At 36.4% G+C, this 72,089-nt stretch overlaps 6 protein-coding genes across 6 annotated transcripts; 1 reads left to right on the top strand and 5 right to left on the bottom strand.

Annotated features, from left to right (window-relative positions):
- Positions 1-29,424: 29,424 nt before the first annotated feature.
- On the bottom strand, positions 29,425-33,459 carry LOC130452331 (piggyBac transposable element-derived protein 3-like). The gene is made up of 2 exons (XM_056791547.1): positions 32,224-33,459; positions 29,425-29,547 (listed from the first exon to the last, which is right to left on the bottom strand). The coding sequence occupies exons 1-2, from the start codon at positions 33,457-33,459 to the stop codon at positions 29,425-29,427; spliced, it is 1,359 nt and encodes a 452-aa protein (XP_056647525.1).
- Positions 33,460-37,160: 3,701 nt separating this feature from the next.
- LOC130452330 (uncharacterized) lies at positions 37,161-38,018 on the top strand. The gene has a single exon (XM_056791545.1). It carries the CDS (start codon positions 37,176-37,178, stop codon positions 38,016-38,018), a length of 843 nt encoding a protein of 280 aa, XP_056647523.1. The 5' UTR covers positions 37,161-37,175.
- Positions 38,019-51,274: 13,256 nt separating this feature from the next.
- LOC130452329 (ATP-dependent DNA helicase pif1-like) lies at positions 51,275-52,087 on the bottom strand. The gene has a single exon (XM_056791544.1). The coding sequence runs from the start codon at positions 52,085-52,087 to the stop codon at positions 51,275-51,277; it is 813 nt and encodes a 270-aa protein (XP_056647522.1).
- A 5,039-nt stretch (positions 52,088-57,126) lies between these two features.
- On the bottom strand, positions 57,127-57,942 carry LOC130452328 (uncharacterized). The gene has a single exon (XM_056791543.1). It carries the CDS (start codon positions 57,940-57,942, stop codon positions 57,127-57,129), a length of 816 nt encoding a protein of 271 aa, XP_056647521.1.
- Positions 57,943-58,239: 297 nt separating this feature from the next.
- LOC130452326 (uncharacterized) lies at positions 58,240-60,087 on the bottom strand. Its single transcript, XM_056791542.1, has one exon. The coding sequence runs from the start codon at positions 60,085-60,087 to the stop codon at positions 58,240-58,242; it is 1,848 nt and encodes a 615-aa protein (XP_056647520.1).
- An 8,154-nt stretch (positions 60,088-68,241) lies between these two features.
- LOC130452325 (piggyBac transposable element-derived protein 3-like) lies at positions 68,242-72,051 on the bottom strand. Its single transcript, XM_056791541.1, has 3 exons — positions 71,417-72,051; positions 71,238-71,353; positions 68,242-68,450 (listed from the first exon to the last, which is right to left on the bottom strand). The coding sequence occupies exons 1-3, from the start codon at positions 72,049-72,051 to the stop codon at positions 68,242-68,244; spliced, it is 960 nt and encodes a 319-aa protein (XP_056647519.1).
- Positions 72,052-72,089: the final 38 nt, after the last annotated feature.

Here is a 72,089-nt window from a genome sequence, read left to right as displayed (position 1 = left end):
ACGAAAATGTAATAATTTTAACGTGGACTCCAGATAATGGCAAAAAATAACGAACAAATACAGGAAAACATTTTTCTGCTTTTTTGTTTGAGGCGTCTATGCTGAAAGAAACAGACCCACAAGAACTCATCTCTTGGTCCACTTCATCAATGGATAACGGCGCCAAGACATTACACACGATTGCCTCACTTTTGGTCTTTCCGGATGAATATTTTGGCTCATAAAGCTTTTTAATAAGTTTGAAAAGACAGTCATTTGACCTAAAACTGTGTCCATGAACAACTGCATGATAAGCAAACATGCCTTCTTGTGCAGAAATTTTATCATCGGTGTCCTTTTTCAATATAAAATGTTGCAAAATAGAAGAACTGCTGGCAGCTTTCTCAGCATCTTTATGTTTTTTCGTTTTTGTCTGTTGATTAATATCATTTTTTCCTCCATGAGCGACAGAAAAATGGACACCACAGGTTTTGCACACTACTTTTGATCTGTCAGTAGTAGAAATGTCAGTTTTAATAAACTTAAATTCTCTCTCCAAATCGTCATTGAAAACACATAACGTTTTTGCTGTTTTAAGAGAGACATTATTCACATTACTATATGACACTTACAAATCACAAGTTTACACAAACGAAGTTAACAAAACCGAGCACACGTATACGACTGTACTTGTACACACAGAGTTAATACATCAGACCAGACTGGCGACTGCTGGTGAGTAGCGAGAACTCTTGTCTGGCAATGGCGGCTGTCATCGACTTGCGCAGGCGCAGCGGTACAGTCAGAAATAAAAGCTATGCTCTTGGCGAAGTACAGTCGCTGCACGCAAATATGCCCGAAGCAACACAGAAACTATGAATACTTGTACACTTTTTAATACTGTACTGACTGTATTCTAATTGATGTAAGCTTTTATGAGATATGATGAAACTGTTGATAAGAAAGTTATTACTTAGATTTGTAAAAATATTTTTATCATTATTTCATTGAAACCGGGACATTGTAGATTATTTTCGGAAACCGACGGGACGGCCAAAAAGTGCTCTAAAACGGGACTGTCCCGGCCAAACCGGGACGTATGGCCAGTCTGTTTATATATTGACACATGGATTTAAAACAAGTATGATCTTAAATCTTAACCATGTACATATTTTCTTTTTTTTGATATTTATTGGGATAAAATGAGTTTGACTTTTCTAAATTTCTTTTTATTTTATTTTAGAACATTAAACCCATAATGAGTGAAAAGAAGCAAAAGAATATTTTGCATTTCTGATCCATTATCACGAATTAAGCCGGATTGTGATATGAATGCATTAGAAATAGAATCATTAGACGTCAATGTCGATGATCTTGATTTTATACTTCGAAGAGAAATCAAAAATACACCTTATAATAACGAACCAATAGATGTAAAATTTATTACCAGACTCATCATATTTAGATAATGTTTAGGAAGTTGTGAGAGACAAAGAAATAAGGAATATTGAAAATAACAAAAATGAGTCGTACTGCTGCTGAATGTTGTATATTCTTAAGTTCTTCAATAAGTTTAATATGCTTTACCCTGTCAAATGCCTTATGATAATCTATGAAGCACATGTTTGTGTTACCAGTTAATTCTTTCAGCTTCCTATGAAGATTTGAAATGTCATGCTTTAAATTTCCGACTTTCTCAATTGACTATGAGCCAGTATCATCGGCAAAGCGAATTGGCAAATATAACTTGAGAATATAAGTTAAACGGGACTGGCGACAGCACACATCCCTGTCTTACACCTCGCTCAACTGGTATTTCGTCTGTTAAAAAGTTATTTATCTTTACTACCGCCGTCTGATTCCAATATATCTTTTTTATTAACGTTACATCCTTTGCATCGAGATTGATATTCTAAAGTTCTCCTCTGAAACCAAACTGGGTATTATCCAGTTGCTGCACACATTTCTTTTAAATTCTGTTTTTTATTATTTTTAATAATATTTTCAAAGGATGTGCCATCAGGCTAATTTATCTATATTGATCGAATTTTTGAGGGTTATTATTTTTGGGTATCGGTATGAACACTGATTTCCGCCATTCCTCTGATATATTTCCTTGTTGGTAGATCTTATTTAATGTCTTGGTGAAGTTTTTTAAGTTCGATCCATCTAATGCTCCTAATAGTTCAATTGGTATTCCATCCAACCCTGGTGCTTTTCCATTTTTGCTATTTGTAAGTGCATTTCTAACTTCAGATTCTAAAATATCAAGATATTCGTCAGAACTTGGTAGATCTATGTCTTGTGGTCTTCTGTCCCGAAGGAGCTGTAGAATATATTCTTCCCAACACATTTTTATATGTTCTTCCTCTAACTGGATCCTTTGTTCGCTAATCCTTGTTATGTATGGTATTCTTTTCTTTGTGTTACCAGTTAATTCTTTCAGCTTCCTATGGAGATTTGATATGTCATGTTTTAAATTTCTGACTTTCTCAAGAATGTGAAAACTGTTGACAGCAATCCTGCTACTTGATTAGATATGTCTATGATAGTGTTGCCTTCAGCTATTGATATGGGTTTCTCCCCCTCTCCTAGCTTAGCGACAATTAGATCATAAATTTTCATTAACTTATCAATTTCTTTGTCCCTTGCCGCTTTCCTTTCTTCTGGTGACATTTTCTCCATTTCTAGGATCGCATCAATGTCCATAACTTCTTCCGCCATACTCTATTCTCTAAAATATATCAAATTTCTTTCTTTTATATTATACAATCTGTTTTTGCTGCGTGCGAAAATACGCAAAATATTATCTTAGGTTACACTTATCTTGGGTATATCAAGAGCATGCCAAAAGCAGGAGCTCACACAATTGACTATGAGCCAAAAATACTGTATCATCGGCAAAGCGAATAGTATTTATTACGTCTTCGCCTACCTTTATTCCCTCTGTTCTTCCCCATAGTGCTAGTTATGTGAGGTTATTTTGCTCACTTTATATTAAAATATCTGTGTCAGCTTTTAACGATAAAAGAATTTTATATATTCATGATCATTCATTTTCGATTCATTCTGTTTGTAGCTCTGAAATTGTAAACTTGTATTGAATAAAGTTTATTTTTAAAAAGATATTTTTCATACGAAATATCATAACTGGCGCAGTCACAGTAGGATATAGTCGTAGTTTTGTGTTTTCGAAAAGTCACGGCATCGAGACCGCTTTTGTGAAAAAAACGGAACGTGAGTTTCAACTCTTAGACGACAACGACCTACACCAACTAGAGAAAGCAGAATCACGTAGGGAGAACTTCAAGAAGTACCTGTAAGTACCGAGTTTTCCTATTACACTTCCCTAATTTTAAGATAGGTAAAATATTTCCTGGTCGGAAATCAACTACTTTTTATATTTCAGCATTAGAAATATATATATATATATATATATATATATATATATATATATATATATATATATATATATATCCTGTTTATTAATTAATGAATAATTCTGACATAAATATTGAAGAATTGATTTCAAGTTTTAACAAATCAATAAATTTAGAAGAGAACGATAGTTATAACAATAATATTTCAAACAATATGGCTAACAATAATGAACAGATTAATATCCAAATGTTGAAATTATCGGTAGACTTAATTGCACCGTACGATGGCAATACATCGACTCTTATACAATTTATAGAGAATTGCCAATTTCTCATTGATACATATAATAATGTAGGTAATTTAGTGATCAATAATTATATCTTAAGAGCTATCCTTCTTCTTCTTCTTCTTGTAGTAGGACGAGGTCCTGTCAGGTCTGTCATCTGCCCTCTTGTGACGCCGATGTCCAGCTATCGTACCAGCGTTTTGGGGGCCTACCGATTGGGCGTCTTGTGTCTGGTTTCTGTGTTTTGGCCCATTTGGCAATCCGTTCTGGAGCCATTCGTTCTACATGGTCTCTCCATTGTCGGCGTCTTGCTCTTACCCATCTAACGACATCTTGTACTCCCAGTTCTCTTAAGGTATCTGTGTTGGGTATTCTATCGTGGAGTGTGGTACCCTTTATTGTTCGTAATATCTTCATCTCTGCTGTTCTCATTTTTCTCTTTGTTTGTGTTGTGTCTGCCCTTGTTTCTGCGGCATAGGTTAGTATGGGTCTGATACAGGTCTTATAGATTCGCGTCTTACTTTCTATGCTCATATATTCATTTCTCCATATAATGTCCCGTAAATATCCCGATATTCTAGTTGCTTTCTTGATCTGCTTATCTACCTCGTCCGTTATGATTCTGCTGCTCGTTGTTTCTACGCCCAAGTAGTTGAAATTCATTACTTGCTTTATAATGCGCTCATTTACTACCAACTTGCATCTTATTGGGTCTTTGGATATTACCATGCTTTGTGTTTTCTCGCATGAGATTTGCATGTTAAGTCTCTGTGCCGTCAGGTTAAATTTATGAAGGAGGCGTTGTAGATCGTCTTCATTTTCAGCTATAAGTATAGCGTCATCTGCGTAGCAAAGGATTCTCAGGCGACGGTTATTCATTTCGAATCCTGCATTAACTTCGTTTACGCTCTCAATTATTTGGTCCATTATTACGTTGAAAAGGCATGGGCTGAGGCTATCTCCCTGTCTTATGCCGGATGAGACTTTGAGTTCTCTTGTTAGCCCACAGTCTGTTTTTATTCTTGTTTTGGTGTTGATGTTAAGTTGCCTTACTAGATTTGTATAATGCTTCTTGACGCCTTTTTGGTTTAGTCGGTGGATTACATCGTTGAGTTTTACTCTATCGAATGCTTGCTTTAGATCTACGAAACATGTGTACATGGGTTTATTGTATTCTATGGATTTCTCTATCAACTGGCGCAATATAAATATTGCGTCTATAGTGGATCTGTTTGGGCGGAAGCCTTGTTGCTCTTCTGAGATGCCTACCTTAGCAGTTATCTTATTTGCAAGTATCTTGGTAAATAACTTTAACACACTACTAAGTAGCGTTATGCCTCTGTAATTCTTCGGATCTGATTTTAAACCTTTCTTGTATATAGGTATAGTTATACTAGTTCTCCATTCTTCGGGTATTACTCCAGTTCTTTCTATTTTATTGTACAGTTTTATTAATTCTTTTTCGATTTCTGGGCCCCCGTTCTTCAGTAGTTCATTTGGGATATTGTCTGTACCTGGTGATTTTCTATTCTTTAGTTTCTTTATGGTTGTTTGTACTTCTTCTAATGTGATGGTTTCTTCCTGTTCGTTTGGGGATGGTGGGTTTGCGACTTCTTCTTCTTCTTCTTCGTCCCTGCTTCCGTTGTTATCATATAGGATCTCAAAATGTGCTGCACATGTTTCCTGATTTATAACATTTATCACTACCTCCTCGTTGATTGGTTTCTTCCTTTTTCGTATCATGTTCCATATTTTTTTCTGGCCTCCGTACAAATCATGTTCCATTTCCACTGAGAAATTTTCCCAGTATGTTTTTTTCAGTTCTTTTATTGTGTTGGTTGTTCTATTTCTCACTCTTTTATAGACTTCGTATTCTTCCTGTGTTCTATTGGTAATGTATTTTATGTACGCTTTCTTTTTTTCATTTTCCAGTTCCTTAATTTCTAGAGTGAACCAGGGTTTATTGTGTGTTCTATTCGTGTCTATTGTTCTTTCTCCTAGGGATTCCTTTGCGCTGTTCTTTATGTTATTCTTTAGTTTCTCCCAGGCGGCTTCTACGTTGTCGGTTTCTTTTATAGGGTTTTGGACAATTTTTTCGCGGAGTCTGTTTTGATAGAGGTATTTAATGCTTTCATCCTTAAGCGACTCTATATTAAATTTCGATACGTAGTTGGGTGTTTTTCTTTTCTTTGTTATGTGGGATACGCGGTATTTACACAATACTAAACCGTGTTGTGTGCCGATATTTGCCGATGTTAATACCCGTACGTCAAGTATCTGGGAGGGGTGGACTTTTCTGTTTGTAATTATGTAGTCAATAGTTGATTTTTGGCCTCTCGTGTTAGCGAAGGTGTACTTTTGTTGTTCCTTATGATCAAAATATGTGTTGTTGATACGTAATTCGTTGAGGGCGCATACATCTATCAATATATCTCCGTTATCATTCACTGCTTCTTCGTTGAAACTATGCATGATTCCTGGGATAATTGTGTTTCCAATTCTTGAGTTAAAGTCGCCCATAATAAACACTTTGTCTTTACTGGGTATTTTGTCTAACGTAGCTTGCAAGGCATCAAAAAAAGCTTCCCTTTCTTCTTTCGGTTTGCTTACATCCGGTGCATATATACTTAGTAGGTGTGTTCTTTCGTTGGCCAGCTCTACTGTTATCTGTATGATGCTATGACTTATATACTGTACTTCCTTAATATCTTTTTCAAGTTTTTTATTCACTAGTAACCCTACTCCTCCCCGTGCTCGCAAGTTCTTGTCGACTCCACTATAAAACAGTATGTAGTTTTGGTACCTTTGACTGCCATTGCCTTTCTTCTTGGTCTCTGAAAGTGCGCAGAAATCTATTTTGTTTTTCTCTATTTCTAAGACCACCTCATAGTCTTTGTTGCTCCATGATGTAATGTTCCAACTTCCGAGTCTTACTATGTTTTCTTTCCATACTCGTTTTTTCCGTTTTCGTGCCGTGTCTTCGTCAATGCTCCGTCCAGTTTCCGAGGCTAATGTGACAGTTCTGTGAGCGTTTTTTCTTTTTACGAGGGGCAGGTTGCTAGCCTCACCCCTTAACCCTCCTCCTTTATCCGGGCTTGGGATTAATAGGTAGAGCAAATCTTTTAGTTGGATGTAGAACAGAGTTAGATAGTTGGAATTTATTGAAAGATGCTTTAGAACAATGTTTTGGCGATAAGAGATCATTAGAATGTTTAGAACAAGACCTTCTAATGGCACATCCTTTTAAAAATGAAACATTAGATTTTGCTAAAAGACTACAAGTGTTAAGAAGTCATCTGGTTCAAAGAATCAATAGTTTTTCTTTAGCAGAAATGCCTGCTAATACTAAAGAAATATATCGCAGACAATATGACCAAATGGCTTTAAAAACGCTCATTAGGAATTTAACCGGTTTGCTTCAACATACAATTAGACTCAAGAATCCAGTTTCAATAGAAGCCGCTATTACATTTATTATTGAAGAAGAAAATTTCCATTATTCTCAAAATAATTTCAAATTTAAAAGTAATACGAGAACTGTCACAAACTCAGCAAATTATAACAGACCAATATCAAATAGTAATAACCGATATTCAAATAATAAGACATATCAAAATCAGATGTTCAGACAACAAACACCTCAAACTAATTTCACTTACCGAAACCCAAATCCCACACAAAGTCTAAACGATCAAAACCCAACAAACAATTTTCCTAGACAACCAATTCCAGTCCAACCTCGACAAATAACTAGACATTACCCGACCAATAGACAAGTATTTGGGCAACAAAACAACGTCTTTGCACCCACTGGAAAAACTCCGGAAAACAAACCAGAACCAATGTCAATAAATTCAAATAAATTCAAGAAATACTTTCAGACCTAACTAACCTAATAATTATTTCAGACCTTCAAATCCGAGAAACTTCATTTCGCAAGAATTACACCAAATTCAATCAGACTCTCATGATTCAAACACCGACTACCCCGATTTTCAGATAAATCACGATTCCGAAAACCCTGCTTATGAAAGTGACCCTGACTACTCAGATTCCGTCACATATAATGCCAATTTTCCAAATGAGAACACAAAAAATTTTCGTATAACGAGCCAGAAAGACAATGCAACAATAAATGAAATATTTTCTGATTCTAATAACGCTCTATGCAATCAATTTTAAATCCTCGTATCGCAGAAAAATTCTTCCCCAATTCTATTTATCATGAAACAACCACAATATCGACAGCAGTAGGTCATAAAGATGCAAAATTCAAAGCGGATATTCCAGCTTTCCCCGAATTTAGATCACCCTGTACTATACCATTTATTTTATTTAAATTTCATAACTATTTCGATGGCCTCATCGGTCTGAATGTAATAAAAAAACTTAGATTATGCATTGATTTTGAGAATAATATACTTAAGAATAATAATATTCAAATTCCGATTTTTTATGATTTTGATAAAGAAGATTTTAAAATATGTGTTGAATCCCACGAAATAGCTGCCGTGAAAATTCCAGTCAGTTGTTTCAATGGAGAAGTCATAATACCCAGTCAAAACATAGATAATCTTTATTTCCCAGAAACTATTACAATTGTAAAAAATGGTTTCGCGAAAATTGAAATTATAAACCGCAGCGATAAACGCGTTGAAATTATAATTAAAGACAGACTGAAAGTGATACCTCTTACTAATACTATAAAACAAAATTATAATTTTTATTATACCGAGGATATTTTACAAAATAGATATTCGGAAAATTATGAAGAAAATATACAAAACTTCATTAGAACAGAACACCTGAACGAAGAAGAAAAAGAGGCTATTCTTAAATTATGCAACGATTTTAAAGATATATTTCATAAAGATAAGGACAAATTGACTTTTACGAATTAAATAAAATATGAAATTAAAACATTGGACGAAGTACCCGTACACACGAAATCATACCGTTACCCCTATATACACAAGGAAGAGGTTCAACGACAGATAAAGAAGATGTTAGACGATGGAATAATTAGACCAAGCTCTTCCCCGTGGAGCAGCCCCGTATGGATAGTCCCGAAGAAAACCGACGCCAGCAATAAACAAAAATGGAGAATCGTCATAGATTACAGAAAAGTGAACGAGAAAACTTTGGAAGACCGTTACCCTGTACCACGAATAGAAGATGTATTAGACCGGCTAGGCAGATGTCAATATTTCTCAACCATAGACTTGGCTTCAGGCTTTCATCAAATCCAGATGCATGAGAATTCCATATCGAAAACAGCGTACAGCGTAGAGAACGGGCACTACGAATATTTACGTATGCCATTTGGACTCCGGAATGCCACTTTTCAGCGTGTCATGGACAACGTCTTGAAATATCTCCAAGGAAAAATCTGCATGGTTTACATGGACGATATAATTATCTTCAGTTCAAGCCTAGAAGAACATATAGCTAATCTCAAGCTACTCATTCGAAGACTCAGAGAAACTAACCTTAAAATTCAACTAGATAAATCAGATTTTGTTAGAAAAGAAGTTGAGTTTCTAGGCCATGTCATCACACCGCAAGGCGTTAAGCCTAACCCAAAGAAGATAGATGCCATAAAACAATTTCCTTTACCTAAAACGGCTAAAGAAATAAAGTCATTTCTGGGATTGCTAGGCTATTATAGAAAATTCATCAAGAATTTCGCGAAAATTACGAAACCTTTTACCAAATGCCTGAAAAAGGGAGAAAAAATTGTTCATTCCCCCGAATTTATCGAAACATTCGCACTTTGTAAAAATTTGTTAACAAATGACCCTATCCTACAATTTCCTGACTTTGAAAAACCGATGCCTTCAATTTCGCATTAGGTGCCGTGTTAAGCCAAGGACCGATTGGTAGCGACCTACCGATTGCTTACGCGTCGCACATACTCAATCCCGCCGAAATCAATTATAGTACTATCGAAAAATAACTTCTGGCAATCACTTGGGCTGTAAAGCATTTCCGACCATACATTTATGGGCGCAAAGTGAAACTAATCACTGACCACAAACCCCTTAAATGGCTCTTCAATCTAAAAGAACCCAATTCGAAACTAATACGATGGAGACTTCTACTAGAGGAATACGATTTCGAAATACAATATAAGCCCGGTTCGCAAAACTCTAATGCCGATGCCCTGAGCCGAATAGAAATCAACGCAATGGACATCGAGAACGAATCTTTATTAGGAAACCCAGGAGACATAGACGAAATTATAGGAACATATGCGGACGAAAATACCACTAACAATCAAAATCTAACGGAACAAGAAATAAGGGACGAATTGGAAAAACTTTTGAATTCAAACGATAAAACTCCTATCGAAAAAGATGATGACGAAACAGTACACTAAGCACAAGAAAATCCAATACTAGTTATACCGTATAGCGAAAATATAACTAATTCTTACAACAATCAATTAATAATCAAGCAAAACGTACATAAAGCTTTCAACATAACTAAACATACTCCATTTGACACAAAAACGCGAATTTCAATTAATTTGACTAATGATTTCGAAAAAGAACTCATACATGTTTTCAAAAACTTTATAGATCCGAAAAAACTATATTGTCTACATATCCCAAATTCCTCAACTGATAACTACTCTCCAAAAAACTATTAAAAATCACGCATTCAAATTAGTAGTTTCGCGTAAATTTGTCAGAGATGTAGAAATGGCCGATAATTCAATATATAAATGCATGCGACATTTGTCAACAAGCGAAATACGACAGACACCCTCCAGTCATCAAATATTCACTCACGCTTACTCCCACAAAACCATTCGAAATGATTCACATTGACGTATTTCAGAGATGAAAACAAAGTTCTTACATTTCTAGATTCATTCTCTAAATATGGCCAAGCTTATCTCTTAGAATCAGTAAACGCAATATTAATAATCGAAGGTTTATCTCTTTTTATATCTCACTTTGGCGTACCATCAGCGATAACTTGTGATAGTGGAACTGAATTCCACTGTCAGCTATTACAAGAGTTTTGTAAGCTACACAAAATCAAACTACATTTTACTACACCCAGAAATTCTAACAGCAACAGTCTCGTTGAAAGGTTTCATTTATCATTATTAGAAAATGCTCGCGTTATTCACTTGCAAAATTCAAACATGTCCCCCAAACAGATCATTCAAAATGCTGTGTTAGGATACAATTCTTCTGTACATTCAGTAACTAAATGCAAACCTTTTGACATAATCCTAGGCGACACTAAGGCACTCGACCCTTTCGACCTCACCGAAGAAACTATTATAAATGACTTTTTAGAGAATAGACGCAAACGACTTAGTAATCTTTATCAATCAATAACAGAACGGTAATTAAACGAAAAGGAAAAAGTAATTTCAAAACGGAACGAGAATTGCGAAGACCCTATAAATTTCGACGACAATCGACAATCGACAATATTCATTAAAAACCGTGAAGCAAAACGAAATAAAATAAAACCTCGACATGTGAAATCTAAAGTAAAACGTGACTTAGGTACAAAAATACTTTTAGAAAAAAATAAAAAGATTCATATATCTATTTTTAAGAAACCTAGTAATAAGTAAACTCTTTCTTTACAGAATTATGAACAGAACAAAACAAATCTTATCCTTACCATATTTCTAATCCTAATTCCCATCTCAATAACTTTCGACATTGAAATTCATGAATTAGACACTTCAATTATGCCACTTGACTTAGGACCAACTAAAGTGATTGAAACGAAACATACATTCTTACACTATATTCAAAAAAATCAACTAACTAACCAACTACAAAATATAGAGTACTTTTACGCTAAAATTGACAAACTTTTGAATATTACAAATTTAGGATACAATGAAAATATGATAATTGATTTATTTTACCATGCTAACTACTTATTGAAAAGAACTACAGAAAAATTGAACAATCTTACTCCTATTAAACGGCAAAAGCGCGGATTAATAAATGGATTAGGAACCGCTAGTAAATGGCTATTTGGTACTCTCGATCACGACGACGAAATAAAATATAATTCTCAAATAGAGAAATTGCTAGAAAAATTCTATCAAGCATCAATTAGAACTTCAGACATCATTAAATTTCAACCTTATCGACCACTATAACAGAACCGTTCTAAGCCTAAACAAAAATCAACTCTCAATAAAAGTCAAACTAAAAGAACTCTCTACAGAATTAAGTAATTTTACCGAAGATATATATATATATATATATATATATATATATATATATATATATATATATATATATATATAACTAACTATGTAAAATTTAGAAAACGCCATTATGTTTGCTCACTCAGGAGTTCTACATACATCAATAATACCAATTAACGAACTACTAAAGTTAGTAGATCATTTAAGTAAAATCTACGAAGAAAATAAAATCATTAGATTCAATAATCCATTTTATTATTAAGAATTAGCTGGTATACAAACTGTAATCCGAGAAACTAATATAATCTTTGCAATACACTTACCTATCTTAAAAAATGATAATTACCAAACCTTTCATCTTATCAGCCTCCCCTACCATAATTCCATAATTATTCCCGAAAAATCCTTTTTAATACTTGGTACAAGCAGCCACCAGTATGAAGACACCCTGTGTCCAAAGCTGAGCAGTCTCTACTTGTGCCAAAATCATGAAGACATCAATGCAGACTCCTGTATTATTCCATTATTAAAAGCCGAAAAACCCACCTGTCAAGCAATCCCAGCAGTTTTGACCCATCTACTGATTGAAAGGATTGACGAAAAATTCATACTAGCATTACCGACCATCGTCCCAGTCAAAATCGAATCAAACTGCGACAAGAGACGCATACTATTGATTAAACAAAATACCCTAATCAAAATTCCTACAGGTTGTTAAATCAATACGGAAAATTCTACGTTTAGTAATACTCAAGAAACAACCGCTGTAAACCCTCTAATACTCCCAAAATTTGATTGGGAATTTGCTGGAATAGAAAAATACACAAAACAACCCATTAAACTAGAAACAATCGACCTTCAATCAATCAAGGATTTGAAACTCCCAGCTGAATTAACAGAACCAATACAAAATCAAACAGTACACCCTGCAATATGGAATATTCCCGGACTTCTAGCAATCATAATACCAGCCGTGATAATCTGGATATTTTGGAGACGTTTCAAACTGAAGAAGATGAAAAAAGCCAGTCAACAAACCCAACAAAACAACCCTTTTGACGGTATCGTTTTAACTTAAGGAGGGAGGAGTTATGTGAAGTTATTTTGCTCACTTTATATAAAAATATCTGTGTCAGCTTTTAACGATAAAAGAACTTTATAGATTCATGATCATTCATTTTGTTTGTAGCTCTGAAATTGTAAACTTGTATTAAATAAAGTTTATTTTTAAAAAGATATTTTTCATACGAAATATCATAACTTGCTTTTTCAAATATAACTTGAGAATATAAGTTGAACAGGACTGGCGACAGCACACATCCCTGTCTTACACCTCGCTCAACTGGTATTTCGTCTGTTAATAAGTTATTTATCTCTACTATCGCCGTCTGATTCCAATATATCTTTTTTATTAACGTTACATCCTTTGCATCGAGATTGATATTCTAAAGTTCTTCAATAAATTTAATATGCTTTACCCTGTCAAATGCCTTATGATAATCTATGAAGCACGTGTGAATAGTTTTATTGTATTCACGCATTTATGTAGGAGAACATTCATCGCGAAGGGTGCTTCACGAGTTCCCATTCCTCCTCTGAAACCAAACTGGGTATTATCCAGTTGCTGCACACATTTCTTTTAAATTTTGTTTTTTTATTATTTTTAATAATATTTTCAAAGGATGTGCCATCAGGCTAATTTATCTATATTGATCGAATGTTTGAGGGTTATTATTTTTGGGTATCGGTATGAACACTGATTTCCGCCATTACTCTGATATATTTCCTTGTTGGTAGATCTTATTTAGTATCTTGGTGAAGTTTTTTAAGTTCGATCGAGATTTGATATGTCATGTTTTAAATTTCCGACTTTCTCAAGAATGTGAAAACTGTTGACAGCAATCCTGCTACTTGATTAGATATGTCTATGATAGTGTTGCCTTCAGCTATTGATATGGGTTTCTTCCCCTCTCCTAGCTTAGAGACAATTAGATCATAAATTTTCATTAACTTATCAATTTCTTTGTCCCTCGCCGCTTTCCTTTCTTCTGGTGACATTTTCTCCATTTCTAGGATCGCATCAATGTCCATAACTTATTCCACCATACTCTATTCTCTAAAATATATCAAAATTCCTTTTATATAATACTATCTGTTTTTGCTGCGTGCGAAAATACGCAAATTATTATCTTAGGTTACACTTATCTTGGGTATATCAAGAGCATGCCGAAAGCAGGAGCTCACACGACTATGAGCCAAAAACACCGTATCATCGGCGAAGCGAATTGTATTTATTACGTCTTCGCCTACCTTCATTCCCTCTGTTCTTCCCCATAGTGCTTTTTCAAATATAACTTGAGAATATAAGTTAAACAGGACTGGCGACAGCACACATCCCAGTCTTACACCTCGCTCAACTGGTATTTCGTCTGTTAATAAGTTATTTATCTTTACTACCGCCGTCTGATTCCAATATATCTTTTTTATTAACGTTACATCCTTTGCATCGAGATTGATATTCTAAAGTTCTTCAATAAGTTTAATATGCTTTACCCTGTCAAATGCCTTATGATAATCTATGAAGTACGAGTGAATAGTTTTATTGTATTCACGCATTTATGTAGGGGAACATTCATCGCGAAGAGTGCTTCACGAGTTCCCATTCCTCCTCTGAAACCAAAATGGGTATTATCCAGTTGCTGCTCACATTTCTTATAAATTCTGTTTTGTATTATTTTCAAAGGATGTGCCATCAGGCTAATTTAACTATATTGATCTTATGTTTGAGGGTTATTCTTTTTGGGTATCAGTATGAACACTGATTTCAGTCATTCCTCTGAGTAGTCATAGAGGCGGTTCAGGCAGACAGCAGACATCCGGTCCAGCCGCTCTGACCGCAGCGCTAACCGCAAGTCGAAAGCAGTGATAACAGCGTTTACTATATTATGTGTAAACCTTCTAATTAAGATACATTAATTAATCAATTTATTTAATTAAACAATTTAATTGCGGTGGAACTGAAAGTTTTAGACTTTTGTGTTTGAAGGATTTTGATAATTTTAGCACATCGCGCGTCAAGCATCGTAGATAATGAAGGTCTTTCGTGACAGTAAGATCCGCATTCGATAATGAATATACTTAATTGTCCGCTCTGTATATAAAATAAATATACATTTATCATGCAAACTGTGGGTATAATGAATTATATTCCGCCTTGTCTGGCCTGTATGATAACGGCGAAAAGGGTGTAGTTACTAGATTATCCAGGTCGTCGAAAAAGTTACTAAACACTCTGTATAAATAATATTAAGAATTGTGCATTTGTTGTTGAAGTGTATAAAAATTATTTTATCACAAAGCCACAAAGGACGATAAGACCAACGGTCCGTGCTGAAAAACACTTTATTCGGGTCGACGAAGTGAAAGTAGACCGTGTCTTTTTGGAAAAACAAACAGGTGCGTGTGAAAAGGAGCCATTCTGAAGCATGTTTAAAAAGGTAAGTCACTTTGTTATACATTCACAAGTATTTAACGCTTTTACTATTTATGTATCGAATATGTCTAATAAAATAATATTTTTACTGTCAATGGCTACAGAACCATTACACACACACAGTTGTAGTGAGATTAGTGGTGTAGTTTATTTTAAAGGTACATGGTGGGGCAACGGCAATAGAGTCGGAGTAATAGAGATTTTTACACCTCCTAAACAATAGGTAATAAAATTTTTGTTATTTATGAAAAATATAGTTTCTCCTACTAACAATCCTAACAAGACAGCCTTGACGATTCGATATAAAATCGAGAAGCAACATCATCCAATTACTGGTAAAACTAACGTTTTATCAAAATTTACTATTTTTCTTGGTCTTCGCGATATTTTTTCTGAATTCCGTGAAAGTGTGTTTTTAACATATCTATTGAGGAATGAGCGTCTAAAAACCTCTCTCGAAACATATCTAACCGCAAGTCGAAAGCAGTGACAACAGCATTTACTATACTACGTGTAAACCTTCTAATTAAGATACATTAATTAATCAATTTATTTAATTAAACAATTTAATTGCGGTGGAACTGAAAGTTTTAGACTTTTGTGTTTGAAGGATTTTGATAATTTTAGCAAAAAATGTTACGAATAATCACCTATTATATAATTTTGCATACAAGGTGGTAAAAAGTTTTTAGAAATTATGTAGTAATAGTTGATACAATATTCCGAGACCTTCCTTGGCTATAATTTGATTTTCTTGATCATACACTAAAAAGGCGTAAATAAAAACGTACAATGAATAGTCCGTTTCCACAGCACCTAGGCGGTAGGACTAACGATGCGCTGTATTTAATCTTTAACGTGGCAAATACATCCCCAGTAGGCCTACGAACCACTAGTTATTGCTGAATCATGTCTAGACTTTGCAGCATCTTTTCATGGCTCTTCATGAGTAGCATCTTTTAATGGCTCTTATAAATTAATGACTCTTAGATAAACTAAGCTATCACTAATTGGTGGCATCTTTTCTTGGCTACTATTTATTGGCATCTTTTTGTGGCTGAGTCTCCGAGATGATTCAGCAACATATCTTTTAATCATTATAAATATAAACTTATAATATTGCACCTTGATTTAAATGGAGACTTTAAATAATTTTTCAAATTCTGTTTAATAATTTTAAAAATACTTATGTACTTTGATGAAAGGGTATAAGGAAGGGATAGGAAGGAAATAGCTATGAAAACAGCTGATATTTAATACAGCTAGCATGTTAAATCGAATGTTTCCGCAGAATAGCTATGAACTGACCTCTCAACCTCACTCTGTTTTTCTTAGGTGGATAACTTTACAAAAATACTACTTAAAAAAGATTACCAATACTAGATGCATTGCCGTTTGTATCCATAAGGAACAGAGTCATAGTTTTCAATTCGTTTCCGTTTAGTAAAAGTGGTGCGGAATACTTTAGTTACCTCTTTGGTGACGACAGAATGGTTGGTATTTCTTAATATATTTGGAGTAGTTACGTACTCTTCGGTGGCATCGTTAAGGACCATATCTTTTAATTTATCGAAATTTACTTGTTTATGTGTGCTATAATTAAGTGTTATCCCTTTAACTTTTATAATATCAATGGTTTTATCTTTATCTGTTGAATAAACCCTATAAACATAGAGCTTAGGGCCGCCTGAGACAAAGTCTGTAATATAACTACCCTCACTGTATTCAGCTAGCTCGTCCGTCATCTCGCCGAGATAGCTTCCAATGGGTACTTCATACGTATCACCAGGGCGCGAGACGTAGATAGCAGAATCAGTATCGTGGTACATTACTCTATCACCTAGTTTCTCGAGATATGAATATAGTTTTAGTCTAGCATGTGCGGTCGTGAAGGCTGCCAAAACAACATTTACGGTCGGTAGAGAAGTGTATGCCTCATCTTTAAAGGACCAGTTAACAATGAGAGTGTTCTCGTTAACTGGGAATATATGGTTAACTTCTTTGTAAGGCTGTGACAGAATATCTAATAGTTCTGCTGGGTCATTAACAATAGAACATTTGCTCTGGTTCTCTAATTGTCCAAGTTTTCCCCAGAAGCTAGTAATTATAGATTTGCCGACTTGTCTACACCCAGAATTGTACTCAATTTCATCGGGGTTTAGCTCTACTCCCTCTCTGTCAAAATATTCTTTTATATACATCTTTTTGTCTTCATCAGTCTTACACTCTGGAGGCCACCCGCTAGCTTGTTGTTTTATTTTTAAAAATTTAGAAATATATTCAGCAAAAAGACCGCCAGACTTTGTGGAAGGATCGTACTGTACCGTTTCATATTCCCAAATTTCATATATATCTAATATTTTATAGCCTTTTTCCAAAGCTTTTGTCACCTCGTCCATTACCCAAGTCCCCGTAATTGCACGCTCTTCGTCCGCATGACTACACTCTTCCTTTAACATATTTTCACAACAAGTACGGCATAGAGGGAAAATTAATTTATTGTTTGTTTTATATGGAAGAACGGGATGATAGAGATTTGTAGGTGGTAACACTTTACATTTAATTAATCCATTTGTAGTCTTTAGATCTAAAGCATAACATGCTTCTCCCACATAAACCTCTGGATGACCTATGGGGTATTTTCCATATTTGTTTATGTACGGATAGAGGCTGCAAATATCCCGATAATTTATTTTCTCCCCTTCCTTACAAGAATAATATAATTTTGTGGCGTCTGTTCGCCCACCGTAAAAAGCGTCACGAGGCTCCAGAGGTGTTTGTGAAAAGAGAGGGTGTTTTTCAGTATATTTGCTGATTTCAGAATTTTCAGACATCTCCCGACGAAAATCACACTCCCATTTCACAAGCACTTCGTAACCTAACTGTCTTAATTTTTCATTTTTTGCCGAGGTTGCTTCATAACGTTGTTCATATGTGAGGGATGGATCCTCATAGGTAGGTGTGCCACGTTTGTATTTAATACATTTTGGACACCCATGAAAGTAACAACCCTCAAATTCAAAGACTTCTCGTGTGGTATTACAGTACCCGTCCAACTTAAGGCCGTTAATAACAACTTCTCTGCCCCGAGATGCGTGTTCTATTTTTATACCTCTCTGCCGTTCTTCCCAAATCAGCCATTGAATTGCTATCTTTGATTGTTTATCCCGACACCTATAGCCATTCTTTGGAATCAGACCGATGGTATTTGGCTTCAAAAAATTTCTACGGAATATCTTATTACACGCCCCGGGTAGAGTAATAGCTTCTGTAAAAGGATCCACCCCTCCTTCTTTTAAAAGCAAATCTCTGAATTTCAAGCACGAGCGAGCGAGAATACTGACGTCGTCAATGCAGTACGCTATGATTTCTTTTTGGAAATCAAAAACGTAGTTTTGCTCAGAGAGACTTTTGTGCCAGGATATAAGTTGATTTCTAGCATCCTCTTCCTCGTCTAATTTTGGAACATATTTTAAACTGTCAGGGTCATAGTATTCGAGAGCAGGTAACGGACCAATATAGTTCCAATTTTCTTTTTTATTAAATAAATGTGGAAAGTACCCTTTTTTTATATTTTTTAAATCAAAGACTTTTGGTAACTTTGCTAGAGGCATCGGAAAATAATTTAGCGAGTCGATAAAACTGACGTTACCCACTTTTAATTGTAATAGTTTTGTTCCTCGTGTAATTAGTTCAGGTGTGAGATCTGTCTTTGTCATTATATGATTTAACATAAACTGATTATCGTAGAGTCCACCTGCATGACCAACTACGATGATTTTCTTGAATAGAGTGCGCTGGTTTAATACATATTCCATAAATCGAGCAACGGGGTCTATTTTTAGAACTTGGTATCTAACACCACAATAACACCATTTTATATCTGTACCTATACATAGTGCACAGTGTTGTTCAAACACACACAAATTACAGTTATGACGATGAGTACCGTCAGGCATAACCTCTTCTTGTGTACACTCGAGGTCGTAAAATATGAAGAGAGTACCGTCCATTGTGGGTTTATGTGTATCTACTGGCATGTAACAGTTGTGGGGAAAGGGTTTAAATTCTCTACACACTTTACAGAAAATCTCACCACATGTATGTACTCTATCTTTCCTAAAAGTTTTTAGGCATAATGTACAAGCTACCACCCGGTCGCAGAGTTTAGTCTGAATGTGATAAGCATAACAATTTTGCCCTCTAAAATAGCGATTACAGTTGGTGCACACAATTTTTGTGCTAAAAGTACAAGGTGGAACTTGTTCACAGGCAGGACAATTTCTTTCACAGAGGTGTGAGGTCTGTGTGTGTAGGGGCTGTGACAATTTTCGCAGAAATATGAACAGCAAAAAGCAGATGTTAAAGAAATTATTACGTTATAGTGATTTTCGTGATACAGCAAATTAATTTTCTTACAGCCACCTATTCCTTCAAACACGACATCACGACCTTTTGCACCATAGTTGTAAACAGTTAAAGTATAGTCTGTCAAATATTCTTGAAATTTATTCAATTCTGGTATACCACCACCCTCTTTGGGTATCTCGATACCACTAGATTCTAATAACTCTAGAGTTTTTTGCGTCTGAAGCCCCGTAATTTTACGAAGCTTCGTTTTGTCGGGGTCATTATCAACATATGCTTTGGCCACAACTATGGCTCTAGCCAGGCATAGGTGGTCTTTATTAACTATTGTTATAATACCACTACGACGAGCACATTCTTCGTCAAAGTTGTTATATTTACGCCCACGCAAATTATCTTTACCGCTAGGCATTTTTACAGTTGTTGCCCCGAGACAAAACGTTTCGGTATCGAAAGCCGACGAATTAGACTGGTACACTTTCGAAATCATATCCCATATATCTTCAAACTTTATTTGTGAAGCCTGTCGAAAAGACAACCATCTATCGCCACGTGTAAACTCTTTAGAGCAAAAAGTAAAACCGATCTGATCACTTGACTCTGTTCCTTCAGTTACTCTAGCGACAACGCCCTTAAGACCGTCTTTGATCCATTTTAATAGATCATAGTCTTCGGGAGCCGGGCGAATCTTAAACTCTATATGTCTACCTGTTAAACCAAATTTACGAACTTTCTTAACAATATTTTTGGTTACCAAAAACTTTTCCATTGTTTCAAACAGTAACAAATTCTATAAATAAGTCAAGATAAAAAAATGAAAAACACAATAGTGAAAAAAGAAAAGTTTTTCGACAAAACTCAAAAAATCCTAAAAATGTTCGATAATAAAAATTCCAAAAATTTTTCAAAAGTCGAAAACTCGCAATCAAAAATTATTTTAGACTTACCGCAAGAGCACGTCTGAAACGTCACGAGAGTTAGAGAGAAAAGAGGCTTAGCAGCGAGAGAGAGAGAGAGAGATTCGTTGTGAAAAATTAGGAAGGAAGGTTTTTTTTTTGGAAATTTGATATGATTTGCTTAGGCCCTGATATAGGAATTTTTTCCTCTGCAGGGCTGGGTGTGGGGATATTTTGCTGGGAAGTGTTCGCTCGGCTGCTTCTAGCGGTGCAGTTATATATTTTTCTTTTTTGTTCAAGATTTTTTTTTTCTTTTTTCTTTTATATTTTTTTGGGTTTTTTTATATATTTTTTTTTGTTTATTTTTTGTTTTTTCTTAATCTAATTGGGGGTGGGCGGGTACAGCTGCGGCTGTATTATTCCCTATCGTCGGACATTTGTCTGGAGAATCGGTTCTCCAGGTTGCAGGGAAACCGCAGAAAACCTGCAACTCCGACGATGAATGACAATGAGGGTATGTGTTGGGGGTAGGAATTTATCTCACTGATATGGGGGAACTATCGAGGAAATTAAGGTAGGTTTCTGGGAGATCCTCGTATGCTGTTGCAAGCAGTCGAAGAGGCGGATAAGGGAGCTTTTTTTTGGGTTTTGAACCTAGTGGCCGCATATTGTTGGTCCAGGGGTTGAGGAGGGTCTCTTTAGCAGCGGAATTATTTGATTCGATGGTTCGAATCACATATCGGGCTTGGAGGTCATTTAGGCGGCTTGGAATGGGGGTTATGTCAGTATTGACATAAACGGTGTTGCTAGGGCTAAACCTACACTTGTATTGGCAGTACCTAAGAATGGACTGCTCGCAGGTCAGGAGTCTTTTGATCAGATATTCGGGTAAAGTGCTAAAGACGTTTGCTCTATATTGGATAATGGGGCGGATGTATGTTTTATACGTATGAAGTAGGGTCAGGGGGTGGGTTCGTCCGAAATTTCCACCAAGAGCTTTGATGAGCCTGACTCGTTTCCGTACTCTGTTTAGAGTGTCATTCAGATCGGCCGTCCAATTGAGAGTGTGAGTGAATTTCACACCCAGATAGACGGCTTCTCTGCGGATTTCGAGCCCCTCTCCCCAGAGTCTCAAGTGGAGGTTTTGAGGTTGATGTTTGCGCACGGATTGGGGATGTATGAAGGCGATGGCTTGAGTTTTTTGAGAATTGAGAGTAACCCTCCATTTTCTGCACCAATCCGAAAATTGATTCAGAATATTTTGGGATTTGATATTGAGAGAGCGCATGTTTTGGGCGTAGGCGATGAGTGCGGTGTCATCAGCGTACATTTGGATTTTCACTGTTGGGTCCAGTGGGATTGGAGTGTCATACGTATAGATTATATAGAGTAGTGGGGACAGAATTGAGCCTTGTGGAACGCCAGTAAGTGGGGTAAAAGATTCGGAAAGGCAATGACCAACTTTGACTTTGATGGAGCGGTTGGTGAGATATGAATATATCAATTTTATAGTAGGAGGTGGCATGCGGATAGTCAGAAGCTTCCTAATAAGTCCGGCATGCCAGACCTGGTCGAAAGCTTTCTGAACATCCATGAAAATGGCGGAGGCACACTGGTGTTGGTTCATCGCTTTGGTTAAGATGGTTTGAAGATTGGTGATGGCGTTTTGGGTGGAGTGTTTGGGCCTGAATCCGAATTGGAGTTTTGGAATAATATTAAGCTCTGTACAGATTCTGTCTTTAATCAAACGTTCAAAGACTTTACCCAAGACGCTGATGAGTGAAATAGGGCGGTAAGATTCAGGATTGGAAGGGTCTTTGCCGGGTTTGGGAATGAGAACCGTGTTGGCGGATTTCCAACATTGAGGAAAGTAAGAGAAAGCCAAGTAGGCGTCAAATAGACCGCAGAGCTTAGGGAAAGCTGTCTCAGGCAGGTTTTTTAATGCCTGTCTTGAGATTCCGTCCCGCCCGGGAGCGGAGTTCTTCCCAGCTCGGCAAGCCGATCTAACAACATCCACGGTAAATGGTGCGAGAAGTGGAACGTTCTCATTTAGTTGGGTAATCCAGTGGGGGCTCAGGGTTATGTTTTGGGTGAAGAAGTGGGTTTCATCGGCAAAGTCCCGTGAGAAATGGGGGTTGTCAGTTGGAGTAAAGACAGTTTGTAAGCTGTTTTTGAAGACGGTGGCTTTGTCTTCGGGCGAGAAATACTTTCGTCCTTGTACTTCAAGGTGTGATTCTACATACTTTCGTTGGCCAGTTAGTCTGTAGAATTGTTGCCAAAACGCACGACCCCGTCTATAGTCCAAGTCGGCAGTGGCGGCCTCCCACTTTCTCCGCTTTTCAGCATTGATTTCCAGCCTGACTTGGGCGTTGAGACGGTTCCATTGCGTTTTGACTGCTGGGTCTCTAGTTCTAATGTACAGCCTATATAACTGTCTTTTCTGACGAATTTTGGATCGGATATTTTGAGAGATTGATATATAGTTGGTATGAACGGTGGTAAGAGGGACGGCGATGTCTTGCGCATCGATAATGAGGGATTGGAAATCCTCCGCGTATTTGTCTAGTTCTTCGGTAGTTCGAAGAATAGTGGGTTGGGGTAAATTGGTATTGATATGATTTACGAAGGAGATCCAGTCGGCATTTTTGAAGTCCCGATAGGTGAAGCTAGTTGGAGGGGGTTTTATTGGGTTGAAAAAAGATGTATTGACCAATAAGGGAACGTGGTCTGAGGTGATTGGGTCGCCTATAGAGCATTCGTCCTCGATAAGGGTAATTAATCTGTCCGTGCAGATTATGTGGTCGACGATGGAAGAGCCCAGGTGACTTACGAGTGTTGGATTTCGGTTTTTAATCCGAGAAAGGGGTAGAGAAATTAGAGAGTCGGCGAGAATTCTGCCGGCTAGGTTGGTGGTGGTATCACCAAAAAGGGTATTCCTGGAGTTGAGGTCTCCCATAATGATGGCTCTAGGAAGAGTGGATGCATATTCGAGGAGGTCGAGAGAAAGTGATTGTTGTGGGTGTTTGTAATAAGAGATGAAAGTGATAGTCTCGTTATTACACGATATATCGATGGCTATGCAATCCAGGTTCTGTTGAGACAGAAATGGGGGTAAGGGATGGGGTGTCGAAGGGAGTCCGTTACGGACGAGGAGTCCGTTGCCGTGACAGTAGGAATTTCTGTCCAAGTGGAAGGTGGTATAGCCAGTGAAACTTGGAGGTAATTTGGAAAGGGTGTCGGTTATAGATAAGATTTGGATATTGTGAGAGCTTAATAAGTGCTTCAGTAGATGTCGTTTTCTGGCTAAACCTTGGCAATTAACGGTCCCTACTGTAAAGTCCATGGGACTTTATTTTTCAGTGGGAAGTGTTTGGTTTTTGGGTGAAAGCGAAATGAATGCGGTTACCCACGCCGCTGGTTACGGTACAATTATAACCGTAAAAAGAGGGAATGAGGCGTTGTAGCGTTTCGGCTACAAGCGCCCGAGAAGTGGGGATGGCATTCATTATAGTTGTTGCCAAGATTTCAATCAGGATTTTGGTGTCAGTAGACAGGTCATAAGGGGTTTGAGGTTTTTCTAGGGTGACTGGGGCTGTATCCTGGGGGGCTTTCGGAGTTTCAATCCTTTTCGGGCAGCGGGGGTGGAAGGCGGGGTGAGGTCCACGGCAATTTTTACAGGTAGGGGAGTTAGCTTTTGGGCATTTTTCTGGCTTGTGACCAGAAGCACCACAGGTTGGACAGATGGGTTTGGCTTTGCAGGAGTCTGCGGAGTGGCCGGTAGATGAGCAACGGTTGCAATATTTTGGGACTGCGGGTATGGTGTTTGAATTTGAGGCTTCGCAGAAGTGCGAAAGCCCGTGGAAGTTTATACCCTTGGTTAGGGCGTGATGGTAGGCGGTTTCGGAATCTGTAATGATTCGGAACATGGATGTGGGTTTATTTGTGGATCTAGCTATGATCCTCCAAGTTTTAATGACAGGGAATTTCAGAATAGAGTCCAGGAACTCTTCTTCGGTGTAAGATTGGTCTACATTCTTGCAGACCAGAGAGAAGGTAGGTTTTTTGTTTTTAGTGGTTAGGGGTTTTTGGACTCGTTGGGGAGAGTTTATCGGGATAACGACGATTTTCTCGTCGCCTATGGCGTAACGGATTTTCCTTGCCAACGTTTCGTGATGAAACGTGGAAGGAATTTTGAGGAGGGCGGTTCCATTGGGGTTGGCTTTGAGAAAGCGCATTTGTCCCCTCAATAGTTCTTGCGTATTGAGGAGATTGTAGAGCTCTCTCTGTGAGGTATATTTTGTCGGGAGGTTTCTAAGATTGAGGGTTTGAAGTGGAGGAGATTGAGCTGTGGTGTGGGATTGAGGTTGTTGTTGGGAGATGGTTTGGGATTGTTGGTGGGTTCTGGGGATCTGAGTTTGAGTTGGTGTCTGGGGTTTGTTAGAATTTTGGGTATTTTGTTTTGACTTTTGGCTTTTGGATAAGGGAATTGATTTTGAAATTAGGGGGGGAATATTTTTTTTGGGAATAGCGCCTAGTCGGGAGTAATCAACCTGCTTGGGTTTAGAGCTGGCTGATTTCTGCGAGACCCTAGATGCATAGGAATCCGCAGATGGTGCTGGTGATGAGCTTCTGCTATTCTCCAGTGATTTACGTTGTATGAATTCTAGGGCATTGCGAAATTGGCTAAATTGATGTGGACTGCACTGCGAGAGTTCTGCGACGATTTCTGCGAAAGTTTTCTCCTTAGAAGGAGAATTGGGGTTGGTTGGGAGTGGTGGGAATTCATCGACGGTGGATACTGGTTTACTTCGAGTTTGTATTGGGGAACGGGCTACTCGGGGCATTTTCAAAAGTGAAATGGGTGAAATTAAAAAGATCGATAGAGTCAGATCAAGTGGGATCAAGGAATAAGGATTTCGAAAATTGAAATCCTTTGTTAGTACCTAACAAGAGTTGGCTATCAAAGCCGACAGCGGACTCACTGCCGGAGGGAGTTTCCTCCCCGGTTAAAGAATTCCTGACCCTTTTGATTGCCTGTTAGTGTTTTTATGAAAATGAAAATAATATTCACCTGAAACTGCTGATCCTAGGATTCGCGCTAGCTCATGACACACTTGCCCCCGAGGGTTTATTTCATTATAAAAAAAAGCCCCGAAAAGGGCAGATATGTGAAGCAACAAAGCCCCGAAAGGGGCACTTTTGCAGCTGTTACTGTTCACGCTAAATGTGACGACGCTGTAACGTTAAATACTTTCTTTGTCAGCGAGAGTTTGAATCGCAGTAGGCGACCCTGCGTTTACCGGTGTGTTTTCTAATGAAACAGTGACCGATTGTACAGTAGTCCTTTAATCCGTACTTGCGACCTTCTCGTAGCGCTCTAAGAAAGCAACTGCTTAGCAGCTCTGTGACCTGCTTTAAATAGAGAAAATTTGTGGGCGTGGCTTGAATGCTGTCACGTGATCTTCTCAAGAGAAAATATCTTTTTCCGAGGTTTTTAACATATGATTTGTCTTTTTGAGGTTCTTAACATATGATTTGTATTTTTTAATCAGGGAATTACTACTGTGAATCATTTATAAAGATATGGGTGTAATTTTTCGAGTTTGAAACGCTTAAACCAGCGTGTGGTTAGATAACCTCACTTTTATGATTTCGATAACGTCTGGCTTTATCAGCTGTTATGATTAATGTGGAATCTCCTTTCCAAAATAAAAGCTATTCTATTGAATGCTAGTGGCTAAAACTAAAAATTGAGAAAATTTTAAAAATACGTGAAAGATATTTCAAATTAAGTATATGGTGGTAAAGTGACGCGCTTGCATATAAACATAGATAAGAAAAATGGTGATAATTTGAACAGTTTTTATTGAAAACTCTTATCTCTAAAAAAGGTATTGCGCAATTTTAGATAACATTGCATAATTAGTGAAAATGTCTGAAAAGTGGCGTGACAAGCATAAAATAGTGATAAGAAAATTATTTGAAAAATTTCATTTGAAAAGTTTATTGAAAACTCTCTAAAAAGGTATTGCACAATCTTAGATGACATTGCATAATTAGTGAAGAAAGTTGAATAAATTGTCTGAAAAGTAGCGTGACAAGCATAAAATAGTGATAAGAAAATTATGATTATTCTTCTCAGTGCAAAATTATAGTTTAAAGTTGTTGCTAGTTAATAGTATAATAATTTGAAATCCTCATTGAAAAATGATTTATAATTAAAAAGGTACTGCATAAACTTAAAAAGCTAAGTATAATACCGAAAACTTTTATAAAATTGCTATAATTATTCATTAATGTAAAACTTGTAATATAGGATAATTAATATTTAGAGGTGGTTTTAGAAAATGGTGCAAAGTAAAACAATGTAAATCGAGAAAAATATTTTATTAATAAATAAATTTTTACAAAATAATACAATATGAACATTTTTATCTAAACACTATTAGAGTTTTACTGAAGTAATTTTCAAACAAAATGTTTCTGTGCTAAATCCCGTTGAGTTGGATTGATAGATGGAAGATATAGTATCCCACACGTCATTAATAGACACATCTTTGGCTTTCTTGAAATTAATCCATCCTTGTCCTTTAGCGAGGTCTTTGGAGCAGAAAGTGAAGCCTACATAAGCTTCGGACGACAATTCTTCAGTTCCTTTACGAACAATTTGGTTGATAGCCTCTTTTACCTATGCTACTGGATCGGCACCTTCTGAGATCTCTTTAATTCTAAACTCCAAAGCTCTGGCTGATACACCAAAGCGTTTACATGTTTGTGATTCATCTTTAATTATTATAAATTTTTCCATAATATACGTCTATTCACTACAAGAGGTAAGACAAAAATGGGGTACGCGCGAATGAGCTGCTTAATATATAGAACTTTTTTTCTTGAACCAACATTCTTTACACCAAGCTGTGAACTTGTAATATTCGATTCCTTTCCGGTCACAATTGTACTCTTCATGGTGCTGGTATACTTCTTTTTTCTGACAAAAAGAACAAAAACTTAATCCGCAGTCGCTGCAGTTACACGCTTTCCCCCAAGCACAATTAGGCATCTTCACTATAGAACGGTTCGTCTTGAAATGACTACCAGAGCCTTTGGAAATGTCTTTTATTCGATTATGTCTGCTCGCCTGAGCTCTTCAATTATTTCCCAAATTCTTCTTCTTTGTTTAGATATTTAAGTGTGTTTACGAGATTATTTGGTCCATTTGGCATCTTCGCTGTAGAACGGAATTCAACTTATTTTTATTCGATGATACCTGCTTCAACAAGTACGTTCGGGTCTGTCCAACCTTGGAGCCACGTAGTTTGTCTTGGATATTTCCTCACTTTTCTACGGCAATTGTTCTTACATAGAGGCTTAATAATCTCATCAAATTTAGTTGATCGTTGTTGATGTTTTAAAAACCCTCTTGAATCTCTATGTACCCCCGACAGTTCCAATATTTGCCTATATAGTTGCAAATCGGTGATGGTAAAAGCTCGCGGGGTTCTGCAAAACACTAGCTGTTGTAAGCCGGGTGTATTTTTAAATATTTTATTGTCTACAATTATATTTTCGTCATTGAATTCTAAGCGAGAGCGTCCAAGTAGCCATTCTCTATTTTCAAGCACAGGTCCATATATCTAATCATTGTCGTTGCATGTAACACTGTATTGATTTGATGGTGGCTGCTCTATATCCTGTAAATCGTGATTTGGTTGTTCTGTTACGTGTTGTATATGTCCGTCTTGATGTGATAATATAGTTTCAAGTGGTTCTGTCACAGGTTTAAATATACGTTGAAGCTGTTCTTCATGGCCACGTTCAGACCTTTTAAGTAAATTATACTTTTCTCGAACAGCTTTAGCAAGTTTTGGCACCTGTTGCTTATATGACATCCTGATGTTAAATGAACATTATATGCGAGTGAAGTTCTATTTACAGCATTGATATCTGCCTTTCCACTGACACGTACCTGGCTGACGTATATCTGACACATATCTGACATGTACCTGACGCGTATCTGACACGTACCTGATACGTATCTGACACGTACCTGACGACGCTGTGACGCGTAAGCTGACGCATCTGACGACGATGTGACACCTGTCAACGTTATCTGTCATAGCTGTCAACGTTATTTGACCCATCTGACGACACTGTAACTTGTAAGCTGACCCATCTGACGACGCTGTGACACGTAAGCTGACCCATCTAACGACGCTGTGACACGTAAGCTGACCCATCTAACGACGCTGTCGCTTCTAGCAACGCTGTACCACGTAAGCTGTCGCTTCTGCCAAAGCTGTGACGTGTAAGCTGTCGTACCTGACTGACGTACACCTGACGTATATCTGACACATACCTGACGCGTATCTGACACGTACCTGACGTGTATCTGACACGTACCTAACACGTACCTGGTACGTACCCGACACGTACCTGACGACGCTGTGACGCGTAAGCTGACGCATCTGACGACGATGTGACACCTGTCAACGTTATCTGTCATAGCTGTCAACGTTATTTGACCCATCTGACGACACTGTAATGTGTAAGCTGACCCATCTGACGACGCTGTGACACGTAAGCTGACCCATCTAACGACGCTGTGACACGTAAGCTGACCCATCTAACGACGCTGTGACACGTAAGCTGACCCATCTAACGACGCTGTCGCTTCTAGCAACGCTGTACCACGTAAGCTGTCGCTTCTGCCAAAGCTGTGACGTGTAAGCTATCGTACCTGACTGACGTACACCTGACGTATATCTGACACGTATCTGACACATACCTGACATGTATCTGACACGTACCTGACTTGCAGTATTTAATCTTAGCAATAGAAACCAGTGAGCAGGTGGTGTCTTTCTTCTGTCGGGGGTGGTAAAGATACGGGAAAGTGTAGAGCGAGAATACTCCTTTCCAAGGGATGAGGAGACATATGTACCACCGCTCCCTAGAGAGGAATAACATACCTTATTGTGGAAAATAAGCGGGTATTTGTAACATATACTTTTTAATAGTTTTCACTCATGCTTCTGGTAACTATCTGTCAATGTTAACCTTATTTTTCAACGGAATATAAAATAGTTTTAGAAAAAACAATACATGCCTTGCTCATTTTTTGTTTCAGTTTTTCGAAATAATTATAGCGCTTTTTAAAATAAAAAATTTACAAATTTTGACATAATTTTCTAGGGATTTTTTCTTTTCTATTATGATTTCTCAATTTTCTAATGTTAGAGGGGATATCTAAGTTGGTTGTTCATTTTTTTTTCTTTCAGTTTAATTTTTCGAAAATACTTATAGTGTTTTTAAAATAAAACATTTTTACAAACTTGACATATTTTTTCTAGGGCTTTTTTCTTTCAATTTTCTAATGTTAGAGGGATAACTAGGTTGATTGGATGAAAGTGGCTATTATTGTGTTATTAAAATAATAGAGGAAGAATATACACTGTTTAGAAATGAAATGCATTTCCTCTAATAATTTTCGTCTTCTGACGCGCTAGTCAGAACTTCACAGCTAAAAAATGATTATTCTGTTTTTATTCTTTTTTTAAAACGTATTATCATTTCAGGTCGGATATCTCGTATATTCTATATCAGAATTTAAATGTAATAATATAAATATTTGTGTATTAATAACTTACTCGTAGAGGACCGGCTCTCCCAACAACTTCAACATATCATCGCTACAAATAATTATATTTAATACAATTTTACATTTTATGAACACTTTTCAAAATAAACACCACTACTTATTTTTAGCAGTTGAAACTGTAGTCTTTTAAAATTATTTTAGAATAAAATAGACCGTTAAAAGCTTACATTTAATTCATTTATGTTAATTTATGAATAATATTTGGTAAGTTGTGTCTGTTAGTCAACATAAAAAGTTGTCCAAGGGTGACCAAGCGGGGAGGTAGACACTTTCATCAAATTTCTATAAAACTTGACTACTTCACCCTCAGGATAATGGGGGAATAAAGGACTTTGGTTAAGTACTGGGTGAGGGTAATTAAAAACAAGAAAAACTCTATTTTTTATTTTTATGTTTCCATCTGAAAAAATGTTACTACAGATTAGTACATACAAAATATAAAATTTCATAAAGTTTTATATATTAAATACTTACAACCGGCGAAGTTCTCATCAGATCTCTGATAAAAGAATATGAAATAATTATTTCTGTTTTAATATAAAATTGAAGATTAGAAACTCACGGGTCATTTAGGACCAAAAGTCCTGATGCCGTTGATACACTAGAAAAAAAGAAAATCGATGATTTTTGGATCGGTTTTACATTTTGAGTACTTACAATTCCGTTGGCTCGCTATAAAAAAAAGGTACGTTTTTAACATACTAATTTTATTTTAAAACCTCTTGTTTACTTACGCGTTATGTCGAACCAGACACCCTGCAAAAAATATGTTAAATTTTCAGTTTAAAAATATTATAAAACGACTTACATCTATTTTTAATCACCACAAATGGGTCGGGGACACAAAAGACCCAGCGGGTACCTACCGGTGCCAGCTGGTATGTAGTCGATTTTTTAAATTTTTCTACAAACTCGTTCCTAAAAACATAATTCATTAATTTTACCAATAATATAAAGTTGATTACACTTACATGGTCACTTCTAATTTAATAAGCTTTAAAAGATATCAGCAGCTTTTATAAGCCACAAGAGTTGTTTACGGCACTTTTGATTTTATAAATGATTATCTGAGGTTTTTTCTATAACACTCACTGATTATTATTTATTACTATTATTTTTCTTTGATATCTCATGTGCATTTTGACCATCTAATGTTGAGTTATTGACTTGCTGGAATGAAAACAACTATTTTAAATAGGTAGCACCACACATTTTTCGTTGTATTTTTTGTTGAGAATTCGTGTATTTTTGAAAAAACACCATCTGCTTCTGTATTCTATTACAAAATTTTAATATAGGATGTCTATATAGAGAAAGAATAAACACGATGACCCCTAAACCGATATATATGATTTGGACTCAGAAAATGTATACGGAAACGAAACCTCAACACATCTATCTCGCAACCCAAGCACTTGGCAACATCTCACATATGATGAAGACTTTTCAATAGGTACAAAAACTTTTTATTTCCTTAACTTTTTTCTTTACTTACGATATTTTTTCTCTCCGTTGTGACGTATCACAAAAGGATTTTTAACTCTTGAATTCCCATGTCCAAGTTAATGAAAAAATATATTCCCTTTTTATATAAAATAGCTTAGTTACATTTGAATAAAATAAAAAAATATAGAAAAAATAAGTAAACCACCCCCATTTTTTTTAATGGGGGGGTCACCTGCAGGTGACTCTGGGCATTGTAGCAAAGTTAAGACTCTGAAGGACACACGGGTTTTTTACCGGTCTTAGTTAGGAAAAAAGATACAGTTTTATAATAATATCTATTTTATTACATATCTATATGAAAAAATATAACAATTATTTATTGTGAAAGCTGTACCAACATTTTAGATGCAAACCGATATTGCATTTGGTACACATTTTTCTAGTGCGTTGGTGACAATATCCGCATCTTCGTTGAGAGCAGTTGACTTCCGAGTGATCGTCCGCACTTCCTGCGGTCCTTACCGCGGCAGGTACTCTTATCTGAACAGGAACGCCACAAGAAGAATTACGGGACGCGGGCTTGCCATATTTTTGTAGGTAAACAGTTACTACATTTCTCCGGAAATCGCAATAGGTCCAGTTGTTTTCTGACTGTCTTTTGATCAGCCATGCATTTTGACAAGCTGCATCCAGGCCAAAAGCAAACAAAGGGAACCACCACTTTTTGCCGGGAAGAGCTACCCTCATGGAGTCAACGTTTTCGTCAAAGTGGTCTACCCCACCCATGTACTTATTGTACATCTTGATGACGGCTGGGCAATCAACTTGAATTTTAGCTCGTTTTTTATCCACAAATCCAATCCGATCCACTTTTGTGATAGGATCCAATCCGTGGCAGTTGGATGCAATGGTGACGATGTTATTGTCATGCCACTTAGCTGCAATAATTTCCTTAGAATCTTTATGACATAGCTTACCTCTTGGCTCTTTTTTCATGTCCTTTGAGTATGGCAAATTACAATTCTCTAACCGGTTTTCCCGAACAGTACCTGTGCCCCCAACATTTTGCTCTCGCAAATATTTGAGAAGAGGCAAACCAGTGAAAAAATTATCAAAGTATAAGTTGTACGGTCCTAACTCTTCTGGTAATCTTGAATGGAGTTCTAAAATAACAGCAGCTCCTAGGCTGAAGTCGGACTGCATCTTGAGGCCAGGGCCGGACGCGCCCTGATATGGCTCACAATTTACTAAATATCCATGGCGCGTAGCAGCTGACCAGAGCTTGTAACCAAACCTTATCGGTTTTCCGTGGATATGTTGTTTGGTACCGTGCCTTCCAAAGTATGGTACTATAGTTTCATCTATGGAAATGTGTGAAGAACCTGCTTTTTTGAAATGTGCAGTGAAATTTACATTCAGTTTTGTAAAATATTCTCGAACTTTAGCAAATTTGTCGTTAGGCGGCAAGGATGTACTGTCAGAAAGATGAAGATATTGCTGAATTTCAAAAAATCTATTCCGCCTTATGCTAGATGCTACTAGGTCATTGTGCGTGTCACTTTTTACTTCCCATAACATTCTCATATACTTTGGAGTCAAATATCCTGTAAGTAGCAGTATTGCAATGTACACTCTAATTTCATCACAAGTTACATTCAGAGTGTGATTTCTCTGTAAAGCGTACAAATTGCTCATATCAACTATGAATTTTATTATGTCGTCATTATAGAGCAATTCGAAACACTCGACGGCACTCATCACTTCCTGAGAGTTAGTAAAAACTTCTTCATCATGGTCTCCCTTGCCGCAACTAGTAAAAAAAGTGTATAGAATAGAATATTAGCTTCGTTTTCATCTCCACTGTCTTCGTCAGTCACCACGCCATCATCAGGAGGAAATAAAATAATATCACCTGGGTCTTCCTCAGCCAGCAACTCCTCGGCAATCTCATCTAACGTCAACCTGTAATACGTAAACAAGCACTAAAATATCATGAGCACAAAGCGATAAGACTAAATGTAAACAAAAATCTTGTTATTACTAAGAATGAATTCAGAGTAGTAGAATTATTATATTGCCCAGTGTCACCCAAGGGTGACACTGCATGTTTCCAACGTTGTAACAAGGATGCTGATAAGTTATTCTTATTGTAAAATACATTTGTGTAATAGCTTATATATTCATTTATTAGATGTGATAAGAAAAAAAAATAATACTTACGGTTTAGGCATTTTTATTTCACTTTATATCGCAAGAAATCACACAAACTCAAACTGCTCTAGACCGCGTGAAACAAATGAATGAATTTGACAAATGACATAATGGTCAGTGTTGCCAAAAAAAACGAATAGTGTTACTAATTAACTTTGCTGTAAAAATGGTAGGATTTAAAAATAAAGTTTAAGTGTGGGAGAAAAAAATGTTTTACTTTCTGTCACCTACAAGTGACACTGGGAATTCAAGAGTTGATACTATTGGGTACTATTCTATCTGAAAAAACAATAAATATAAATATAAAATAAAAATCCTGTTTTTTCAGATTTATACAACTCTACTACACTTTAGTACATAGGAAACGAAACCTCAATAACTTGTGCTCTCACTACTTGGCAACATCTCACATGGGTATTTTCAATTAAATAAGGCATTTTAAATATATCACCCTGTAATACATATTTATCACGTTGCACAAATGGTAAAAACTTTTAGCGTATGGAACAATATGTTCCTAGTTTTAGTCATTTTAAAAAACATCTATATGATACCAACAAGTTGTGGAAAAAAACAACGACCCTTCTTTTTGAAGTAAACTGTTCATAAAACCTAGAACATGATAACGTTTCTTTTAGCGTTCCTGTTTTGAAAAACAAAATGCTTTATATAATCGCAACCGTTATCTTTGTAAAAGATTAATTTTAAAATTTAAAATATCATTTCTAGGCTGCCCTTGAAACAAAAACTGCATTTCTGTGCGCTGCAAAGTCATACGGAAGTGAAAACCACAAAAATGGATTATTAGCAAGCTGAAGATTCAAGGCATCAACTTTTGACCATAGTTTTATTTCGAATGAAAAAACCACAAAAGGTATATTTTTGCAAACATGATAAATACGTATATATTGTTATCACTTTCGCTATATTTTTACATTTTTTCGAATGATACAAGAGTTATAATTTATATACAGAGTGTTAAAATATTCTTTTTTATATTTTACGATCGATCGAACAATAAGATCTCATAATTCTCTATCAACCCTTGCTCGCGGCTCTCGTCGGATCTTACAATATTACGATACATAAATAGTAAAAGCGTTAAATACTTGTGAATGCCTAACAAAGTGACTTACCTTTTTAAACATGCTTCAGAATGGCTCCTGTTCACACGCACCTGTTTGTTTTTCCAAAAAGACACGGCCTACTTTCACTTCGACGACCCGAATAAAGTGTTTTTCAGCACGGACCGTTGGTCTTATCGTCCTTTGTGGCTTCGTGATAAAATAATTTTTATACACTTCAACAACAAATGCACAATTCTTAATATTATTTATACAGAGTGTTTAGTAACTTTTTCGACGACCTGGATAATCTAGTAACTACACCCTTTTCGCCGTTATCATACAGGCCAGACAAGGCGGAATATAATTCATTATACCCACAGTTTGCATGATAAATGTATATTTATTTTATATACAGAGCGGACAATTAAGTATATTCATTATCGAATGCGGATCTTACTGTCACGAAAGACCTTCATTATCTACGATGCTTGACGCGCGATGTGCTAAAATTATCAAAATCCTTCAAACACAAAAGTCTAAAACTTTCAGTTCCACCGCAATTAAATTGTTTAATTAAATAAATTGATTAATTAATGTATCTTAATTAGAAGGTTTACACGTAGTATAGTAAACGCTGTTATCACTGCTTTCGACTTGCGGTTAGCGCTGCGGTCAGAGCGGCTGGACCGGATGTCTGCCTGTCTGCCTGTCTGCCTGAACCGCCTCTATGACTACTTACGTTTATCTGGTTTTTGCCTATTTTTTTATCATTAGCCATTTTGCTTGTAACAGGCCCACATTCTCACCACGCTGTGCAGCAAAATACGTGACCCCGGGCTATCATATGGGAAATTTATTGTAATATTAATCTTATTTATAACCGTAGGTATCCTAGTTGGGATTTTGTAGTAAAAGTTGGGATTAGCTCCTCTAAGACCTAGGTTAAAATAAATAAATAAATATATAGATAAAAAATAAATAAAACCTTTGTTATCGTCGTGTTGAGAGTATAGGGATCAACCGACAACTTCCTAAAATTGGCCTCCGGTGTATATTGCCGGAACCTTGAGACGACAGCGACAATTACAAACATATTAAAATCTGAATTTCTTCTTATGGAGTCTAGATCCTGGACAAAGAGGTTGTAAAAGGACTTTTTGTCCATTTTAATTGATTTAGACCCTCTTTAGCCCTTATTTCCTAGGACTAATTTCCTGTACTCTGAACACCTCATGGTGTCCATCCTATGCCCTTCAACTTTGCAGGCCATACATTTCGATACGGCCTTACACTCCTGGGCTCTATGGTTGAGCCCACCACAATTAAGGCATTGCTTACTTCTGTCCTCGAGGGATACTTCTTGAATTTCAAGAGAGGGACTCTGGTTTTGCATTAAGTAAAATTATTTCTTTAGAAGTAAATATCAATAAATTTGAAATTGGAAACGGCTCATCTTATATTGAACTTGTGGCAACAATGTGTCACATTTGTGAAAAGGGTTTTTCCTCTACAGATATCATTGTTAGAGATCACGATCATTTTACGGGGAAGTTTAGAAATTTTGCACATCAAGCATGCAATTTAAATTTCAAAAAACTGTTTGTTGTACCTACAGTTTTCCATAACTTAAGTAACTGCGATAGCCATTTCATCATTTCGGAATTAAGTAAAAGAGGAAACATCAGTTTACTCCCCATAAATAAAGAAAAATACATTTCATTTACACTTAACGATTCAGATACAAATATAAAATTTCGATTCATAGATTCACTGAGGTTTTTGGGTGCTTCCTTGGAAGAATTGGCTGCCACATTGAATGATAATGATTTAAAAATTTCCAAAAGAGAATTTAGTAATTTAAGTGTCGAACAATTTAAATTAATAGCCAAAAAAGGGGTTTTCTGTTACGATTTTATAGATAGTTGGGAAAAATTAAATACTTGTGAACTACCACCAATAGAGGCATTTTATAATAAATTGGAGGATAAAAACATCAGTATTGAGAAGTATTCTCATGCTCATGCAGTTTGGAAATCATTTGATATTGAAAATTTGGGTCAGTATTTTGATCTGTACTTAAAGACCGATGTTTTACTTTTATCAGATGTTTTCGAACAATTTCGAAGAAAATGTTCAATTACTTATGGTTTAGACCCTGCATGGTACTATATAATGCCTGGATATACTTGGGACTGTATGTTGAAATATGTAGGATGTAAATTAGAGTTATTGCATGACGTAGACATGATCATGTTTATCGAGAAAGCAATTCGAGGAGGAATTTCGGTTTGTAGCAGTAGATTATCGAATGCTAACAATAAGTACATGCCTGAATATGATTCTACAAAACCCTCAAAGTACTTACTCTACCTGGACGTCAATAATTTATACGGGTGGGCTATGTGTGAACCATTACCATACGGAGGATTTGAATGGTTAGATAATGAAAATTTTGATGTTATGTCTGTGGCAGATAATTCTTCCGTAGGATATATATTACAAGTAGACTTGGAGTATCCACATGAATTACATGATCTTCACAGAGATTTTCCATTTGCTCCCGAACACCGCAAGCCTGTAGGCTCAAATTATTCCAAATTAATGACAACGCTTTATTGTAAAAAAGAATACACAGTTCACTATCGTGATTTAAAACAAATGTTAGCCAACGGTTTGAAAATTAAAAAGATACATAAAATTCTGAAATTCAATCAATCTGCATGGCTGCGGCCCTATATCGAACTAAATACTCGTTTGAGGGCTGCAGCTACCAATGACTTTGAGAAAAATTTATATAAATTGGCAAATAATGCTGTGTTTGGAAAGACGTTGGAAAATATACGGAAGCACCGAATTGTAAAACTTGTTAAAACCTGGAATGGTCGATACGGCGCCAAAAATTTGATATCTAGTGTTAGGTTTCATAGTCGAACAGTTTTTAATGAAAACCTAATTGCAGTAGAACTCACTAAATTAGAATTGGTTTTCAATAAGCCTCTTTATGTTGGTATGACAGTTTTGGATTTGTCGAAGCTGTGATGTATCAATTCCATTATGATTACATGATTCCGAAATTGGGTATTGATAGATGTAAATTAATGTACATGGACACAGACAGTTTTGTGTATGAGCTCATCTGTGATGATGCATATGAGGAGGTGCTAAAAGCTGATTTAACAAAATTCGATACTTCAGATTACCCCATCAATAATAACTATAATATTCCACAGGTAAATAAAAAAGTTCTGGGAGTTATGAAAGATGAAAACAAAGGCCAAATTATGACTCATTTTGCAGGCTTGAGGTCCAAAATGTATTCTTTTAAAGTTCAATCAGGTGCAATAGTAAAAAAGGCAAAAGGAGTTCGATATAATGTAGTAAAAAACAAAATAAATTTTGAAGATTATGTAAACTGTTTAAATGATTTCAAAGCAAAAAATATTACTCAACGCTGTATTAGGTCATATGCTCATAACGTATATAGCATAGAACAGACAAAAATTGCGCTAAGTCCTCATGACGATAAAAGATATTTGATTACCAATAGTTATGATACGCTGCCGTGGGGTCATTATAGTATTCCAAACTTAATCTCTTGTAGATAATGAACTCCTCAACATTAATGGAATTATGCATCATAAAAATTTGTGAAACGATAAAGTCAGCAGCCGATTTCGCAGAGCAATCCCCTCTTCCTCGGAAATTGACCGAAAAAATTGTGAAAAAATTTCCTGTTTACAAATGGAATGCGATGATAAAAGAGAAATAATCGTTTTGATGATTCTGATATAGACAGTGACATTGATACTTTTGAGGCCGCTATGCAGTAAAAACAATATTCATGGAATGTATCTCTCTCTCTCTCTCTCTCTCTCTCTCTCTCTCTCATAAATGTAGAATATTATCGTTTTCTTATTATAAAATTATTCCTGTGTTTTTGCGGTATTGTGAACGGTGGCAGTTCATAATGCCACATCAAAATATCTGTTTTATCATAGTTTTTTAGTATGCGTTTTAGGTGATTTATATGAGCGTTGTTAGTGTTAGACATAAGTCTGTGCCCAACAGGACTTTATTAGAAATGTATTTTTATTTTTTTTTCTCTCCACTGGTCATTGTGATGTCATCCTTCATGTATAAGTGTTATACTATGACAGCACGAGAGTAATAAAGAGTTTCAGCGATAATGTGAGCTTTTATTTAAGAAAAAGCAGTAAAAACAATATTCATGGAATGTATCTCTCTCATAAATGTAGAATATTGTCGTTTTCTTATAATAAAATTATTTTTAAAATTCTTGTGTTTTTGTTAGTTTCCAATATATCTTTATGTAATAGCAGTAAAAACAATATTAATGAAATGTATCTCTCTTGTCGTTGCGTAAAACGTCACATCGTTACGTCAAACGTCACGTCGTTATGTCAAACGTCACGTCGTTAAGTCAAACGTCAAGTGCTGCGTCAAACGACCATCAAACGTGTCTACCTATGAGAATGTTCTCTTTCGTAATATGTCTTCAGAAGAGTACAGACGTCGAATTGAAGAGTTTATTAATAGCATTGGTGAATTAAAGAAAGATATTGCTTTCTATGGAGATAAAAGTGAGGTTATGAAACAAATGCAGAATCTTAGTTTATTTGATAAGAAAGTGACGTGGAGCAGTCTTCACTGGGTGCCTGAAGAGGTCCATCAGTTGGCCCGTAGACTGCCGCAAACTACTTATCCGTTAAGACGTATTCAACCTACACCATGCTCAACAGAACAGAAGGGGATACAAAAAATGAAATTAATTCTGTTTTTGCTATGTCATGTGTAATATTAGTGGCTGTATTTGTTTTAATTTTAAAAATTATTTTGAAAATTGTAAAACGAAAATTCCAATCTTCATGTAATATAAAAGTTGATGAATATACAGAGTGTTTCAATAAAACCCATATTTAAAAAAAAAAAACTTTATTTATAATGGTAATACAGTATTTAAAAACCAGTGACGGAGACGTTGTACATTTCTTTCAGTACATGAAAATAGTCCAGATGCGTGACAGGGGTGTGGATCTTGAGCAAAGTTTCCAGTTTCACAGGGTGTACCATCAAATTTGCAAACGTCAATAATATGTGGAAAAATACCGAAAATGTGACATTTCTTTTGCAGAAATTCGACTTTTTGTTGTCCTCGAACGTAAATGTAGTCTGCGACATACAATAACTTGCTTTCTAATATTTCATTTACTTTAGAATATTCTACATCTCCTGAAGAGTATCGAATGCCGTGCACATTTCTTTCCAAGTATGATGTGGTCTTTTTGTCCTCGTTACTTAATGTAGAAAACGGTTGCGGTGGTAAAAATATGTAATGTGAACTTTTGAAACCAATTTCTATGGTGAGCTCTTTGGCAACGAAAAGACCGTCTACGACAAAACCTTGAATGTCTACAAAAGCTACTCTCATGTTGACGTCTGCTCGAACACTAACTCACAACATCTAGTTCAAGCTTTTAACAATTTCGGTGAGGGGGAAGTATTCCATTACACAATCGTGAATTATGATGCAATAGACTTTGGTATTTTCGGGAAAACCTATGTTTGCTTCAATGTCAAGTTTCACATCGACTGTGGATGCCTTCATGCTTTCCTCCTGTTTTGAACAATCGATAACAAACAATGCTCGTTTCTTGAAAGAAGAATAATCCAGCAGGGGGCGCTTCTGTGTGGAGTTTGCGTAGTTGGGATAGAATTCAGTATAGTTAAAATAGGCTTCATTGTAATCAGTTTTAGCGAAATCCAATTGCATTCTTTCATTGGGCCAATAATCACCATTAAGTGACAGTCTTATACTTTGTACGTCGGCATTGTCAAATAAAGTCGGGTCAGCTGTACTCAAGTTACGTTTGTCGGTTTGAAAGAAAACAATAACAAAACGAGGTCTTTCAACTGAAGTGGATGTCTTGACAGCCCAAACTTCATGTCTTGCTCCTTTAGTAATTGAGGGTAATTCGTGTAACTCCCACTTCCTAAATGGAATAACTATAGGTTGATCTTTTTGAATGGATTTCATGAGATTTAATTTTATGTCGTCATTAGGAAAGATATGTTTAACTTTTAGCTCAACGTTTGTAATGTTTATTTTAGCTGTTGTAGTGGAGAGCGTTCCAGAGACATTCTTTTCAGTAATATATAAGCAATCATGATCATTTCGTGCCCGAACTAGTCGTATTGTTTGACGCCCACATGTAATCATTGAATAATCGTTGAAAATGCTGAAAATATGTTTGAGAGGTATTTGAAGGTTGAAGGACTTGTCGCTAACATTCAGAATAGGATCTTTCGGGTAATTCCAGCCGGCTATAGCCATATGATTGGAATCTTCTTGGTTATAACAAGTCATAGCACGTACGGCACTCACTATTCCAAGATCCCGAACTGTTTCCATTTCCCTGGCACTTTCACTGTACGTACATGAATCGAATAGAAAGGCTCCAACATTATTTGCTAATTTTACGTCACCAGCTCCGTGTATTTCAAGCGAACCTTTAATGCACAACAAAGTTTCGCTCATTGCAAAGAACGAATCAACCTGATTAATGCTAAACTCCACAATGTCACTGCAATTGAATGACTTTATAAATGGAGCATAGGTTCTGTATTCAGCCTTTAGAATTGAATCTTCAAACATCAGCTTACGGTAGATATCAAACATTGGAGGCATGTTGTCGTTTTGGCGTTGACGTTTTCCATACATTGTTGTCATTTTTCAATTTGAAACCCAACGATTGCAGAACCAATTTGTTTGCGAACGTGAGTTGCTTCAGCTTTGATGGTAGCTTATCTAATGAAGTTGAATGCTCTGTAGTCTGTCTTTTATAATTTATTATTAGTCCCATTTGCTTCGCGCTCTAAGCTCCAACACCAACGTACTTAGTTCTCCACGAAAGTTTACAGGCTGACCGTCTTGGTCTAAAGCGATGACGGTGATATTGGCTATTTCACGTTGTGGTATAACAGGTAAATAGAGCAAATTATGAGGAATTTCGTCTATGGAATATCCTGGATCCACTTGTATGACGAATTCGTATATAGTATGAGCAGGTCTGTTTGCATCGAAGGCTCCAGTGGTAATGTTACAATCGAAGCGAATACTAGATACTTTAATGATTTTGACGGGGAGATCTGACGAGTGTATTTTGTTTGCGTCGAGTATTTTCGGTGAAAAACCCAAAATTCTCCCAAGACTATTATCTTCTTTGAATGAAATTTTGTATTTACTGGAAATTTCACATTTCAACGTATTGTGATTGGGTTTTAGTGAAAATATACCCTCTGGTCTAGTTGAATTGTCCACACCCAGTTTATCTCGTATAAACGCTTCAAGATCGGCAATTTCGTAACATCCTGTGGGAAAATCAAAACTTTGAAGCTTGCCCTTGGTATCGTAGTAGTAAAACTTACAATTTTCAATGTTTGGTATACTGTGATAAGAATGAAAAGATCGCAAAGCTATTTCGTAATCATTATTCGGATCGAGCACGATAGGCGTAGTAGGTTGAAAGGTAAATTCATGATTGATGCTTTTTACTCTCAGCAACTGTGACATGGTGACTAATGGAATTCGGGTGATGTTTGAATTTAAATAATACTACTTGTTTATTCTATTTATTGTTACAAAGAAAACAAGTGGCTTGAGAACTCGGAGGACCATCACAATGTGTTGTCCAATCAGGTCGGTTGTAATGGATGAAACAAGGTAGTCGTATTTGTAGTTCAAAATTTCCTCGATATTCATTGGGAAGTTTATGCCACATATCCAACAATTCCCAAGGTCTTACACACTCTATTAGATGTTCAATGGGAAAGTGCTTTAGTTCTTCGGCAGTAAAACTATTCAATGTTTTTCCATGGTAGATATGTTGTAGTAATAGTTAGATATGTTGTAGTAATAGTTCTACGCTCGTCATTGTTGCTGTAGAAATTTCAAACACAAATGTCCGCAATTTATTTGATTATAGTTTTGATATTTGGTATTGTTGTAGAAAATTCTCGCACTCTTTCACAGATATTCAACAACTTCTTTCGGCGGCTTCAAATTACCAAATGAATCAAAATACTCTACATCGTTGTTTATCTTTCTGTAAGCCACCCAATGCCTCCCACTATTCTTAGAGACATCTAAATTAACCACTGCGCATTTTTGTCTTCTAGGACCGTCTTTGGGGAGGGTGTCTCGCATGAAAACTCCTCGAAAATGTGGTATTTTAAGTAATTTTGCATAATGCGCAATGTCAAAGTCAGATAGTGCGTGATTGAGTAGCTTTATTAGTTTTTTTTTGTTTTTTTTTTAAGTACCAGATCCTACACGTTCCATAGCCTTATTATGACGTACATCTTCCTCCAATTTCTTTTGCGCATGCCTAGCATCAATGACGGTTTTTGCAATCCCAGCTGCACCACCTGACAAAGCTCCAAGTGCCGAAAGACCGGCAAACAAAGGAATAAGTGGTAGGAAACCTCCGGATTTCGCTACAGGTATTACTCGAGGAACCTCGACTTCTTTTTTGCCACCAAATTCTTTAATAAGTGCTTTGGCTGCTCGTAAGGCAAACGTTGCGGTGTCTTTCAAAGATGTTCCTCTCTTCAATGACTTTCCCACTTTCAGAATAACATCTCGATGCAAGGAACGACGTTTGCGACGACGACAACCCATTCCCAGCTTTCTTTTCACCTTCATTCCGCCTGTTACAAGTAATGCAGCAGCTTTCTCTCCCAGTGAAGCGTCTTTTGATTGGACGCGTGCCCAAGCTTTATCTTCAAGTATCTGATCGGCTTTGTGTCGTTCTTCGAGAGACTTATTCTTCCATTCTTCCAGTAAGAAATATCGTGTTGTTTACAAGCAGCGTCCAAGGGGTTGATGCCCGGATCTCCACGATCAAGACGTTTTTCCAATTTTGTACCAGCTAAAAAAAAAATAATTAATTTTTCGGAAAAAGGGTGGGGGGTGGTTTACTTACGTCCACAGTACTGATAGCTTGGTAAGTGAAGTTCTATAGGTAGTTTATTGATGAGAGAATTCAAAATACCCTCTCCTTCAAACACCAACATTAAGACTGATACGCTTAATTGGTGACACCTATATTTAAAGAGTAGTACTACGAAAAACGACACACACAATGAAAATAATTCAACAAGAGCAGACTATACCCATTGAAAATCTGGATTTCACCTCAACACCAACTGTTGGCAAACATGGTAAATTGTTGCCAAATTCTTTCCGTGTCATTATATGTGGCCCCAGTGGGTGTGGTAAGACGAACGTCTTGCTGGCGCTCCTATTCAATCCAAATGGCGCGAAATTCAAAAATGTTTATGTCCATTCAAAATCGTTATTTCAACCAAAGTATCAATTGCTACAAGAAGTTATAGCGCAAGTCAAGGGTGTTGGGTATTTCCCATTTAAAGACAATGAGGAAATAATTAGTCCAGAGAAAGCTCGACCAAATTCCATCTTTTTATTCGATGACGTAGCCTGTGACGGTCAGCAGAAAATTCGTGAATACTACTCCATGTGTAGACATAAAGATATTGATGCTGCATATCTTTGTCAAACATACTCAAAAATACCGAAACAGCTTATTCGCGACAATTGTAATGTTATTGTGTTATTCAAGCAGGATGAGGTGAACTTGAAACATATATTCGACGAACACGTATCTCCAGACATGACGTTTGACACGTTCAAAAATGTGTGTTCAAAGTGTTGGTGTGATCGCTATGGTACTTTGGTAATTATGAAGGATTTTACCCTTAATGGTGGTAGGTATCGCAAAGGATTCGATAAATATATAAAATTGTAAGCTGCATCTTTAGTCCATACCAAAATGTCTGACGATAAGGTTGCTAATGCATTGCGCAAGAAAAAAGTATCCGAACTTGCCAGATCGATTCGCAAAAAATACTTGTCGTTGAAATTAGGTAAATCAGAGCAAGATGAGTCTATTAATAAACTATTCAAGCCGATATCTAAACCACTTGAAGAAATTGTGCAATCCTCAAGGACATTACAAAAAACGATTACAAATTTAAATCCAAAAAAGGAAATAAAGAAGGAAGAACCTGATGATGTGTTTACACCTTTTCTCGAAACGGAACCGGTGGCCGAAACCGATGAATCCGGAAATATTACACGTTCTGAATCTCCAGAAGAGATACGCCCCGAAATTTCCCAGGAAGCTTTCGCAGACTATTTGGACCAATATTCAGTCATCAGTTCATTAAAGATTACATCCAAAAAGATGATAAAATTGATAAAAATTATGGTCTGATATTCAACGATGAAATCGGTTGGTCATTAGGCAAACGTCGAATTGCATTTGATGGAAAAACCGGTAATATAAACATACTACCTGAGAAAAACAAAGGAGGAAGATTTGTAATTGGAACACCAGGCTTGTATGAGCTTCTATTTTACCGAGACCCCAGTTACAATGATCAAGATTTACAGAACTATAAAAATCTTTTGACAACAACTGAAGTTCATTTAGATACGTTAGATCGTCTTAGGGGGTCAAGTACTGAAAAATATCACTACATCATAAAACCTTTATTCAAAACAAAATCTCTAACGACGACGAATAGATCGTCGCAGGTATTGACTCGTCTAAAATCGATTCCTTCGGCAAAAGGAAAAGGCATCGATCGTTTAAGATATAATGATAAACCTATGGAGTATATTTATTGGGATGATGCGAATGAATTGGTGGAACGTTTGAAGTTGTTGATTGCTTCAAAAGAGGCAGGTAATACGTCACACGACAACGAAATAGTAGCAATTATCAATGAACTCAAGGAGGCTGATATAATAGAATAATACAAGTTGAAACTTGTTCATTTTAATTATGCCAGTCGATAAATTCGGACATAGACATCAAACGCCCTATGCACGTTTACCAGTGAAAATTACGTTACCTCATACACAGGACGGTAATATTGATATTGAAAATATGAAAATTTGTAATGTTAAGGAACCGACAACAAATAGTGATGCTGCAACAAAAAAATATGTTGATGTGCAGTTGAATGACCTACGTGCTATCAACTCGCCATTAATTCAAGCACATGGTGTGGTGCTGCAGCAACAAGACCGTGATATAAAGGATTTAGCTGTAGGATTGAACGAAATGAGAAATGAGCTTCATAAGACGAAAATCCCCATATTACAGGCGCACATTACTAACTTACAAAATAAAACTAATGAAATTGATACATTTATTTCGCGAAATTCCCCTGTAGCAGCTACGAAGAAATACGTTGACGATTCAATTGTTGCAGCCAAAATATTTATTCGAAAAGAATTCACTGCTTCTATTAACATGTGTGTTGAGAGTATACGTGAGTTACAAAAAGAAATTACAGAAATTATCAGATCCGTCTCTGATATGAAAACTAACGTTTCGGGCATTGTAAACAATATTAAGGTTATGAATACGAATACCGTTAACCGCATTAACAGTCTGGAGCTGAAGCTAGCTGGTAGTGCGTCATAATATGTATTCTAAAGAAAAAATTCATCTTGTAAACGAACTCCACAAACCGATACGGAAAAAATTTCCTCGGAGACGCACTATTATTAAGGGTCTTGACGATCTTTGGCAAATGGATCTTGCGGAGATGAGGAATTTTGCATCACAAAATAGGAATCATAAAATGATACTGGTCGTCATAGATTGTTTTTCAAAGTTTGTGTGGACACGCCCACTAAAAACGAAGACCGGAGAGGAGATTACTCGGGCATTCTCGGACATTCTCGCTCACACTAGACGAATACCAAAAAATCTGCAATCTGATCAGGGAAAGGAATTTTACAACAGCAAATTTCAAAATTTAATGAGAAAACACAACATAAATCATTATAGCGTATTTAGTACAATGAAAGCCTCTATGGCAGAGCGAGTTATAAGAACGCTAAAATCGAAACTCTACAAGTATTTCAGTTTAAATGGCACCTACAAATGGATTGATATTCTGCCTGAAATAACTCAAAACTATAACAATACAAAACATTCCACATCAAAATATAAACCTTCTCAAGTCAACAAATCCAACGAAAAATCTATTTTGAATAACACCTATAGTCATTTAAAGATAGCCGGTCCACGAAAATTTAAAGTTGGCGACATTGTGCGCATATCCAAGGCAAAGCATGTCTTTGAAAAAGGATATACACCCAATTGGACTACAGAACTATTCAAAATCACCAAAGTTAAAATTACCAATCCTGCTACGTATTTACTTGAAGACATGCAAGGTACACCAATCAGCGGCTGCTTCTATCATGAAGAACTACAGAAAACATCGAATCCAGACATTTACTTAGTTGAAAAGGTGCTCAGAAGAAGAAAGGGTAACAAAATGTACGTCAAGTGGCTTGGTTTGGATAGCAAACACAACAGTTGGATAGAAAATATTGATATTGTATAGATTTTTTTTTTCGGTTCGCCGCGCTAAAAACCTTGAAAGAGCTCTATAAATTGGAGTGAGCTTTGGATATCAAACCCAGTTAGCAACATGAGTTCCCAAGATAGTGGTTGTGTCGACATCGAATCTGATTCGAGTAACTACAGTTCAGAGTTAGATAGAATATTGGAAAACTATGAGACTGCTGTCAAGTCTGAAAACATTTACCTGCTTTCAACACATTATCCAATTTCGGGGTATGAAGTAAAATGTGGAATAAGTCCTGCAAGATCATTCACACCTGCTGTTATCTTATCTCAAATCTTAAGTTCAGCAAAATATCTTTCAGTACTTATGAATGGAATACCTTTATCTCAATTATTATGTCACAACATATCTTTCATACCGGAGACGAGTTCAATCCTGATTCATTACCATGTGGAGATTACTGTACCATCACCCCATTGAATTACGATGACAGTAAGGTAATTTTAGTCAAGAAACATGGTGTTGAGTATTACATGGATGAAGAAGAAGTATCGCAAATTTTAGAATTAAATAATTTGATTATACAACGTATATCTGTGTTAGAAAATTTGAATTTTTGTGAATATTATTATAATGTTTTGGATTTCTGTAAAAATACCTTCTCCGAAAGTCCTTTACAAATTTTATACGCATTTTGTTCTATTACACCAAACGATATGTTACACAATGCTCTTAGAGAATTTGTATACTTTTATAAAGTTAAAGTTATCAATGATTTAAATAAATAATTATTATTGTTATTGTTGTTTTTTTTATGTTACTTTTAAGTCACCCGGTATACGTTACTTTTAACTGTATTTCAGTAATAAGACGCTATCAGTTAACCGCAGATTTTTATATTACAAGATTAGCGCTCCCCCCGCTGTTATCATCGCAACGAATCTGTCTCGATTACGTGCGTGATACCTTACATTGACAAAAAATCTCTTTTTATTTATACGTTATACTTTTATGTTACAAGATTAGCGAATAATAATGGTATATATAATTTTTTAAAACCCAAAGACTTTTAACCGACTTGGTATATCAGCGCTCCCGCTGTTATCATCGCAACGAATATATAACTTTACGCATGCGCAAAAACGAAGTCTCTCTCTCTCTTACACATTGTCTCGCTGCTCTCTCTCTAACACACGGTTTTCCCTATTTCTGTAGTCAGACATACGTTGCTCATCTACTGGAGTCGAATATATACTTTAGTAAACGTCCTAGTGAATGTATACAAGTTAAAATAATTTATTTTTTTTCGAATATAAGGAAATAATAACTGATCTAAAATCACAGCTATTGTATCTAAATGGTCGATATGTTTGTTTACATACAGTTACAAATTGTGACGTCATCACTAATACTGCGTATTCCATCCAACCCTGGTGCTTTTTCATTTTTGCTATTTGTTAGTGCATTTCTGACTTCTGATTCTAAAATATCAAGACATTCATCAGAACTTGGTAGATCTATGTCTTGTGGTCTTCTGTCCCGAAGGAGCTGTAGAATATATTCTTCCCAACACCTTTTTATATGTTCCTCCTCTAACTGGATCCTTTGTTCGCTAATTCTTGTTATGTATGGTATTCTTTTCTTTGTGTTACCAGTTAATTCTTTCAGCTTCCTATGGAGATTTAATATGTCATGTTTTAAATTTCCGACTTTCTCAAGAATGTTGACAGCAATACTTCTACTTGATTAGATAAGTCTATGATAGTGTTACCATTAGCTATTGATATGGGTTTCTCCCCCTCTCCTAGGTTAGAGACAATTAGATCATAAATTTTCATTAACTTCTCAATTTCTTTGTCCCTCACCTCTTTCCTTTCTTTTGGTGACATTTTCTCCATTTCTAGGATCGCATCAATGTCCATAACTTCTACCGCCATACTCTATTCTCCAAAATATATCAAAATTCTTTCTTTTATATAATACTATCTGTTTTTGCTGCGTGCGAAAATACGCAAATTATTATCTTAGGTTACACTTATCTTGGGTGTATCAAGAGCATGCCGAAAGCAGGAGCTCACACAATTGACTATGAGCCAAAAATACTGTATCATCGGCAAAGCGAATTGTATTTATTACGTCTTCGCCTATCTTCATTCCCTCTGTTCTTCCCCAAAGTGCTTTTTTAAATATAACTTGAGAATATAAGTTAAACAGGACTGGCGACAGTACACATCCCTGTCTTACTCCTCGCTCAACTGGTATTTCGTCTGTTAATAAGTTATTTATCTTTACTACCGCCGTCTGATTCTAATATATATTTTTCATTAACGTTACATCCTTTGCATCGAGATTGATATTCTAAAGTTCTTCAATAAATTTATTATGCTTTACCCTCTCAAATGTCTTATGATAATCTATGAAGCACGTGTGAATAGTTTTATTGTATTCACGCATTTATGTAGGAGAACATTCATCGCGAAGGGTGCTTCTCGAGTTCCCATTCCTCCTCTGAAACCAAACTGGGTATTATCCAGTTGCTGCACACATTTCTTTTAAATTCTGTTTTTCATTAATTTTAATAATATTTTCTAAAGGATGTGCCATCAGGCTAATTTATCTATATTGATCGAATATTTGAGGGTTATTCCTTGTGGGTATCGGTATGAACACTGATTTCAGTCATTCCTCTGTTATATTTCCTTGTTGGTAGATCTTATTTAGTATCTTAGTGAAGTTTTTTAAGTTCGATCCATCTAATGCTTCTAATAGTTTCATTAGTATTCCATCCAACCCTGGTGCTTTTTCATTTTTGCTATTTGTTAGTGCATTTCTGACTTCTGATTCTAAAATATCAAGACATTCATCAGAACTTGGTAGATCTATGTCTTGTGGTCTTCTGTCCCGAAGGAGCTGTAGAATATATTCCTCCCAACACCTTTTTATATGTTCCTCCTCTAACTGGATCCTTTGTTCGCTAATTCTTGTTATGTATGGTATTCTTTTCTTTGTGTTACCAGTTAATTCTTTCAGCTTCCTATGGAGATTTGATATGTTATGTTTTAAATTTCCGACTTTGTCAAGAATGTGAAAACTGTTGACAGCAATCCTGCTACTTGATTAGATAAGTCTATGATAGTGTTACCTTCAGCTATTGATATGGGTTTCTCCCCCTCTCCTAGCTTAGTGACAATTAGATCATAAATTTTCATTAACTTATCAATTTCTTTGTCCCTCACCGCTTCCCTTTCTTCTGGTGACATTTTCTCCATTTCTAGGATCGCATCAATGTCCATAACTTCTTCCGCCATACTCTATTCTTTAAAATATATGAAAATTCCTACTTTTATATAATACTAGCTGACCCGGCCACGCGTTGCTGTGGCTGAAGTTTTTGTTATATTACATTATAGTAAACAATCTAAGAGGAACGATAAAAGAACATCAGACACGGAGTCCACTATGCTTATTTACACAGATGGTATTTGAAAAAAAAAATGGTGATCTCCTTATTTGACTTTCTACTACTATAACCCTTTAGTACAATGAAATTATTTACGAACAAAGACGAAAATGTTGATGGTGGTATACAAATTCACTGGATTGAGATTTGAAGGGGAAGTACGTTGAACACAATTAATTAAAATGTTCTTACACTTGATATTAAGCAGAAATCAATACAAAATAAAAATTTATCAGATTTATTATTTCCATTTAATTTTATAACAAATAAGTATATTACAGTATAATACAGTAAATAACATGTGACGCTTAAACATCATGAATGAGGTAGGCAAGGCAGACAGTCTTAAACTTTTAAACATTAATGTCTCTTTTTTTGAATTATAAATACTTTCAATTTCAATTTAATTTAACACCAATCGGTGCACAATGTTTTTGGTTAACCTGTCTTTAGCTAACACAAATAGATTCGACGGTTTCCCAACACGTGAACACGCAACATATAGTTGCCTATGAGAAAAACATGGATTTTCCAAATCTAAACCACAAATGGACATTGTTTGACCTTGAGATTTATTTATAGACATGGCGAAAGCTAAACGAATTGGAAACTGTAGCCTTTTGAAGGGTATGGTAGAATCTGATGGTATCATCGGAATACGTGGCAGCAAAACCACTTTTCCTTTAAACTTCCCAGCCAAAATGGTTGCTTCAAGAATGTTACCGGTGATCTTTTTGATGACCAAACGCGTACCGTTACATAATTGAGGCGGATTCAAATTACGGAGGAGAATAATAGGGGAACCAATCTTTAATCGAAGATTATGTAGTGGCATTCCAGGTATATCTAATGAATTTAAAAATTCAATCGGAAAATTTACACTTTCATTTTCATCAACAACAGTATCGATTGATTTAAAAGACATCAGATCGCCTGGTAACAACTGTTGTATCTGGAAGTTAATTTCGTCAACATCAACGTTTTTGGCTGCCAAAATCGCCCGTTGACTGAGCCATTCATGATTCAAATAATTATTCTGTATATCCGGGAAAATACTCTGAATCAATTCATTTTTATCCTGAACAACAGTGCAAAAATTGTCTGGTAGTTTAATGCATTGCGTATTTGGTTGCAGTTCTATTTTACCGTTCCCAATATCTAGTAGTTGTTCGAAAAATATTTGTGCTGATGGATCATTTTGCAATTGTACTCGCATATTTATGGTCAATCGAAGTGTTTCAACACTTCGCCATAAGAATGATTGTTTCAAACATGCATTAATCTCATCCGCGAAAGTTGAGCGAGGTATAACCGGTAAGGTCTGCCGGAAGTCACCAGACAAAAGTAAGATAACACCACCGAAAAGTCTATTATTGCTGTTTAAATCTTGCATAGTTCTGTTTAATGCTTCAAGTGAATATTTGTGTGCCATTGTGCACTCATCCCAAATTATTATAGAACTCTTTCGCAACACTGCAGCTATTCCACTATTCTTTTTGATGTTACACATTGCATCTGGTTTATTATGAACGTCCAATGGCAGCTTGAATGTTGAATGTGCTGTTCACCCACCATCCAGTAAAGTAGCCGCAATGCCTGACGATGCTACTGCTAATGCGATTTTTTGTTGCGACCGTATTTTGGCAAGAATCAACGATATTAAAAATGTCTTACCGGTTCCACCGGGTGCATCCAAGAAAAAAAAACCGCCTTGTTCAGCAGCAACAGCCAGCATAATCCGATCATAAATAATTTTTTGTTCTGCTGTCAGTAATGGTTCACTGTTCATGATAATTGTTGCTAAACTTCCATGGTCATATTGCTTTTCTCGTTGTAAATCGGTATTGACTAAGTCGGTGGCTGGACGATTAGGTGATGGCATACCATAATGATTAAGTGGTAAATTTGAAATAAGAACACATAAATCCTCGATCAAGACCAATGCTTCATTGTACATCTCTGGTGTATAATCTATGTTTTGGCATTGATTTGTTTGTCTAATTCGGTGCAAGATGTCTTCTGTCATACAATTTTTATATTTTTCCCACAAAGTTTGTGCTTGCGAGGGATAACATGTCGTCAAAATAATTGCAAACAACTGACGAATGTTATTCGGTGTTGATGTCAACGCAGCATCAGCAAGCGTTAAGTCCCAATGGTTATCGTCTTCTAGCAATTGCAGTTCACGACATGCATCCTGGTATGTATTGAATACTCGACCATTAACTGTTCGTAAAAATTCAAAAGACGTTGGTCCGGGAACATTCACCAATAAAAAACGTAAATAGAAGCACTCACGTTGCTTTGGATGTACCGTGTAAAGTCTCCCCAATGTCTTAGCTTTGAATATGCCTGTAATGGAAGGATGTGGTTTTCCTTGTTTCCGTGGCTCCCATTTTTTACTGGATTTGTTCCATGTGAAGTAACGTGGAACATCACCATACACCAATGTCTTCGCGAATTGGCCAAAAACATCAGGTTTTTGACACAATGTAAAAAATTCAGTTAGAGTCGTTTTCGGAGCTTCGAACGCTCTTTGGAGAACATTTTCTCCAGTAAAGTATACACGTTGACCGTTTTCAAGATGTATTGCCAGATGTTGGACAGCAGGATCTCTTTCGTGGATGGGAAAGCTGAGAATATGCCAAATAGCTTCATTGCTGCTAATGTATCTGCCCATTTGGTATCGTGCTATTTCGTCATTTTTATTTATGTTTTGTACTTCAAATATGGCCAAATCACTGCCTTTGTTTACATATTTACAAATATACTTAATTGATTTAACAGAACTGCAAAGCTCAACATTGATATGAGCTTTGTAAGTTTTTGAAAGTAGTGGTGAGTATGGTACCACCCACTGATTATCAAACTCAACTTGATTTGGAAAGTTCGGCAGTCGCATTGTAAATGTGTGGCCACCATTCTCAGTACTTCTGCGGCGATACATTGGATAACCATCAATATCCGTGATCGTGTCATTCGTATGCGGCTTTGGGAAGTTTTTTTTACATTTTCCATTTTCCATGCACGGTGACGTCATGTTGAAAGCACCGCATGGCCCATGGATCATGTGTTTGGTGACAATATCAAATAATTCTTGATCAATTAATGGGTCTGGAATTTCGGCTGAAATTATTTGATCGATTTCTTCAGGACGGATTCTATCTTTAAGCCAAACCAAAATGTGGGCATGAGGCAAACCTCGCTTTTGCCACTCTATCGTATACAGCCAACAACGTGTGATACCAAAAATTGAATATTTAACAATAAAATCAATTAAGGATTTCAATTTTTGTTTAAACACCCGTGCAGTTAAATCATGACGATGAATGGCTTGTTGTCCTGGCAATAGTAAAGTTTGTATCTCTTCCCAATTCGGATTACATGTGAATGTAATAAATAAATCCGGTCGGCCGTAATGACGTACGTAAGTCATCGCATCTTGTATGTATTCCTGCATGTTCCGTGGGCTGCCGATGTAGCTTGAAGGTAAAATGAAAGCATTACCGATGTCATTGGGATTTAAATTTCCATCGATGTTTCCAGCAACAGCATCTCGTAAGTGAATATATTCTTCCGATCGTAGTTTCGCCTGGTTGAATCGAAGGAATCGCAAGCGTTCGCTTTCGACCTTAGCATACATATCAACAATGTATTGATGGAACAGCTGACGATATCGAAGGATATAATTGTCTTGATGTTGTCTAACCATTATTCGGTGTGCGTAGTAGTTCATTGAGCTAACTTTTTTATTTCTGTAATCACCTAAAAAAATAAAAAATAAAATGCAATACGAAATTAAAATCTATACATACAGTAAGAAAATAAATAGATAATTGTCAAATTTACCGGTATTTGGATCATACTGTTTGATATTGAGGTGATATTCATCTTGTCCTTGCCAAAATATTAATGGATATTGTAGTGCATCATATGAACGGTGTAGATCCGAAATCGTACTGACAGTGTTGTCTCGCCGTGTAATTTTTATAGATCTTTCGTCAACTGGATCACCAACCATGATAACAGCAACCTCATCAACAGTTGGAGCGTTGAATCTACCAGCATGTTCACCTAATGGTACTTTGTCGGCTTTAATGACGATTTGATAATTGTCATTTTGCAGTCGTGGCGAAACTCTTTTGATCAATTGAATTAGTTGATTGTGATCTTCTAAAAAATTTTCCAATAATATCACAATTGCTCTTTCCTCTGCTTGTTCAATAAAATTATACAGGCACCGAGTCGTCACGCGCTCTTCACAATCGCCCATAAAATAAATTTGAAGAAATTTCGGATTGTTATCAGGCATTGGCATCAGTGATCCGATTTTATGGTACACCTGGCCTTGAATTTTGAATGAAGTTTCAAAATTACGTCCATCGGATGCACGATCGCAAATTTTAGTTGCCCCAAATGACGTCATTTGGAAGCAAGAATTAAATTTGCGTATCTTACGCAAAAATAATTTGGAATCATCTGAATTGCCAGTAAGAAGGGATAATAAAGGCTCCGGCGGAGCGGGTAGAGGTGACAGCACAACTTTTCCTGATGCGCAGCACATGCCGGCTGCTTCATTCCGAAATTTCAATGCCTGACAATATTGACATACTTTATCCATTCCACCGATAGCAATTTTTGAATGCGCTGAGTAGTTAATATCTGGTGCATATTCAAAGGCAAGCCGAACGAATGATGCACGTGTTAATGAGCGGCTGATCCGTTGCCTTTGTCGATCTAGTACTCGTACTGTAGCTATGTTTCGTTCTCGTGTCGCTCTTGTTCTCGTAATATTCTGTTGCAGACGTTCGTCACGCTGTTCTTGAGATTCTTGTGCACGACTTTCTGCAGTCCTGATTCTTTGAGCTGCATTTCTTGTTTCGATTTGTTCTGGTAATTGCTGAGCTCTTTCAACACGTTTGCGTCGTGCCTCTCTGGTGCACGCGTTGTTGAGGTTAGATTTTTTCGGTGGCATTTGACTGAAAATAATAAATTAATCGTTTAAATATGAGAAAAAAAAATTGAAAATCATTCTAATTAAGTTTTATAATTATGTGATAATACTGACATGTACATATTTAAATTATAGAGTTTAAATAATAATTTCAATAAGAATTGAAATACTAATTTAATCGTTTAAATATAAGAAAAAAAATCTGAAAAACTTGTTATCATAGCACATTGAAATAATAAGTGCTAAATAATTTTTAATAGAGATTAAATAAAAACAATAAAAACAAATATTTGTACAACTATTGAAAAAGTGTAGGAAATTGTGTATCATTTTTTCATTGACATTTTAATTAAATTTTATAATTATGTGATAATACTTACATACATATATTCAAATTAAATTATAAAGTTTTGATCAATGAAGCACAAATAAGTAAAAAGCAGGATTAATTTCACTGTATTATCTTCATTATAATATGAATTCAATTAACATTTCAGTCTAAGTAACACGTGGCCGGCTATGCTAACACCAAAAATTTAAAAAGTGGAAATAATTGAATTATGCGGTATTTCGTTCACTACAAAATAAATTTAATTAATTTTATAGCGTCAACAACACGTGGTAATTATGCTGTGAAAATGTAGCTTATATGACACGTTCGTAGATTTACCATAGCAGCGCCATCTATTGATTACTTACTCAACCCAGTCGAAAGGTATCGACATCTGTTAGAATCATTTGGAGTTAACAGATAATTTTGACTGTCAAATAATAACAGACGAATAATTAGCAATAAATTAAAATTGCGACTATAATTTGAGATTTAAACTATCCTATCTCTCAAGTTGGATCGAACTGCACATGGTGTGCAAATTTTATTATAATCGGTTAAGTGGTTTAGGAGTCCATTGAGGACAAACATTGTGACACGAGATTTATATATATTAAGACTAGCTGACCCGGCGAACTTTGTTCCGCCTTATTGGCAATAAATAAGCAGTTTTTTTTTAATTGGAAAAAATACAAAAAAAATTAAATACTTACATTAATCATTTATAATTATTTCTGTATTTTAGTACATATGTTGCTCTTCATTTAAGTACCTTGTGTTACACGACATTTTTTGTTTTATTATCAGGCGCAAAAACAAACAACGCAGATGGTCTTCCGACCCGTGAACATGCCACGTATAATTGACCATGGGAAAAACATGAATGTTCCTGATTTAAACCACAAACTTTTAAGGATTGGCCTTGTGATTTGTTGATGGTCATGGCAAATGCAAGACGTATCGGAAATTGTCATTTAAATTCAAACGGCATCTCAGTTGGGATCATCGGTATCCTCGGAATGAGAACTTCTTCACCTTTGAATTTTCCTATCATCATCGTAGCGTAAATTACATTTTTCATCAATTTTCTAACCACCAAACGCGTACCGTTGCACAGTTTTGGTTGGTTTATGTTTCGAAGCATGATTACTACGGAGCCAACCTTTAGGCGTAAATTGTGCGGTGGTAAGCCAGGCACATCCAAAGAGTTTAAAAATTCAATTGGATAGTTGGTGGCTTCATCTTCATTTGTGACGCAGTCAATAGATTTGAATGAATGCATTGTTGCAATGATCTTATTTTGAATTATGTAATTTAGGTCATCTACATCTTTATTCTCAGCCGTTAAAATTGCTCGCTCACTCAACCATTCATTATTTTTGTAATTGGAAATAATTTCTGGAAATACATTGTTAATAAGTTCGTCTTTTGATGAGACAAAATTACAGAAATTATTTGGAAATGATATTAATCCGCTCGATTCATCGACAGGTACTTGACCATTACCGATAGTCTGCAATTGCTCCGAGAAATCTTCAGCAGATGTATCATTAAGCAATGTAACTCTCATGTTTGTTGTCAGTTGCAGTTTCTTCACATAGTGCCATAGATTTGACGATTTGAGGCAAGCGTTTATTTCGTCGGCAGCTGTAGATCTTGGAATTACTTGTAGTATTTGGCGGAAATTGCCAGACAGTAAAATCATTGCTCCTCCAAAACATCTCGAGTCATTGCGTAAATCTTTTAATGTTCGGTTAAGTGCTTCTAATAAACGTTTATGCGCCATTGTGCATTCGTCCCAGATGATGATTTTCGATACCGCTAAAACTTTTGTTTTGCAATATTACATGTTGGTTCTTCATTAGTTTGAAGATTTAACGGTAATTTGAATGCTGAACGAGCCGTACGGCATCCTTTTAACAATGTGGCTGCTATTCCAGAAGAAGCAACTGCAACCGCTATGTTAGATCTCGTCCGAACAATTGCTAAAACTAATGACGTGAGGAATGTCTTGCCAGTTCCACCAGGGGCATCTAGGAAATATAAATCACCATTTTCATCATCGATTGCCTTCATTAAAGTATCATAAACTTCCTTTTGTTGGTACTACTACTAAATCTAATTCCTGGTGATCATATTCACGTTCCCGTTCCAATTCTCGATTAAATGCGTCATTCATTTCACGATATGGTGCTGGCATTCCTAACCTGATTAATAAATTACCGCACATGAGGTAACACATATCTTTGATCAAGAGTAAAGCATGTTTATGTATCTCCTCATTCATCTCAATATCGTGATTTCTGGAACTGACACGAATTTGATGTAAAATATCTTCTGATATATTATCCTTGTATTTGTGCCACAGATTACATGGGTTTGATGGAAAACATGTCGAAATTATGATAGCGAATAATGTGCGTATCTGACTTGGAGATGCAGAGATAATGGCTTCAGCGATTGTCGTATCCCAATGACTATCGTTTTCTAATAACTTCAATTCTTCACATGCAGCACGATAGGTTGGGAATATTACATCATTAACAGTTCGTAGTGACTCAAATGAAGTTGGCCCACGCACATTTATCAGCAACAAGCGCAAATAGAAACATTCATTATTCTTTGGATGAACTGTATACATACGACCAAGAGCATCAGTAGAACGCACATCTGGATACCCAGGAACCGCATCGCCTTGCTTCCGTCTTTGAAAATTCTTCGATGAAGCATTCCAAGTATAATAACGTGGCATCTCCGAGTAAAGCAAAGTTCGTGCAAACTGATCGCTTTGGCAGATTGCAAAAAAACTGGTCAATGTAGTTGCTGGAGGTGTTTCAGCACGTTGCGTAGCATTCGAAGCCGTGACATATACTCGTTGATCATTCTCCAGATGCACCGCCAAATGCGTAACAGTAGGATGACGTTCGTGAATGGGAAATGCGAATATACGCCAAATCGCTTCATTACAGTTCACATAACGACCAACTTGATAGTGTGAAATTTCATCGTTGATATTCGAGGATTGTAATCCAAAAACCGACATATCACTGCCTTTCGTGACATATTTGCAAATATATTTTATGGACTTAACTGAATTGCAGTATTCAACGTTGCAATGTGTCTTGAACGATTTAGAAATAAGTGGCGAATATGGAACAATCCAACTGTTGTCGACAACGAAATCCATTCTTTTCACTTTCGTTGTGACAGTTCGACCGTTGTCATCTGGTGATCGACGCCGATACAGCGGATAACCATCATTGCCAGTGACAATCTCCGCCGTTAATTTCCGTGGATATCGTTTAGAACATTTTCCATCGATCATGCAAGGTGATTGGGGATTGATAGCACCACACAGTCCATGAATTATATTAGTAGTAACAACATCATGTAGGTCTGGATCGACTTCATAATCAGGAATCTCGGCACATATGATATCATCTATTTGGTCAGGCTGAATTCTTTCCACTAACCAAATAAGAATGTGTGCGTGCGGCAGGCCTCGCTTTTGCCATTCGATTGAAAACATCCAGCATCGAGTATCTCCAAAGACGCGTTGTTTAACAATAAAGTTCATCAGGGACCGAATTTTTTGCCTGAATATAAGTGCTGTGATGTCGTGTCTATTACTTGATGTTTGTCCGGGAAGTAGCAATTGAGTAATTTCTATCCATTTTGGATTACAGGTAAAAGTAATAAAGAGATCGGGCCGACCATAATGACGAACATATGTCATTGCATCTTGTGCATATTCATGCATATGACGTGGACTACCAATGTATGTCGCCGGCAGAATAGTTAATCGACCAATATTAGCTGCATTTCCTTCAGTACTAACTGCATCACGTAAATGGATGTACTGCTCAGAACGCAGTTTGGCTTGGTTCAACCTAATGAATGTTAAACGTTCCGTTTCTATTTTTACATACATGTCAACGCAATACTGCTGAAACAATCGACGAAACCTCAGCAAATAGTTGTCAGCATTTTGACGAATCATCAAACGATATGCGTAATAATTCATTTTATAGTGACTGACATTTCATGTCAAGTCACACGGGAATGCTATCGAACGGGATAAATTTCATGTCAAATCACACGGGAATGCTTTCGAACGAGATAAAAAGTCCTATGTCCTTCTCCTGGTTCTAAACTACCTCCCTGCCAATTTTCAGCTAGATCGGTTCAGCTGTTCTTGAGTAACTAACACGACTTTCTTTTATATATATAGACTATCTGTTCTTGCTGCGTGCGGATATACGCAAATTATTATCTCAGGTTACACTTATCTTGGGTATATCAAGAGCATGCCGAAAGCAGGAGCTCACACAATTGACTATGAGCCAATAACACCGTATCATCGGCAAAGCGAATTGTATTTATTACGTCTTCGCCAATGTTCATTCCCTCTGTTCTTCCCCATAGTGCTTTTTTGAATATAACTTGAAAATATAAGTTAAACAGGACTGGCGACAGCACACATCCCTGTCTTACTCCTCGCTCAACTGGTATTTCGTCTGTTAATAAGTTATTTATCTTTACTACCGCCGTCTGATTCTAATATATATTTTTCATTAACGTTACATCCTTTGCATCGAGATTGGTATTCTAAAGTTCTTCAATAAATTTAATATGCTTTACCCTGTCAAATGCCTTATGATAATCTATGAAGCACGTGTGAATAGTTTTATTGTATTCACGCATTTATGTAGGAGAACATTCATCGCGAAGGGTGCTTCACGAGTTCACATTCCTCCTCTGAAATCAAACTGGGTATTATCCAGTTGCTGCTCACATTTCTTATAAATTCTATTTTGTATTATTTTCAATAATATTTTCAAAGGATGTGCCATCAGGCTAATTTATCTATATTGATCGAATGTTTGAGGGTTATTCTTTTTGGGTATCGGTATGAACACTGATTTCAGTCATTCTTATGGTATATTTCCTTGTTGGTAGATATTATTCAGTATCTTAGTGAAGTTTTTCAAGTTCGATCCATCTAATGCTTCTAATAGTTCAATTGGTATTCCATCCAATCCTGGTGTTTTTCCATTTTTGCTATTTGTTAGTGCATTTCTGACTTCTGATTCTAAAATATCAAGACATTCGTCAGTACTTGGTAGATCTATGTCTTGTGGTCTTCTGTCCCGAAGGAGCTGTAGAATATATTCTTCCCAACACATTTTTATATGTTCTTTCTCTAACTGGATCCTTTGTTCGCTAATCCTTGTTATGTATGGTATTCTTTTCTTTGTGTTACCAGTTAATTCTTTCAGCTTCCTATGGAGATTTGATATGTCATGTTTTAAATTTCCGACTTTGTCAAGAATGTTAAAACTGACAGCAATCCTGCTACTTGATTAGATATGCCCTCCGAGATCAAATTGGATTTGATCCCGGACTGTTCTTGGACCTCTGAGCACTATTATTTCCGTCTTCTCTACTGCTATTTGTAGGTCCATCTGCTCTATCCAGCTTTTAATGCTTATCATGTTTTCCTTTATTATATCTACGCTGCCCCAATTCATATCGCTTTCAGCTAATATAGCTAGGTGGTCAGCGTATGCGATTGATCTGGCGCCGCCCTCCAGTTCTAATCGGAGTACCTCATCATATAATATGTTCCAAAGGGTCGGTCCTAACACCGGTCAATTTAATTTCCTGCCTTCTCGATACGCATACTCTCCTTTCCGTTGAATAGTCCTTTATAATATTTTCTAAATACCCTGGGGCCTCCATTTCATTTAATTTTTGTATTATGAAGCCCCAGTTATTTGAATTAAATGCGTTTTTGATGTCTAACATGACGAGGACTACCAATTTTCTTCTAGAAGTTTCCGCCGCATCGTGTACCCACTTTGCGGCGTCCACTGCTGATCGACCCTAGCGGAAGCCGTACTGCTGATCCGATAGAGCTGCTTTGCTGTCCAGGAACTTTTCTAATCTTTTTTCAATTAGGATTTCGTAATATTTTCCCAGACAGTCTAACAAGCATACCGGCCTATATGAGGCCGGCGAATCGGGGGGTTTCCCAGGTTTTAATAACAATATTAAATTTGCTATTTTTAATTCTCTGGGGAACACTTGCCTGCACAGTAGTTCGTTAAGAACGGATGTAATAATTTCAGGCCTGCTTGATATCTTCGGCTGCGGCTAGGATTTCTTCCGTTGTGAATTTTGGCAGAGCCGCGTCGATGCTGCCCTACCTAGAGAAGTTTTCTTCCCTTTTTTTAGGAAAGAGCAGGGACGCGGCCTCTAGCCGCTGCTCTTCGTTTAAGTTGTATGGGGCGACGGCCTTCAATGCTTTCATTGTGATTTTATATGCGTCGCCCCATATATCCTTTTCGAGGTCTACACATATGGCCCGCCATCTTTTCATTTTTTATTAACTTGCCCAGAGCTTTTTTTTCTGTTTGTAGGTTTTCTTCGCTCCGCTTCTTGTGTATGTCCTCCGGACAAGGAGGGAATCCTCTCGGAGTTTCTCTATCTCATCGTTCCACCAATATGGCATTCGCCTGTTGTTATTTTTTTAGTTTTTGTTTTACTTTGATACTTTTTCTTTAATATCCTTTAATACTAACTGAAGAGACTCGTAGTTCACCACCTTGTTGTCTGCTTATATATTTTTTATTCTTTCTATTAGTTTTTCTTTATTTATATTTTTATTATTATTTTTGTTTTTATTTATTTTGATTGTTTTATTTTTAATGTCAAAGGTGTTGAACCTGTGGTAGGTAAATATCTGATCATCGAGAACGTCCCAATTTACAATTTTTCTGAATGACCCCTCACTAGCAAGAGTCACATCAATGTGACTCCTGCCAGTGCCCCTTACGAACGTGGGTTTTTTGTTGTTTAAGGCTATTATGTTCATTTGGGCCATCAAGTCGTCCCAGAGGTCACCCCTCTTATCATTAATAGGGGATCCCCACTGAGACGATTTTGCATTAACACCCCGACGATCAGAAAGTTCTTTTTGCCGGTGACGGTATTCATCATTTTCTTTATTATTTTTCTATAATCAATCATAGAGATATTGGGGGAAATGTAGCAGGCCACAATCGTGATCTCGCAATCGAGCTCGACCACGACGTAGCCCGCCTCTCTTTGTATATTCCTCACCCCAATATCCCTATTTCTGAATAATACCGCCACGTCCTTTCTCTTGTCCTGTACCCAACCAACCCCCTCAGTCAGTTTTTTATTCGGTTCTGAAACGATAAGAAGATCTGCCTCGAGTTGAGCAGCTTTAGCGTGGGTGAGGTCATGGGATAGTTGTCATCCTTGGTTTTACGGATTCTTTTAGTGAAGGTACCGAACGAACCATGCCCCGTCAAAACCTGAGTGATATAGTAAGAAGTGGTTCTGTGTTTGCACATGACCCAGCTTCTTGTGTCTTTAATCAAGGTTTTTGTCCACTGGGCCTTCGTCTCCAGACTATCCCACCTCTCCTGTCACTTTTTATATGTTCTTTCTCTTGCCATTCGTCTATTACCGGCTAACCTGCCTCCTATTTTATATAGAAAGCATCTCTCAGCTATCATGAGATGGATCGGTGGGAAACCTGCTATAACTTAGACTGCCTTGGCCGTTACGGTCCTATAGGCAGCGGCGACCATCTGTGCATTACTTGGCACAGAACCCTGCGCTTGCAATAACCAGGCCCTCCTACATTCGGCATCAGTCTCCGTAATTGTGTTATCTTTTTATCGGCTTTTTCGACCGTATATTTCATGTGTTTTAGGAAGTTGAGGTTTTTCATTATGATCACTCCCAGATATTTTCTTTTTGGCCTCGATTCTTTGTCTTTCCACTACCATTTTGAAGGGGCAATTTTATGTCCGTTTCTTATTATCCAACGAACCGCTATAGCTACAGTGTTCTCTGCTCTATTCCTGACCTCATTTTCTTTGTCTCCTACGATGTAGAAGACGAGGTCATCAGCGTACGCGATAGTGGAAACTTTTGGGATGTACTCCAATTCTAGTATACCGTTGTATATAATGTTCTACAGGACTGGTCCAAGGACCGAGCCCTGCGGAACACCCATCGTGCACTTATGTGAAATGATGCCGGAAGTCACCCTCCTGCCACTCAGATAGTTCTTTATGTATTTCGTTAAGTATGGGCTGTTTCCGTTATCCTTACAAGCCATCACTATTTTATGCCATTTCGCGGTATTGAAGGCATTTTTCATATCAACAGCAACAAGTACACCCCATTTGCAGCTGGTTTTACCTACCATTTCCTTTAGTTCATCAATTGCCGACACCGTTGATCTTTTGGGTCGGAAGCCATGCTGGTGCGGAGATAAGAGGTTCTTTTTCTCGATCTCCTCAGCCAATCTATTTGTAATCATACGTTCTAGTAATTTTCCGAAAGAGTTGATCAGGCATATAGGGCGTCACTATCCTGTAACCCTGACCCCATATGTCGTTTTCAAGGTCTTTCATGAGGTCCTCCCAACATCTCTTTTTGGCTTGCAGAATTAATCTTTTTAGTAGTTTACTTTGTTCCTTCATACTGTCTTTTGTCTTAGCTGTGGGAGCTTTTCTCTGGTATATCTACGTCTTTGTCTATTGTATTCATTTCTTGGATTTTCAATTTCAGGATTCCACCAGAATGGTTGCATCGAGGTGTTAGCGTCGTTATTACTGGAGGCATCTTTATATGCCTTCACTATTTCCTCGTATGTTCCATTACTTTTTTTTAGTATTTCTACGTACTTTTCAGTGTTCAAGTAAGTCCTTTTCCTGTTGTTAGGGCTCATCTTTTTTATTGCTCCTTTCGTTTTTATCTGATATCGAATATGTCCATGGTGTGTATAGGGGTTGACATATTCTGTACACAGTTGGTGATGTTATTATAATGACTGGTATGACAGAGAGTAACGTCTATATGTGTTTTAGAGTTACCTCTTTCAAAGGTGTGATGGCCGTTGTTCATTGCTACCCATCCTGTTTGAGCCAACCACTCCTCTACCATTTGTCCTTTTATATCAGATATAGGAGATCCCCATATCGATGGTTTTCTGACGCAACCTCGTATCTCAAAAACTACTACTTTTCAGGAATGACAAAAAACATTTTATAATGAAATTGAAAATTTTTTTTATTAATTTAAAAAATATTCACTCTCTTAATAAATTTTTGAGATAAGTTTAGCATTTAAAACATTTAATCATTATTTTTTCTTTTATTTTCTGAGATACGTGTTTGCTGCAGAGGAAAAAACGTAACATACGTGATTGCGTAGTAATCTTTACAAATGTAAGTACATGGAAAAGTTTTGTTAATTATTTTATTTTGCGAACAAATTAACTTTTTAAATCATTCTTAATCGAATAAAAATGTTATTGTTTAACTTTTAAATAATAAGAGTTCTTAATTACTACAATATATTACTCTTTTAAATCTAGATAAATTTGTTGTCTTAATTCTAGTATTAGTATTAATATCACATAGTTTCATTAATACTTTTAATCACTTTCATTGGCTTTTCGAATAGAATTATAAAATCAAATAATCATCAAATATTATTTTTTTTCATTGCCTACAGACAATACTTGCAGATTTAAAAAAATATCATTTTTAATTTTCATTATTCACGTATTTTAAATTTTCATAAAAAGAGTGATAGTCCTTAGGTATTAATTGTTTGAGAGATAATAAGTCCATGTATTTTTGTTTAGTTAATGGGATTTCTTTAGAATATAAAGCCTTAATATCAGTATTGACAGAAATTTTTTTGTTCAAACGTTGTGGAAGATCCTCCCATTCGTTATCAAAGGATAACTTAAACATTATCTTGTCTTGACTATATTTTAATCCTCTCAACTGTAATACTGTTGGTGAACCAGTTTTATTTCCAGGCCGAATTGATTTGTAAAATTTTAAATCAGTAATTTTTAAAAAATTTATAATCAAGATATTTAACTTTGTACGGTTTTTTCATCCTAGACTCTCCAATAATTTTTACAAAGTTACACGGTGCATACAATTCGCGATCTTTTTTACGTCTTTCTATTGCTGCATGAACCGAATCACATTCCATCTGTGTGTGACCTTTAACTAAATATTTTTGACATATTTTAATATTATTTTTTGCAGCGAATTGATATAAAGCGTTAGCTATAGTGACATTGCGGTTCTGGGCACTGCAACCATCACTGTAAAATATAATCGGCGTATCAAGCTCAACTTCGGTTTGTAAAAAATCAAGAAGACAAGACGCAAAAACGTTACCATCCATGCCACCTTCACCTTCGTGCCATACATAACACAATACATCTCCATTAGCTATATTATACACTGTAAATTGATGACACTTTAATTTCTGTTTAAAGTAAAGAGCACCTGCTGGTAAATGTGGTATCATTTGCACAGCCTGGACATCTACAGTGAATGCCTTGATCTCTCCAGCAATAGTCTTTGTTTTATCTTGTTCTTTTTCATCCCGAGCACGGTCTTTTTCTTTCACATGATTATTGTACTCTTCTATAGATATATTTTTATTTTTAAAAGCAAAACAAGTATCGCAGAAGTCTTTACGCGGTTGAAAAATGTCAATATTCATAGATTGCATTTTTTTAAGTAAAAATCCATAGCTAAGCACTTCATTGTCTGGAATATTCAGCTCTTTCATAGATTTTGAAAAATCCCGGTATACATCTTGAGCAGACTTGTATAAATTATCTAAATATAATTTTGAAGTATCTTTTCGGCAGTAGTGTGACTCCATCTTGGGCAACTTATTTAAAAAATTCTCAACATGTGATAGCTTTCCTTTGACTTCTTTAGAATTTTTTCTAGTGTTTTTGAATTTTGTTTTTTTCAATAAACCGCAATCATCACTTTTCTTTACCCAGTTTAGAACTTGGGATTCTCCTAAACTCAATGTACTCAAGAACATTTTTTTACATACTAATAACCTTTGATTATTGACCATCAGATAATATTTAAGAGTGAAATTCCGCCGAGAGTCCTTTGAATTTTCTTTCCGAGGAATAATTTCTTTGGTAACAAGAGAGATCACGTAAGACTTCTTTTGGTCCCAACTTAAGTCCTTCCAAAATGAACTGAAAATTTTTTTTCTTGTTTTTTCAGAAATTTCATTGCACTTTTTGTTATGACTAGCAGCACATTTTTTTGACGTACATCCTGGTTTTATTTTTCTTTCATTTCTTTGAGTTAATGAACTTTTCTCACTCTTTTTCCTAGTTATGCTAAAATAACCCTTACCTTCTTCACGAGCTTTTTTTACTTTATTTCGTTCCCAGTCTTTAGTTTCGCCTTGATTCTTACGAGCCCTTTTTTTTGATATAATTCCTGAATGCTCACTAAGAGTAATTATTGATGGACGAGATGGACTTACGTCACTAGTTGCACTGTCAGTTTGGTTCAAAACTAAAGAGTTTGAGGAATTTAACAATCCACGTGATGAATGTGATTGATCTGAATCTACTACAAATAGTCCAGTAGTTTCATCTAAGTGCATATTTATAAATAAACTAGAATCAACATTCTCCTCCTCATCTTCGTCCATTGGTGTACATTCCACAGGAACAAAAACTCCAGTAGCTTCATCAAGTACCATTTCTACTTCTTGACTGTCACTTGTATTATTATTTATATTTTCGGATGACATATTTAACTCTAAAAAATATAAAATTTAGTGTCATGTGAGAAATGTGTCAGTAATAATAGGTTAGAATTGATAAATATTGTATTGTTAATACTTACTGTGATATTTTTCTACATTCCAATGAAAAATGTATTTATTAACTATTGTTTATTCACCGTCAGTGATAGTTACATTATATGAGTAGTTAAATTTTTTTAAAAACATTTAACTAAATCACACGGCTGAGAGGGAACTTGTTTATGCGCCATATTGTATTTTAAGATACGAGATTGCGCATGACATAGTTTTTTGAATTGAGATACGAGATTGTATTTTTTTAAATAAAAAAAAATTGGATGAATATTTTTATTTATAACTTTACAGATCGATGCGACGATATTTACCGATTAATTTTCCGTTTAAATCCCAAAATCGTTAAAAATCGAGTTACGAGGTTGCGTCAGAAAACCATCGATATTGCGGATTTCGCGTTTATATCTCCGGCCATTATGGATAGTCGTCTTCCGTTGTTTTTGGTAGCCGTTTCGAATGTTTTATCTATGGCCTTTTGGTATTCTCTGTCGCTGATATTAGGTGAGATATAAACGGCCGTCATAATGGTGCCCTTGGTTTCTATTTGTACGCAGTTATCACCTCGAAGCGCCTTATCTATTTATAAGTTTTTATTTATAATGGCTATCGCCACTCCTGCATTCTTATCTACGAGCCATCCTTTTTTTTGCGATGTTTTTGTTTGGCAAGGATATTATCATAATGTCTATGTGGTGTTTGTTTGCTTCGTCAAAGGCGATATCATGCGCTATCTTGGCCCTTCCCAAGTTCACTTGCAGTACGTTTATCTGTTTTTTGCCTATTTTTTTATCATTAGCCATTTTGCTTGTAACAGGCCCACATTCTCACCACGCTGTGCAGCAAGGTACGTGACCCCGGGCTATCATATGGGAAATTTATTGTAATATTAATCTTATTTATAACCGTAGGTATCCTAGTTGGGATTTTGTGGTAAAAGTTGGGATTCGTTCCTCTAAAACCTAGGTTAAAATAAATAAATAAATAAAATATAAATATAAATAAATATATAGATAAAAAATAAATAAAATCTTTGTTGTCGTCGTGTTGAGAGTATAGGAATCAACCGACGACAACTTCCTAAAATAGGCCTCCGGTGTATATTGCCGGAACCTAGAGACGACAGCAACGACAATTATAAACATATTAAAATCCGAATTTCTTCTTGTGGGGTCTAGATTTTGGACAAAGAGGTTGTAAAAGGACCTTTTGTCCATTTTAATTGATTTAGACCCTCTTTAGTCCTTATTCCCTAGGACTAATTTCCTGTACTCTGGACACCTCATGGTGTCCATCCTATGCCCTTCAATTTTGCAGGCCATACATTTCGCTACGGCCTTACAGTACTGGGCTCTATGGTTGAGCCCGCCACAATTGAGGCATTGCTTACTTCTGTCCTCCCCCTTACAGGAGGTCAGACTATGTCCCTATTCCAGACGTCTGTAGCACCTCAGAGGGGCTATTCGCTCCCTCACCCTACAAGCCGACCATCCTATTTTGATGGTTCCAATCTCTCTGAGCTTGCCGGCTTTGTTATTTGGAACGGAGAGAAGACACATCTGCCCTCCGAATTTTGTTTTTCTAAATAGTTTGATTTCAACCAGGCCTGCTAGGCCGGTCTGTTTTTCGACCTCAGCTTTCACCTCCTCCGAGGTGACCGCCAGGTCAACGTCAGTGACGCTGAAAACCGTCCCCCTGTTTCTGGTCGTTACACTAACCTCCTCCATTTTATTCATTATTGCATTTTTTAGGGTCTGTGCCTGACCCCTACCTTCGAGGCGGATGACAATGGCACCGCTATTTGTTTTTTTAACCTTATTGATGTTGACGTTGAGGCTCGCAACGTCAACTTTCTCCTTCATGGTTTTTAACACCTCGGCAAAGGGCCTGTTCCTGTCCTGATCAGGACAGATTTACCCTCCTACGACCTTCTGTCTCTGGAGGCTCTCGGATGTACAACCATGTTGTAGTTCCTACCGCTTTTGGTAGTGAATTCGAATATTTTTCTCGAGGGAGCTACCTCCCCACCGAGTATGAGGACATTCGTGTCCTCGCCCAGGTTCTCTCCGACCATTATCATTTCAAAATCTTTAGTAGGATCTCCATTAAGTCTGGCGACATAATGCCTCCACGCTTTTTTTTGTTTTTAAGGAGGTTACCGAATTCTCGATAACCTCGAAATCCCCGGGATTAAGGGCTTCCGCCAGCTCCCTGATTTCAAGAGTCATATTCTCCAACTCTTTTTCGCTCTTTGGATTTATTAGGACTATGCAGTCCTTTCTATACAGCGCGTCTTGGCTACTCATAGGGAGAATCTTTGGTTTTGGAGAACACTTTGTCCTCCCAAAATTTATCTTTGATTCCTTCAAAATCTTTGAAGGAACCTCCCTTTTCCAAGGCTGCCATGATTTTTTTGGCAGCCTCCGCTTTTTTGAGCTTTTCAGCTTCTTTCCGGCATTCTAACTTTACTTTGTATATATAAAATTTTAAAATCAGTGTATAGACATATAATAAAATCGTTAAAATTAATAAATTAAGACGGCACACGCTACAATTACAACTACATATTAAAAATCGTCACGCTTTCTTTTTCTTCCTCTTTGGCTTTTATCATTCCCGTAACGATATATATTACCCTATCGTACACCTTCTTTTCTCTAATGGCAGCGATCATAATGTTCCTACACCTCAGGGTGCCATTACTTCCTATTATTTTCTTTAATTCGTTTTGTTTTTGCCGGTGGACACGACACCTCCGTCACACCGCAGGTGGGGCATAGGTCGTCTCTCGTTTTTTTTTTATTCCATGAGTATATTTTCTGAAAGGCCCACGCCCCGTTAGAAATTGCGTAAAGTAGTAATTCGTTCTGCGGTCCTTCTTTCTTCTTCCTCTTCTTCTTTTCTCCTGACTTCTTCTTCCACAGTCCTTCTTCTCTCCTCTTCCTTCTTAACCCAGATATGCCTGAATTTTTTTTTTGTTTTCATTTTGTTCTTTCTTATTGTAAGTAGTTGTTTTTATGTCTCTGAAACATAATCATTTGGAAATTTTCGATTCCCATCTGTAATTTTTTTGAAAAATGACTGTCCTTTTAGAAGGACTGTAGTCACTTGAATACTATAATTTTATTTTCTATAAAAGTAAAATTTTATTTAAAACAAAGTAACATAAATTTATTCAAAAAATGTATAGAAAAAAAATAAAGTTTGATTAGATTTCTTTCACATGGTAAGGCTTAAAACATACAACATGTAATGCAGCATCACACTTCTCACACTTGGTGGAGACTTTTTTATGGCACATGCGACACCTGGTTTGCTTCCCTTGTGTCACAATTAAGTGATCAATACGATCATATCTCATCTCACAGTTATGTGATTGTGACAACTTCGATCTCTTCGCAAATTTTCGTTGGTTTCCTTCTAAAATGGTCATGACTATTCTCCTTCGAAATCTTAGATGATCCAGTTTTCCATTTTGTTCCCTGTGAAGTTACCATGCATTTTGAACCGCAAGATTTAACATGTGAAATATAAGAGGAATGTACCACTTCTTTCCTCTCAAACCTATTCTGTAGAGACTTATATTTTGATCTGCCCTGTCAACGCCTCCCATATATTTGTTATAAGTAAATATATTATGAGGTTGGTCTACCTTAATTTTCTTTTTTTCTTTGAGAGAATAACGACTAACTGAATGAGTAGGGTGAACAGGCAAGGCATTGGATGCTAAAGTGACAACGTTATTGTCATGCCATTTAACAACTACAGTGTTTTCTTCGTTAGTTTGGTATTGAATAAAACCTCTACTTTTTTTCTTGAACTGGGATTTATTTGCCAGTGGACATTTTGACGTGCGATTTTCTCTTATGGTTCCTGTTATCTTCAAATTTCTTCTAGTCATTTCACTCAGAAGTGGTATAGTCGTAAAGAAATTGTCGCAAAAAATGTGATAGGGAAAGCTTTGAATAGAATTGATTATGTCGGTATATTGCAGAATCACAGATGGTCCTAAACCCAGTTCCTTATAACAGGGCTTTATTTCTGATTTGGCACCTTGGTACGGCTCTACCCAAATAACATACCCTTTGCTGGTACAACCTGTCCATAATTTGTACCCATAACGTATGGGTTTACCACGTATGAATTGCTTACAGCCATGGCGACCATAATAAGGCACCATGGCTTCATCCACACTGTGATTTTCAGTTACTGGTGCAT

The sequence above is a fragment of the Diorhabda sublineata genome, unplaced genomic scaffold (genome assembly GCF_026230105.1).
Source record: "Diorhabda sublineata isolate icDioSubl1.1 unplaced genomic scaffold, icDioSubl1.1 Dsub_80, whole genome shotgun sequence".
In the NCBI taxonomy this organism is placed as follows: domain Eukaryota; kingdom Metazoa; phylum Arthropoda; class Insecta; order Coleoptera; family Chrysomelidae; genus Diorhabda; species Diorhabda sublineata.
This window is presented reverse-complemented; position numbering and strand designations above follow the sequence as displayed.

Excerpts from the sequence above, each read along its gene's own strand:
- LOC130452331 (XM_056791547.1), bottom strand. The coding sequence starts at position 33,459 with ATGAGTGCCGTCGAGTGTTTCGAATTGCTCTATAATGACGACATAATA. Across the intron at positions 29,548-32,223 it reads AGATAAGAGTACCTGCCGCG|GGAGCGGTGGTACATATGTC; the intron begins GTAAGGACCGCA and ends ATTCCTCTCTAG.
- LOC130452330 (XM_056791545.1), top strand. The coding sequence starts at position 37,176 with ATGTTGAAATATGTAGGATGTAAATTAGAGTTATTGCATGACGTAGAC.
- LOC130452329 (XM_056791544.1), bottom strand. The coding sequence starts at position 52,087 with ATGCGAGTACAATTGCAAAATGATCCATCAGCACAAATATTTTTCGAA.
- LOC130452328 (XM_056791543.1), bottom strand. The coding sequence starts at position 57,942 with ATGGCGCATAAACGTTTATTAGAAGCACTTAACCGAACATTAAAAGAT.
- LOC130452326 (XM_056791542.1), bottom strand. The coding sequence starts at position 60,087 with ATGTATGTAAAAATAGAAACGGAACGTTTAACATTCATTAGGTTGAAC.
- LOC130452325 (XM_056791541.1), bottom strand. The coding sequence starts at position 72,051 with ATGGTGCCTTATTATGGTCGCCATGGCTGTAAGCAATTCATACGTGGT. Across the intron at positions 71,354-71,416 it reads GGTTTGAGAGGAAAGAAGTG|GGAACAAAATGGAAAACTGG; the intron begins GTACATTCCTCT and ends GTAACTTCACAG. Across the intron at positions 68,451-71,237 it reads GTTGTCACAATCACATAACT|ATAAGGCGCTTCGAGGTGAT; the intron begins GTGAGATGAGAT and ends ACTTATAAATAG.